The sequence below is a fragment of the Nomia melanderi genome, chromosome 6 (assembly GCF_051020985.1).
Source record: "Nomia melanderi isolate GNS246 chromosome 6, iyNomMela1, whole genome shotgun sequence".
NCBI lineage: Eukaryota > Metazoa > Arthropoda > Insecta > Hymenoptera > Halictidae > Nomia > Nomia melanderi.
The window spans coordinates 4,445,655-4,517,743 of NC_135004.1; positions in this window are offsets into that span (position 1 = coordinate 4,445,655).

Genomic DNA, 72,089 nt, shown 5'->3' on the forward strand with positions numbered 1-72,089 from the left:
CGCTATGTTTCCTGACAAACACTGTTCACTTTTAATCTGTACGTTTAATCTTTCAACTCTTAATGGATAATGATCAGTTCATTGTTGTTTCAATTACGGAATAAAAAGTTTATTTAGTTGTATTACGTATTGAGAAATGTTTCTCGCCGAACCCATTGTTAAACATGGCTATATTAATGGATTCTCTTTCACAGAATTCGGTCCAAAGTACGACAGTATCTTTCATTGTAATTTTATATCATTTCATGCGTAAACGTTTATACTAAATTTGATTCAGATGCATTCCAGAGGTAACAATATTCAACGAAACCAATATATTTAATTCGGTGAATAATGAAATGTTTAAAAACATAGCTGCGGCGAATACATGTGGATATTGTTTCGTATAAGCGCAATTTTATTAAACAGAACGTTCTTACCATGCAAATGTTCTATAAGATATACATATCTAGATGTGTTAAGCATAATACGAGTAAGATATACACGGGACGTTATCGTGGCACGTATCAGTTGCGCACGTTCACGAATAAAGTATGCATCGGATAAAACGTTTTCGATCGAGGAGCATAGAATAATTTCAGCATCCTTCGAATCGAAATATTTCTTTTAATAATACCCGGTTCGGGTCGCAACGGAGAGGAAAGAACGCAGTGGACGACTAATACTCAGAATCTGAAAAGTAACGCGCGCTCCGCGACCATACCCGGTACCATTGAATAAAAATCCAATGTCAGAAATATGCGAGAGCGTGCCGAAGGATTATCAGAGAGAGAGAGAGAGAGAGAGAGAGAGAGAGAGAGAGAGAGAGACAGAGAGAGAGGGCCAGGTATGACAACCTAAAAGACGCGTCGTAAAATGTATCACCGTAACGGCTGAACTTAGATGAGGAGGCGGCGGAGGTCGGACCACGAATCGGGGACAGGGAGTTTATCAAGCGGCGTAAAGTCTCTAGTTTGATGTTAATCCCGGTTGTTGTCCTGCGACGGGGACATGTGCGAAAAGGGAGCGGCACGAAGATTCCGCAACTTGTTCACACGTTATCCGAATCACCTTCCTCGTCTCGATGCAGTCCGATTTACCCTGTCCGACAGTAATCCCCCGCGTGATCGTTCCCGCCGCGGATCCATCCGATTATTTCGCGCAGGTACTCCAAACATGGAGGACGGCCCGATAAAGATGCGACTAATACATCGATTACGGCCTCGGATTGTTCTTGTTACACCTGAAACTGTTTGTATTCCGCGTTATCAGTTGGATTCGAGGATTTTTAGAGATACAAAATCCCCATCGGGTTTGTTATTGCTTGAAGGTCTGATCCGTAGCATTGTTTTCGAAAATGCAAGTGGAACGTTCTGTATGTATGTTATTTGGAAGATTTCTTGCAGTAAAAGTAAAATTGTAAATTTTAAAATGGAATTTCCATTTTCAATTTGGATCAATCCAAACTGTAGCTGTATTTGCCTATATTTCCACGATTACCAAATTTCTACTTGGCCCGTTTTTAAACATTTCGAACAAACACGAAGACAAGAATTCAAGATATAAGAAGTTACTGGCCAGCTGAGATGATGACGTTGTGTCAGACAGCCGTAACGCGAATGGATCAGAAGCAACTCATAAATCCGATTTGATGGTGGAAAGCACACGAAATTATGCATACAACTAAAGCGCGCGCAACAGACGAATAATTAATTTCCGCCGATTTAACATTATTTTGACTTTAAAATTATCAGATTGGAATATTCAATGTAATCCTCCTGCAACCCAGTTTTCTCGTTAGACGCGATACCCGTGGCGATCCTCGTGCCCGTGGCTCACAATTCCCAAGATACCCCGTGTTTCTCGTGGCGAACGAAAATGTTTCCCATAACCGCGAAGTTTCGCGCCGAGTCCGGCGGAAGTTACACCTCGAATTAGAGGAAGACTTCGCGAAGAAGTCGCTCCGTGTTGGTAGATAGACGCACGGCAACGTACGGGCGATTGGAAGACCGGCCCAACGAGGAAGTCCGACCCGAACAGGTTTTTCGGCCGTGAGGTTAGCCGCAGGCACGCGCGTATCAGAAAGCATTCACGCCTCGCCACGAAATACCGATCGAAACCAGCGCGGGGAGGCGGTGGTAGCGTGGTCGGCATCCGTAATGTTTAATAAACCTTTCGCGCGTGTGCTAGGACCGACGCGTGGCTGCATATCGATGACAATGATTCAGAGGTATGACGCCAGATCCCGTGTATCACGCCGTTGCTACGTGATTATTCGTGGGACAGTGTTGCCGACCACCCACGCGCTCATGGAAAACGGCTCGACCTTGAGGAATTTTCCCTCCGACGGCGAGCGAATAATACATTAAACGGGGACAAAAGAAAAGAACTCCCCTAGGCGATCCGAGTGGATCCCGTCTTCCGCAGAACGAGATTCAACGTGGATCAAAGATCACCCGCGCGACGATATTTCCTGGTTAATATTATCTAGACGCGTCATCGTGGGAAAGCGCGGACGATTCTGCGTGAAGAGACGAACAGGGATTCCGAGCGTCGAGGTGATCCCCGTATCTCACCACTGAGAGAAACAGGGTGCAGGATCGGAAGGAAAGAAATGGTTCGACCACCTTTGCCCCGTTCGATATCCCTCGCTCCGCGGTTTCGTTTCTCCGCGGCGCTCTTCGCCTAGTCTTCGGTTCCATTTCCAAGGGTTAACGTGGGCGAATGGGGTTCCCCGTCGGTCGGAACAAAGCTGAGATAAGAAGAGGAACGCGGCGGGGAAGAGGGAGGCCAGCGAAACGCTAGTGTGAGACTGACTCGAAGGGGACGGGAGAAGGAGCTGCAGGGTCCGTGTTATCGCGAGCTCGCCCGTACCGGGACGGGGGACACTTCGAAGTATTTTTCACGGCAATAAATAATCGAGAACGAACGTCATCCCGTGAGCCGTGACACGGGCCTCGGCGAGAGAGGCAGGGGATAGAGGCGGCGCGCGCGATAGCACACTCTTTCGTTCCCGTTCACCACGTACCTACCTACATATCTCTTTGTTCTTCTTCGAATCTCGCTTTACTTTTGTCCCTCGACTCGTCTTTATCTTCGTACTTCCCTTTCCACGTTCGGTGTCCCGTACACACGCCAGTCCGTATCTCGCTGGCTCTTTCGTTTCAGAGAGATATCTACTTGGAAGTGTCCACCGTGGGGGCACGTGGGCCATGAAGGCACTTACACGACCTATTTCGAGACCCGGAGAAATAATGTCTCTCCATTGGTGGGCCGGTTTGATCGGTCGATTACGGGAGCGCGCTTTAAGTTCTACGCAGGCGGCCGGCTACTTCCGTTGCCGAGCTGCGGATGAATGTCTGCGAATCGAAAGCAATCTGAGGGACAGATTTGTCTATTTAGTAAAATAGTAATGGAGGATATTAAATCTTAAAGATGTTCAAAGTGCAAACTTATAATGATTTTCTTTAATTCGATTATAGTTTAACCAGTAAACCGCATTCAGTGATTATGCACATTACCTTAAAACTCCAGATGATACTAATCTTTTCAACAATGAACTACATATTTATTTTTTCAGATAAACATATAATCCTTCGTCGTTTTGCTTCGATTCTAACAGACTGAAAATGTAACGAAATCGCGTGTATCGCGGAAGTATAACACCTAACTGATCATCTTCGGATTGATCCTTCAAACTGGGACAAGTCATATCTTCGGAAAACGGACACAAGTATCGGAGTACTAACTGACTTGGAGGTTGAAAGATTACTATTCTGTAGACCGGTCGGTCCGAAGAAGTCAATCATAACGGCACACGTGCCTCGAACGAGCGACAATTGTGCATTCAAAGTATCGCAATTGCGGTTGATTGCAGCAGCCTGCGCAGGACTACATCACGGGATCACCGGAAGCAAGCCTGTTATTTCTGGGATAACGTCTGACATACACACCGTGGAAGCTAACGGGTGTTTTTCGAGGACGTCTGAATAGTCCACGATGATTTGCAGTCCGTGTGACACTATAAACGTTTTGAGGAACGGTAAGATTGCGCGCCAGCAAACAATAATGTCTCTCTCATTTACCCAGAACCATGCAAATACCCTTAAGCTACTCAGCGTTATCATTCGCTCGTTTATCCTCAAAAGCAGCGGCAAACACGAGAAAAATTGAACAATTTCGCGGAAGATCGGCGAGTCACTGTACGACGAATTCGCTTCGCAAGTGGGCCAAGCTGCGGTCCAAGTTATCGTCGATTGCTCGGGGTTAATGAGAGGGGTCGAGGCGCGGCGTCCGCGAGCGTCGCAGTAAAGAGATTCGCAGCTGCCCGTGGCGTCATATTCGAGCGTGTTTTCGGCGTGCGCGGTGCGTTACATTTTTCACTAACACCCGGCCGTGTTCTCTCTCCGTGTTTCTTCTGCTCCTCGCCCCGGTACACGCGGAGGACCGCCGAAACACGAGCATCCCGTGGCGAGTCGGGGTACGACTCGACCGAATTCCGGGTAAAAAGCGACGAGTAATGACTCTCCCTACCTCTCTTCCCGCATCTCACGCTCACTCTCACTCCCTCTCTCTCTCTCTCTCTCCCGTCCTAAGTCCTCCGTCTCCGTTGCTCAACCCCCTGGCGCGTCAGGCCGTCTCGTTTTCGACGGTCGCGCAAGTTCTCCGAGCGCCGTGGAGGGGGTAGGGGCCTGAATTCCGAAGCGGGCGGCAAAAAACCGTTTTGGGCGACCGAGGGAGCACGAGGGGCCCCATAAAAAGGGGTCGGGCGGGGCCTGGGCATAGTTGTTCCCGTGTTCTAACAGTTGTAACTCGCCGCTTAATGCGACCGGCCCGCCGCGACCGGCGTGTCGAGCCGCCTCGTCTAGCTGAAAACCGGTGAAATCGATGCCCGGCTGATTTACGATCCGACGCCGTTCTGGATCCGTGAATTACTGGACGCCGCGCGTTGCTTGCCTCCACCACGCTAACACCCCCCCCCCCCCCCCCCACCTTGGTCGAGGTTGTTCATGAACGGTATAGCCTGGCATGTTTTTCGGCGTTCTTCGTAATAGGCGCGATATCGGGGCCCCGAACGAGGAACACGTACTTATTATAATGCCCGGTTCCGCCTGCGTAAGTGGCGGATATCGGTAGTGAGTCCTATAATCACCGGACACGCGATTACGTGCACGGACAGTATGACGGACACATAGATCGACGTCGAGCGCGGACGGTGCAATTTAACATTCGGTCGAATTAGTTGATTAACGACGGACCCCGCCGCGTCCGAAACGCCTCGACCGACGCCTCGTTCCGCCAGCCGCCATCGACTCCGCCCTACGCGTTACACCCTCGCAGAAGTTTGAGAATCCCGAGTCGCTTTCGCCGGAGGCGAAACTCTTGGATCGAAGAGAGGAAACGGTCGAGTTGGATTATTCTGTCCCTATTTTAAGCAAGAAGTAATTAACACTGGAATCACTGGTCAGGTAGAAATGATTTGTTCTTAATCTCTTCTTTAATAAGTATTGACAAGATACAGCCGGTTTGGTAGGAAATGCTGAAGTAGTAAGATATGGTAATAGACAAAGGAAAATATAAGTCAATGGAAGTTTGAATAAATGCGTCTCAGTGGTTGCTATAGAATAATAAAAACTGATTTTTCTCGGTTTTTCGGTAGTCTACTGTTAACCTATGAAGTAGATCATATAAATTACTCGATAGGGAATAGATCTGGAGAATAATACCAATTGTTCACGTACGATTTAATCGACATACTTTTGCGAGTAAAATATTACACGAAAATGTTTCTGCAGTTAATATGTTAATAATTCTTATTAACGGTTGCGTAATAATTATATAACAAGCATGCGATCGCTTTTAATAATCACGGTTTATGAAAGGAAATAAAACGAAAACGTACTATATCTCGTTAATTTTATTTGTAACTGGTATATCGTTTTAAATGGTTTCGCTGCACCGCCTGGACCATAATACGTCGTTCCTTTATTAGGTAATTCAATATCCGGAACAAAATTCTCATTAAGAAACGAAATTAATTCAGCAAAAATAAAATTATCTGGAACGATCATTTGAATGAAATATAAAGTAATTATGTAACTTCATCATTTTCCTAAAACTACATTCGAAATATATAAAAGTTCCAACCACCAATGTGTTTCCCATCAAGAAACTCTGGGTACCTCCGATTTCGTGACGCCGAACTTACGAGCGCCGGTGTATACACATAAATTCGTCGGAGTCGTTAAAACACGCCCGAAACAATAACCCCAATTCCATTTCTTGTTTACGACCCCCATAGAAGCTGCTCCCGGACGAAACCGAATTCCCGTAGCACGTGTTTTCTAATTATTGCCGGGCCTCTAGTAATTAATGTAGCGACACGAGCGAGCGTAACCAGATACACGTTCAAACGTCTAAGGAAGGCACCGTGTCCCGGCAACGAGCCCACCAATAAACTACCCGTTCTTAATTCCGATGCTTCTTAATTCCGTGCTTCCCGTAGCTACGACTCACGTTACCAACGTTGAGGCACGAAAATCCGGTGGGGCTTAACGATGAAAGAAATCACGGGAGCCGGACGAGCATGCCGCGGAAGATCCAACTCGGATCGTTCGTCGAGAATGGCATCCCGAGCGACCCTACCGAGGTTAATACGAGTTCACAGCCGTCTAATGCGCCACGCAGTACACCGGCCAGATCCTTATATAGTTAAGGCGTTTAATTAACATTTCTCGATGACCGCGGGGAGTCCCACGACTCCGTCACGTCACTCTCGTTCGCGCTCTCGCGACGACGCGACGTGTCGTTCGTTCAACTTGCCCGGTACCCGCCGTTAGGAAGAACGAGTTTATACGTCGTTAATGCGTCGCCCGTCGATATAAGAAATTATATAATTAATGGAACGAGATATGAATTATCTTTATAATTGGATTGCAGATTTTTATGCCAATATAAATTTTTATGGATTAATATTCGACATTCGGAGCTGAACAGATTTTATTATGGGTTTCATTAGCACGACGGAAATTTAAGGGCCGTTATAAATTTTGGTATAATTGTTCGTTTTACTGGTTTCTTTTCCTTTTTTTGAGTGCTCACTTGTAATATAGATATATGTATTCCGCTATCCGATGGCTTTTAAGAAAACGGGAGATCGAAGATTTCATCGAAACATAACGGCAATCAGTGGAACGTCAAAAAATATAAGATTACCGAATACTGAACTCACTTGTCTTTCCGGTTGACAGATTACGAAACGTTGCTATGCGTCATCCACGAAAAATGCGCAACGTGCAGCACACGGTCGTGTATTGCTCGCGAGGTCGGCAACTCGCCGAGACATTGCGAAGTTTGACGAACGTTTAGCCGAAGTAGGAGTTAACGCGGCGGCAACGACGTTCATCGCGGTGCGGTGTCGTAACCGCGTTAACCGCGCTCGTCTCTTTTGGTAATGCCGCGCGTAATCGGTCTCGTTAATGAATGACGAGGACTTGAATGGGTAGAGGCGTCCCCTGGCAATCAATGTCAATCACGTTACCAGAGTTTTTGTAATCGCGCGTGTGGCGATACCGATCGACACCGAAAGGAGGATCACGGTTCTGATGAAATTAACGCGTGACTTGCAGTTTCGCTCCACAGATTAGTTTGATATTTTCTTAAACGCGAGCTCCCTTCGCCCGCTCCGTTGCGCAATCGCGCGTACCGACAGCGAGAATGCGGAGTAACGTGAGTAGTGATTGCTGCCAATTTATCAGAATCACTGTTCCGTACTTTTGTTAATGTCGAATCTACCAAATCGATCGAAATAACCAAATAAATTCCGTGCTCCACTGAAACTATAAAAACACTTTTATAATTTATAATTGAACGAATTAACATATTTATCTGTATGCTATAGTAAAAGCCGTGCAAAATCTCAAAAAATGCACTTGTGACAGTTTTTACGAAAAATTCCACACCAGCAGTTTTAACTACTCAAAATTTATATGATGGGATATTAATCATTACTTCTAAATAAGAACTACATACCATTCTTCTGTAGCGTTCAGTTTCTATTCTGAAACTACGTTCACTATAAACAAAGAATTACTTTCTTTCGAGTAAACGAGTAAATACTTGCACCTTTTCTCCTGTAACTATTTGAAATTCATATACCTAACTTTACTAAAAACATGACGAAAATACTATTTTAATTTCAAGTATGCCTTGCCCTAATTTCTGTTTATTTTTTTTAGTAATTTGTCGCAGATTTTCCAACACTTACTATCTAATATCAGTAAAAGACTGTGTGTAAGAAACTCCGTATTTGCTTTTATTTATACTCAATATTTATGAGCATTCTATCTTTTTATGCATACGACTCATTGAGGACAAAATGGATATTCGGAAGCACGTGACATCGACATGTGGAATTCTGAGACACGGACGAGTGTGGTACTGGTTTACAGATCTCCGGGACCTCGAGGTGCCCTAAAAGAGACACTCCCGTGATCTGTGGTTAGTTCCTAAACACCGATCCCACTCCCGACAGAGGGTTTTACGACAGCGGCGACCGCACATACGGTCGCGGGCGTCGTTCGAAAGGGGGGCCCCGAAAAATAAACTAATAAAGGGACGTTTCACACGCGTTTACTCTGAACACGGGGCCCCGCGCGTGTTCCGGAGGGGCCAGTCGGAGCGCCGGCAATAAAAGTAAAAATCCGTCGGCGAAAGAGGACGTCGACGTTGCCGGATTTGAAGGATCGAATCAGTTACTCTTTGTGGACAGAGGGATCCTATCCGCTTTATTGCTTTTCCTATCCGGCATACGTGTCTTTCCGTATGTGAAAAGTGTGTATGTGTTGCACAGCCATTCAATCCGCGCAAATCCGCGGGGTTTTAAAAGGTGGCTTTGTCCGGTGGTGTTTCATTGCCATGAAAAAATAACACCGATGAAAATCGTAATCGCTTGAGGAACGCAAGCACTGCTCGATGTAATCTTGTTGATTGTTGCGATTACGTTTCACGATTCCTGTTACTTGTTATTTTGGAAGAAGAGGATAATGATGCGTGGACAATCTTTAGCGTGTTCTGTATAAAGTCTCGAACACATCAAGGTATCTTTCTCATTTTCATAGTTGATTTGAGAAAAAATGGAATAAGAGGAAATTTTATTTCGCCTAGAATAGAAGCCAAACTAGAAGGTTTTGTTGTCCTATGTTTGAAATACCTACGCAGCCACACTCCAAAAATGAATCACATATAGAAGTTGAATTTAAAGAACCACTGAGGTTTTATGTATCCAAAGTAACCGTTTGATCGCGAGATGATCTAATATCAACTAATGCTGATTAAATTTGTTATACATGCCCTCGCGGCAAACAAGTAGTATTAAAGACTGGCCATTGACGCGCCGGTGAATCGGTAAAGTGACCGGCGATCTACAAACTTGTCTTAGCGAAGCACGGCAACGCCGTGTCTGATGCCGCATGTGCCGGCTGTACGTATATATACAAACGGGTTCGTAAAAGCACGACATATTCCACGAAAGAGGGCGGAATATGAAAGAGGCATGCGCGCCCGCAGCGACGGTGAAAGGTAAGCAAACGTTCGTTTCCCGGGTAATCCAAACCAAAATCCACAGTGAACGGAATTCGTGGATCCCTCCGCGAAAGAAGGATACTGAGAAGCGTGGGTGACGTTATTTCTGGCGCGGATGTCGCCGCAGGATAAGGAATCGTGGCTGGTTCGCCGCGTTGGCTCGACGTGAACCAGCTTCGAACTTCTGTCGATCTTTCTGCCGCGAACGCGTGACAGGTTGTGCGAAATTGATCATTGCTTTCCTTATGATGTAAGTTCTTCCAAGATAATTACCGACGGAATTTCGGCATGAAATATTAATTAATTCATTCCGGATGAGTAAAAACGCATGGTTCAAAATTCCTAGGCAGTTGAGTTTGTTATGCGGAAATGAATCTTTTTCTTAGAAAAGATTCAAACAAGATAGGTCTTGGGGTGCTGATAAATTAACATCGGTATTAGGATTGTCAGAACTAATTTTGGCACATGTACATGTAAATTTACAAATGTACACGGCCCTGGCCGAACCAACTGTAAGAACGCGTCTAAAATCGGATGTTCGTGAAAAACAGAAACGTACAGAAAATCGTTTAAAAAAAAAACCATGTTCAATGATCATGGGAAAATATTCCAGCGTCCCGCGACTAAGAAGATTAAGCAGATATCCTGCTCGGTCGTCCACAAATAACGGCAGAGTTTAGAGAATCTCCTCGTAACAACGACGCGGCGATACCGAGGTTTCGCCGGAATCCTGTCGAATCTCGGTAACAAGGGAACAAATCGTCCGCGGGAAGAGATAATTTTTAATTACGTCTCGCCATTATCCCGCGCCGAGACGTGTGCTTGCCTTAATGAGCGCAGGACGGCAGCGCAACGGGCCGTCCGTCGCGTTGCATCGACGCGGAAAGGGATCCCGATGGAATTTCCGTCGGTGGCTTTTGCCTCGCCAGGGAAAATTCGACGATCGACGAGCGAGGGCTAGCTCGTGGCAGCTGATTATCGTTTTAATATACCGCCCTGAACAGGCCACGACGGCTGCCAGCGATTGGCGTGGACGCGCGCGCGCGTTTACACGCCGCTCACGTGGAGCCGCGCGAATACGCGCGCCTGTTCGAATCCTATATGCGAGCGCGGTATGCAAAGGAACGCACAAAACCAACCGACGACGAAGACGACGAAGACGACGAAGACAAGGAAGACAACGAAGACAACAACGAAGAAGAAGAAGAAGAAGAAGAAGAAGACGACGACGACGACGACGACGACGACGACGACGACGACGAGTGTCATCTTTAGCTGGAGGGGATAGGCGGGAACGATAGAGAGGACGATTCGAGTGATCGTGGAGGACCGATAAAGGTGGAAAGACGTGAAAACAGGTAGGTGAAGAGCGACCAAGAAGCCAGCTGAGGGTCGAGAGGAGGGGGGGCACGTCCAAGAGTCATTCTACGTATCAATTAGAGAAGCCGCTATTAATTTCTGAGAGGTAACAGGCATGTTAACAGAGAATATCATTTTTCTCGTTCAATCTCTTCATCTCTCTGTCACGGCGACAGGAACAAACGCCGGGGGACACAGCGGTATCTCCGAGGCTCTCCTCCGTTTCCTACACCCGCGGAACAGCGTGTGTCCGCCTCTACTAGGCTTTTCTCCCTCGTCCTCCTTTTCCTTCGTTCTTCCCTTCCACCGGTTTGCCTAATCTCGGTAATCGACTGCGTGGAACTCGCCGCTAGTCGTCGCTCGCCGCGATGCGATGCGACGCGACGCTGTCCGCCATTAATAGATACGTCACGGGCTGCCAATTAAGAACGGCCGTGTATCAGTGAGCGTGATTAATCCCGCTTGTCCGCCGACATCTCGCGTGATCGTGGCCGCGGTGAGCACAGAGACGCGCCGCCTTCGAGCATTGACGGGCGCCTATGTAAATATAATACACGCGTATCGGCCCAAGCGCGTAGAATCCGTGCCGCGGCGCGAGGGGACGGCGACTACCTATCCCTCGTCCGTGTAACCGGAAGTGTGAAATTTCTGGAATGCCTTTGAGGATCTACGAAACACCGACACACGGTTTTCCTCCCTTCACGGCGCAACATTCGTCAGGTAATTGTAAAGTCGTAAGCGGGATGTCCGAGGGGCTCCGCGTTTCTTCGAGTCGGATGCGAGAAATATCGGACCTTCGACGCTGAGCGGGTTCTACGCCGCAACGTCTAGGAAATTTATCCTACGCGAATAGTTGCTTACGTGTCGCTGAAAACTAATTACCGGCGCGTGGAGTCTTATGAGGAATTTTTAGGAATCTTTGTTGGGTTACTTCATTAGGATTTGAGATTTTCGATTTCATGGAAGCAAATCCACGTAGTTGGAACGAAGTCTTTCAGTAAAAGACGATCATCTGTGAAATCGAGATTGGTCAACTTCATTCGTCGAGTTTCAGGGAATATTACCCAATTTTTCGACGAAAGGCTCAATTGTGAAGACTTATAATGAAACCGCTTAATACCCTTATCCGTTTCTTTGATCGCATTACAGGTTTCATTATCGCGACAGTAATTCGCGGACAATTTCAGACTTATAAAACCACCCGTTACGCGCATTCCATTTGTTTACGAATATCCCGAACGCATAAAATCCGCAGTCTAATAATCACCGCTATATTTCTCGACATCGCGGCGCGCGCGATATATTCGTGAAACTGAACCGGTCGCAAGAGCAAATTATTTTTATTACACAAGCTTATCACCTTTCATTAGCTTTTAACGAGATTACAAATTAATGACGGCCCCGATACTTCTGCCGCTTTCGTTCTCCCCTTGAAACACTCTCGTTTCGCCGATGCCCGGCAACCAGTTGCCGTTGGCTTCTTCCCGGGATCCGAAGTTAATAAAACGGATGAGCCGCGAACAAAGTTATTAGAGGAAAAACTCAGAAACGATCTGTCCAGCGTTTACGTCTCGTCAGCGTCCCACCACAGAAAATACTCCGAGAGAAGCAATTTCACGGCGGCAGTAACCGCGCCCAGCGAGGCGTCGCCGAGTCTCACGTGTTCAAGGAGGACGAGATGCAAACACTGTTACAAATATTATTAGATCCAACGTAGGAGCCCCAACGCGCCGAACGAACGTCCGTGAACGAGGGCAGCATAGCACGGCAGATGCCGAGGGATCGGCGTCATTATTGCCCCCGCGGAAGTAATTAGCTTCTCCGATTCCTCGATACATTCCGCAAGTTATAGACAGCAGTCGGTTTCTCGCGTTTCGTACCGATGGTTGCATCGCAGACGCGCGAGGAAGGGCGAGCAGTCGATCGCTCGGTCCTGGGAGGCCGCGCGCACGTTCGCCCCGCCAAAAAAAGATTTACTCCTGTTCCGTTCTCAGCCGGCCGCGGCGAGTAATATATTACGCTAATAATTTACCACGCCGAGCTTCACGATTCAACGAACCAATGATCCATCGCCGTTAATATCCTTCCGCGCGATCAATTTACAAAGATACCGGTGTAGTCGCGCACGGTGAACCTAAATCTTCCTTTTATCGAGGCGAACGGGCGGAACACCGGTGCATTGGATTTTACGGCTGCCACTCCGCCAATTTCCGCGTACCGCAAATTTTATGCACCTGTTGACCCGCGCCGCGCCATGCCGCGGCCAGCCGGAGGATCACGGAGAAACCTGCAACCCCGTAACGCACACGGCCTGGTCCCAGTCAATGTCTCTATACAGTCGTCCCGCGCAATGCGCTAGACGGTTTTCCAGCATGGCGGATCGAAGAAGAAGATAGCACGAGAGGAGTACGTGCAGAAGCGAAGACGAAGGAGAAGAAACAAAACACGCAGAAAGAGAAACTTCTGTCTACGTTACGGCCGCTTGACCCCCTCGCGGAAGGTCATGCCAGGACTAAACCAAAGTAAGTACTGGGCTTTACTGCCGGCTGTCTCTGGCACTGATAGTAACGTCATTCCCGTGATTTGTGGTCCGACTTCGGGGAGGAGTCGCGTGTGAGAAGGGAGTGAAAGGGAGGAGGCGAGAAGCGTCGAAGAGAGTATGCAGCTGCGTATAATGATCGAGGAATGCGTTTTTCACGCTTCTCAATTCGAATTTGCTGTCGGGTGAATCGGACGTGGTTTCTGCGATGTTGAGGAAGCGAGAGAAAGAGAGAGAGAGAGCCTGTCTATAGTGGCAAGCACGCTGATCGAGCTCCGGTAGGCTGTCGAACCTCTTCCCCCGTGCGCTGTCTCAGAACGCCTCCGTGGAGACGACGTGAGTCACGGCGGTTTCCATTCGCGGACATTTCTTTTCCCCCTGTCCCGCGACTGCGTGATGGTCCCTCGAGCGGTAGCGTGCGACACTCGATGCAACACTGCGGTGAAAGTTGCGCGGATTGTTCTATTTCAATGTCGACGAGAGGTGTCGCGCGAATTCCGTTCGAGGGAAGCGATCGTAGGAGGCAAAACGGCCGCGCGAGAAGCTGTTATTTGTTACTTGGTATTATTATATGCAATGATCAAATAATTACGGAACTATTTACAGAAATAAGATTTTGAAATTTACTTGTACGGGTTCTTAGTGTCAAGGAAGCATACTTGTTGGTTTTCTACAAGCGTTATCAGAATTGAAAGTTACGGCATGTGTTGTTGTCAAGTACTATCAGCTAAAAATCAACCAACCTGTTCCTGTCCACCTCGATCAATCGATCGTTGGAACGGATTTTGACGTGGAAATACTGTCTTCGTATAATATCATTTAATTCGAATATATCAGCGCGCGATGTTCCACCCGTCGATCATTACATCAGTCGTACCTATGAAATGGAACAAAGAAAGGCTTTAATGACGAGGCTCGCGTACATATCTGATCGTCGTTACATCTAAACATCGAGTACGAGTGACGCATCGAATCGTATTTCTGTGCGATGAAATCACTTGGGAGAGCCGGAACATGTCAGTACACGCGACGCGTAGTCGGCGCGGCGTTTAAGAAGTTTCGGTGTGTCACCCGCGGGAAAGAATTCTTTAACGAACACGTACTGTTTCCGCAAATTTTGTGAAACTTTCCTTTCACACTTGTGTCACCGGAAAGAAGATTGTTGATTCATGTAGGATGTCAGCTTTCGCTTGCTGCTTGGACCTAAATATTGAACTACTAGACAATGTTATGAGTATGAACATTCCATAGTATAACAAAAAATTTGGTTACAATTTTACAATCCAGATACGATCTTAGAGTTATAAGACCGTATGAATAGTACTTTGAAATTTTTTAAAGAAAATAATCTGTATTCGGATACCTACCTTGTACAGTAAGTATAACGTATAATTCACAGAAAGAATAAAAACAACGAGGCACAAGAAGGTAAGTACATACACAAAAATTGTATATTAAACTTTGACGCATCATTAAATACATCATTTACAAAAAGGGCAGGTAAAAGTCTGACGTACCAGTGCGTAATCCGTGGTGAATGAATAAACTGCATCGCGTCGCCAAGCATCTCGATTTCTATAAACGATTCCGATCTAGCGAGGGAACGAGCGAAGGAACGAACGCAATTTTTTGCCCCGTCGTGGAACGAACGCGTCATGGGGTACACACGTGAAAGACGATGTCGTCATTGGTTCGCAAACGAGTTCACGCGTAGCCGGATCGCCTCGCGGGCCCGTGTCCGGCCAATTAGTCAAGCATGCCTCCCGAACACGCGGGAGAAAAGGAAGAAAAGGCGGGTGAGAGCGGGCCCAGTTAGCGGCGCGCAGGCTCTGGCCGCTTTGAATTAAAACAGCGCGATAAATTCTTTAATGAGTCAATTTCGCGTGGCCACGTTACAGGTGCGAAGAGACAAATACCCGCGTGTTTTTCGTGTAGGGGACATTAATTAATATCTCAGCGATATTTCGACCGGGTGGGTTTGTATTTGTCGAACACGCTTGAATATTCAGCCGCGTCCGTCGGGGAAAGTTTTCGGGACACGCGTCGTGTAACATGGGATAATTAGTTTCCGTCGATAAATGGGCCTTTGTGATTTCTTTCTTCTTGAAGAAGACGTTGCGATTTATCAAAAGAAGAAAAATTGTACTCTATTCGATGAGCGAAGTACCCAAGTACTCGAAACGTTTCTGTTCAAGTAAATCGAACATGGAGAGCATTCGCTTTTCTGTAATTTTTTTACTGCTTCATTTTTATCCTTCCCTACCCAGCACCGTTATAGAAATTTCAAAGTAACAAACGAAGTAATTAATTCCTTATTGAGAAATAGAGAAGGCTATACGTTCTATTAATCAGTGGCTGATAAAGACAGAGGACATCTCGACAAGCTCGAGTTTACAGCGACCGACAGGCCCTTTTCCCTGTCGTAGAGGAGGAAGAGGCGACGGTGTCCCTTAGCGGCCGGAACCCCGCGGCGTTAATATCCGCGCGTGTTCGCCAAGACGAGGGGGAAAACACGCGGCATAATGCAATAGAAGAGAACCAGACATTCCAGTTGACCAGAGGCGTTTCCGTTTCCCGTTTCACACGACCCGGCCACAGAATGTCGCCGATGAACTCATCCGGCAGAAGGCGAGAGAACCCGCCCCGACGGCGTTCCCGGGATTCCACGCGGTCGCTCGACCGATTGGCACCTTCTGGTTGGCTCGTTACGTTACTTTGTCAACGCGCTCGTGTAAAATCGCGATCGCAATAAAAACACGAACATATTCATCGGCAACGGCGCCTGCGACTCCCGTCGCCCTCCTCGGTTGGTTAATTAAACACCGCCGCCGCGATTGTCGCCCGTTCCGAGATGTTTACGTCGTACAGACGCGATTTCGAGCTGGTTCCGTCAAACGGGAATCGCGAACGACCGCCTGATCGCAGCACAGCCCGCAGGAAATTTCGGGCTGCGTTACGAGCAGACCGGACCCCGGCGCATCCGGGCCCATCATTAAGAATGTAAAGAACTTATTTAAATTCGAGTTACCGACGTTAATTACGGGCCAAGTGTAAGAAACGCGCGGTCCGGCGACGCTGCGCGGTTTTAACGGGACTCGTTGGCCCGCTCGTTGCGCGATACTTTTAAGGAATTTATAGCCCGAAACGCGCACAATGTAATAACGATGCTGGGTGGAGGGAACCGGTCGTTAAGAATGTGAGATCCCGTCAATTATTTTTCCGTTGTCGTGCTCCGAGTTTAATAACCGCGGATAACTCTTTACACCCGTAACGAGGACATTTTACGGAACGTGAAAGGATTTCCCTGTTAGAGTATATGCAAATTTTGTTGCGCGAGAACATTCTTTCATGAGAATCATGGAAAAATGGGAGAGTCGTATTATGTTGGCCAATCGCGCGCATAAAGCGCGAGCCTGTCGATCAGGTGAAAACGGCATACGATTATTTTGTTAGACACACGTTTGGTTAAGTCTCTTTTGACGGTCGGTGACATTTGCGAGGGAAACAGCTAAAAACTCGGCCGTTCATTTAACAAGGGAGTTCACGTCGATGAAACGCGCCGATACGAAACGGCATCGCCCGTTAACTTTACTGCGAGAGTTTAACTGGAGGTCGAATCGTGCAATAAATTGCATTGCAGGTTGAGAACCGAGTATTATGTTTGCTTTGCCTCCCTTGTCAAACACATGCCGCACGGGGACCACGTTCACCACCACCGGCAACATTAACATCGTCATCGATACGAGTTCCCCACCTTTTCCTTTTCTGTTTCCATATTTTGTCTGTATCTCCTTTCTCAGATCTCGATCACGTATTCACTTCCCCACCCATCTCGATGCCCACATTCTACTCGTAAAATACACGGTTATCCCCTTTCGTTTGCTGTAGAAAACTCGTGGGATGGAAATCCGCGTAAGCGTACGGTGTAGACAGCCAAGCGACATCGCCTGTGCAGACATTGAAGTCTCCGGCGGCGTGAACGCATTTTCCGCGGTGTTTCCGAACTCACAGCGTATACAGTGGCGCGCAAAGGCAACTTAAAATTAGAATTTGAATATACATATACTAGTTACTCTTTGATATTTAGGTAATGTTATTTTGTTTATCCTATTCTTCTTTTAATTATAAATGAATAAATTGCAGTGTAGAATATTTTATACAATGATGACGTGAAATATACGTATATTTTGATAATTATATTGTAACAAAAAAATTTTAAAGATCAAAACGAAATATGCTTTTATAATTATCAGATTCAGATAAAATATAAAAATATCTTTACCAGTAAAAAGCGGATAAGAGGGAAACGTTTCTTCGCGTTTCCAGGAAGAAAATAACTTTTTGTTCATAAAAAAAGACAAAAGTATTTTTTACCACTTTCTAGGATTCTAAGTAAACATCGATAGTATTAAACGTAAGATTACGTAATATATGTGCTTACTGCAGCACATAAACTATCACATTTTCATTATCCGCTAAATAATCAAGATCACTCATGACTGTTCACGCTGACCGGACGACCAGCAATACTAATTAGAGTTCCTAACAAGCAGTAATTCCGACGGATCTTGTTGCGCTCCTTCTAAACTGGATAATTACACAGAACAACGGTTAAAAGGAGATTGGTTACGACGTTTTAAATTCATTCGGCAATTAATTTAACGCAAGCGGCGCGGCTCGCGGTGAAGTTTTTGCCCGAGTTTGTCGTATCGCGCTTGACTAAACGAGGTCCTGGTGGCGCTGGTCATAAACAATAATATAAAAATGTGCAGGATACTGTGAGCCCGTTGAATAATTCAATGTTCGCTCGTAAATTGTCGGCCGTTCGTGGTCGATTCGGGGGCCCGCAAGGAACATTTGTCAATCCGCGGCTTATGACAAATATATCTTTCAAAGGGAGTAACGATGAGGCCGCGGCCGAGAGCCGCGGGAGAGCGACCCGAAAAGAAGTTGGTCCCCGGGCTGCATATTTCTCTCCCGTTCGGTCTCCAAGCGGCACTGGCCCTTTTTGCGCGGTTTAAACCGCCCGGCAAAAAGCAAAACACCGGTGGCACGCGAGCGTGTTCCTACTTAAAGGATATTCCGCGGACGTACCTGGCCCGCCATTTAACTAATTCGGTTATTAAAATGGATGTCCACTCCGTGTTTATGACGCTTTGTACACACGCGAACCAGCCACCACGAGAAAAAACTGGCTCGGAGCAAGTGACATTTGCGTCATTGTCACCTGGACCGCTTCTGCTCTTTTCCGTGTTACACGAAACGAAATCTACTCGGTTCCACGATGGATCGCGAACGAAAATTCGGCGTGGGAACGATTTATACGCGATGTCGTTGAACATTCGACTAGAAGAGAGTAAGGATCCTCCCATACATATGCATAATTCACTGGACGATCACTTGTAAACAAGACAGAATAAATTCTATTTAATTGGTCGAATCCCAATTTGAAGCAGCTACATTGTACCGATCGATGCAAGTTAGCATAAACAATGTACCGAACGTGATTCGGGAATGCCAAGTGGAGCCTTCAAGTGAGCGACGCAACGAGAACCCCGAGGAAAGTATACTTAATTCCATGCGGGGGCTAATTATAAGCGGCGCTTCGCATCTCGTTAAAAAACGTATGGTGTATCCGCTTTAAGGTGTGCCACCGGCGCGCATATTTAGGCCAACGGTGAATCCTCGCGGCGCAATTAGTCAAATCTGAAAGGGCAGCCGCGGGAAGGGAAACGGTATTTCACGACTCGTCCATTATATCGCGGCCGAAAAAGACATTCTACCAGCGAACAACAGGTGTCCCCCGACACTTCCCTTTCATCTTTCCTCACAATACGCACACATCCGACAACGCTAATCCCGTTCCTAGGCTCTTTTCAGGCTGGAAAATCCTCTTGTCTCTGGTCCCTTGATTTAGGGGGACCGGTCCCGCGGGATCTTCTTGCTTCGAGGGCAGCAAGCACCGTTTGAAAGCGTGCACGTTGCAGGTGCAACACGGCCACGGTAATAACCACCGTGCGATTCGTGATGGTCGATTCGTTTCGACGCGGCGCGGTGTCCGCCGTGGATTCATCCGTGCCGTATAGCCATCGCGTGGAACCCGCCTCTAATCCTCGAGCGTGGTCACATCCGTGCCGGCATCTATGACTTATGGTAAACGGGTGCATAATTTGCCCGTTTCTCATGCTTTCACCGGCACGTCAAACCGCTTCGCGACGATCCACGTCACCTCCTCGTTTAAGTTGCGTCAAAATTACGCGTGAGCGGGACGGCTCCGGTGACGAGCACGCCTGGAATCTACTCGAGGAACACTGAATATTGTACGGTGCGTGCGATGCATTTGGAAATTCATTTTTGGCTTGCGTTCGGCTCACAAGAGAATATACTGAATCTCAACGCATCACTTTTGATGAAAATGTGTGTGATACTATTTTCAACAGAAATGCATGCAGAGACCTCATGGAATCCTCTCGAGCGATTTTGTCGTCGTTACCACTCAAAATTGCACCGGATAAGGCGTGTAGCGGTGGTTTCCCATATTTGTCACGGTCAGATCACGATAACATTATGCATCCCCCCATCCTCGAATTATGACCGATTACAAGCGCTACCTTTTCATCACGGCAACAGGAATTGATTCAACATAACCGCCGAAGCAGCGCAAATCCAACGACAGCTACTCGCAGGTATCGTTTAAACGGTTCTCACCGCCCGTACGCGGCTCGCGTTTCGCCACGGAAGGTAAACGAGGCGACTGATCTTGTTCGTTTCAGTCCGCGTCTATTAACCACCTCGTTACCCGTTCGTCTCGTCGGTTCCCGCGACGGCCATCGTTATCGCATTATCAATGGAACGCTCGGTCGAGCGTCGAGCGTGTCCGAATTTTTTCGCAGCGGACGAAGGTGCGACCGGGGCCCGTCGCCTGAACTCCCCATCGATCATGGGCTGGCTTGGCGTTTAATGTCGGCGACACCCACGCGGTTCGCGCATCATTCCGCGGGCGACGGCTCGTTAACCAGGAACGCTCTGCCATGGTAGCCGGACTCGCGAGAGGGTTCAATGGGAATGGAAAGCCGACTTCTCAACGACACATTGAAATAATTTAATGGGATGTAATCGGTTGGTTCCCTGGCTTCGCGGGTGGAGGACCTGGTTACGCATTCGTAACACCGGTTAACGCGGTTCACCGATCCCATTCGTCTTTTCTGCAAAGACGCGACTACAGGGACCAAGGCGCGTAATCACCGCGTGTTCCCTGAGTGCACCGCAGAGATTCGCAGCCAATAAAAGACCGGTCGTGCCCGGAGGACACCGGCACATCGCCGGAGATCCCTTAACATACACGCGTAACCTGTAATTAATCGTCATCGCATGTTCGATATCTTCCTGTTTCGAGTAGTACAAGCGCGCCCCATAGGATCCCCATAAATCTGATCACTGTCGAATGCCGCGCGGTCTACCTTCGCTGCTGGACCCGCGACTTCCATGAGACCGAGCTCGATTCCGCTCTGGGTGTACCTACTTATATAGGGTGGCGGGCTTTATTCCGATGCGTTCGATGATCGCTGTGTTCTGACGTCGCGCGAAGTATTGGGTCGTAACATAAATTCCAATGCATTTAACACCTTCGTGTATTATTAGTTTCACGACGTGGTGACATGATAGTGCATAAATTCTTGCAGTTAGAATACGTTCATACTTGCATCCCAGCGTATTTATGTTATTACCTAATGTTTAGTTGAACAGTAATTTTATAGGACATTTTAAATCATATACTATATGGGGATCGTGAGTTTTGAACTCTTCGATTCATGTCATTCATTGATGTTAATATCTCCTTTTTTTGAAATATTAATTTAAAATCCGAGTCTTGCCATCCTTGTAAAATGACGATTTGGCAAAGAAGAGAGATTGAAGAGTTTAAATTGCGATTTAATTAATGCGAATAGTAAATCGTGTTCGTGCGAGTCGGAGAGAAATACTATTCGGCGGTTATGAATATTTAACTCTTGGCATAAATTGATATCGTTGAATATTTAATTTCTTTTCCTTGTCCGAAATTATTAACAACGAACGAGATTAATGGGATCGCTAATAATGTAGATTTTGGGGAAGAGTGTTAAATAGTAATAATGAGTAGTAATAACAGGTAACTTCTTTATTGATTTTCAGTTTTTCATTTAGTTACGGCCAACTGCCATTAACGAGTTGCACAGCACCTCAAGTACCTGAATTCACATTTTATCGTATTCCTGATAAACTGTTAACAAATTTTCATGTTACTTCGAATCTATAGAAACTCTTCGTCGAGAAAATAAGTTTTCACTGGATGTCGGCCATTGGAAGCTCTTCAACAGGAACTCAAAACTGCACACGCGCGGCGCGGCATATTTATAAGCAGCAGCGCGGCTGTGTCTGAACGAGTTATGCCCCACAGAATTTGAATATTTCGCGGAAACTCATTTAAAAGTCCTACGTTCCAGCGGATGGCCAATGTTCACCGGCGTAAAATAAATATCATTGATACTTTATTCCTCGAAAATTATTCGCTACAAGCAGGAGCGGCGGGAAAGAGCCACCCTATACACGTACTACGTAACTGAGTACTTGTAACGTATGTTGCACGAGCACCGCAGAGAGCGAAAAACGATCGTAATATTCCGTTCGCGGATGGTTTCTATGCAAATGCGGTGAACGACTGTCGGTAGGTATTCGAGCGAGGAGAGGGCAGTGTATCATCTTTTATATACACAGTGTATCCAGCTTGAAACAGCTGCTATACGGTCCACAACGATCGCTTTGTAGATAACATCGCGAAACAGTTCAAGCGAGCCACCTCTTTCCATCTCCCTCCCGCACCGAAACGCTATTACAAATGCGCCACTCGCGCGAGTACTTAAGCGTTGGCCAATATCTTGTCGCGTGGAATCGAGAAAATGATACAAAACACATTCCGACCGGTAATTGCGTCGCGCGGGTAGACCGACTCATCCATGATTTATCCGCGAACGCGTGTCTATAAATTCCTTGGCATATTACACAAGAACACGGGTCCAAGCTGAACCGTGCTCTATTTATCAGAACAACTGCGTTCACTTCCTAGTTTCCGATCAACGATTTCCGTGGCTAATCGTCGACCGTTCGACAAAGTCCGCCGCGAATTTCGAGGAGTCACTGTCGACGGATTCGAAAGCCGACACGAAAAAGCGTTCCATTGTCTTCGCGAGCGGTGACGGAAAATAAAGAACAGCGACGCGTTCTTTTTTTTGGCGACCGTGTCCCGCTGCATCAATCCAGCACGTCGTTGGCTTTTTATCGTCACCGCTGTTGGCCTCCCGAAGGGAGTCGAGTAGTCCCGGCGCGTCGAACATCGCGCATTTTCCGCGGAAAAACGTCAACGAGACTGCGTGACGCGGCATCAGTGTTCCAGCGACAATTCCCGAAGCGTTTTCAGTGTTTCCTCTTGTCTTTCCGCGGAGGTCCGCATCGATTATTAAAAAGTATACGTCAGCTGTCTTTCTGGAAGCGAAATCGTTTTTGCGCGCTGCCGTGCGATACGGTTTGCGAGAGTTTGAGGGATTCTATATGATCTAATTCAATGAAGAGCTCTATTTCCTATCACATACGAAATTGTCTACCAAAGAATATTGATTACAATGAAATATTATTTTCAAAATGTGTATGTCTTCTAATAGAGATAATTTATGAACAGAATTCCTTTCTCCTTTGCAACACGTTTGAAAATAATCTTAAACACCCACGATATTTCAGTCGTTTAAGAATACAAAAGCAATCATTGAATAGCACTTCTAAGATCAAAATAAAAAATTATCAAACTTTTTGCGCCAAGAATCGTAGTATTTGTTCAAATATATTTCTCAATTCTCTCCAAAGCCTTCCAACCCCTTGATACAAATTTTACTCTTTACAAACAAATGCAAACCAAATATTGTCCCAAGAACTACTTCCCATCAAAATCTCACAAAAATCATCTCATGTCGTTTCGGTACGTCCCCTCGTAATCACGGCCATTCTGACAGCGACACCGAGCAACGACGCATCCACGACACGCGGGGGACTGCGAAACAAATCGGGCTGGGCACGGTGCCGCGATACAAATGCGCGGGACTTAAAAGTTAGGGATCGTGGTCGTTAGGTGACTCGCGAGGGGCCCGTGTCCCCCTACCCCCGTATCTATAACCTTAACGCGTTACGTAGCCCCGCGAAAGCGCAAGTATGCGTGGCATCGTGAGCGAGAAGCGTGTCGGTGGTGGAAGAAGGAGGCGTGCACCCCGGATGGAAGCGTGCACGCGAGGCCTCGCGAGAGTATGTTAAGGTTGCTGGCGCAGACCCGAGTAAATAAACTACCCTCGCATTATCGTCGCCTCGCAACACGTTATACGCTTGTAAAACCGCGAAAACAAATGTCAGCGGCGACGAAGTTAAGGAGACAGGAGTCCTAGCTGCGCGCGACGCTTGCCCGACGACCGGAACCGACTCGATACACTCGTCCGTGGATTTTATACGCATGGTTAATGTTGGAGTTTCATACAAAGTATAGTGAAACAAAAGATTGTGGCATTCGACGCGGACAGCCACGAGCCTAGCGCAGCAGCGCGGACCGTGGAGAGAGTCCGTCGTCTGTTCGATCGTCAATTGTCTCCAGCGTGGATCCCAAAAAATGTATAAAAGGACGGATCCACGCTGGATGACATCAGAGAGTTGTGTAAACCTACAAGCACAGCATTACGGCCCCATTCCGTGTAAAATTGGGTGGTCCTTCGACAATAAATTTAGTAGACGGCACGAAGTGCAATAATTAGGGTCTAGTTCGTATCCTGACAGTTAATCATTAACAAAACTGCTTTGTCAATTTTAGAGGGATTATATCAACGGTGATTGCTATTGGCGAAAGACTTTTGCCAGTGAACGCTTTTTGGTGCTACTGTTTTAGGTTATCTTTGTTCGACGAAGTAAAGTGTACTTTGGTACTTATGAGACGCCAGCCTTGATACATTGAATGGTACAGGGGTCACTGGTGAGCTAATATATTATACGTACTACATTATAAGAATATGAATATTGGAAATGTTTCTTCTGCTACGTTCGTACATATGTATATTTATATGTAATAATATTAATAATTTATATATTGATAAAGTGAAATATTCATAAAATATGAAAGTTTGTTGAGTACGTCGTCAGAAAAATACGAGTAGTTCTGGTTTCGTCTGTATTAATAATACGTTAGCTTGGTAGAAACTACATTAAAAAATTTTCAGTAGTCTAAAAGGACGAAGGTTTTACTTGTTTTCTAGAATCATGACACAATGGTTGAGAATTTTAATTATTTTGTTTTTCGCGGTGACACGTGTATTTAAATAAAGGACGTTCATACGAAAAAACACGTAAAGAAGCTTGCTTTGCTGGATTGTGTACTTCGAATATTATAATACTAAAAACTTTAAAACATTTTGGAAGCAAATCCTCCTTACAAAGAGTCTATCACAAGACTAATTTCTATATCAAAACAAGTTAATTTAAGAAGCGTCTACTTTAACTTCAAACAAAACTCGCATGAAATTAAGATATTACGCAATCAAAGTACTTTAAATCTTTAAAATAAATTACAAAACACGTCTTCTCTGTCTTGCTTATATCGACTATTAGATCGCATCTGATCTTCGTAGGTCTTGTAAAATAAGCCAATAACACGGTTTAAACCACGAGACTACTACATTCGTATGAAATTTGTAAAGTACGCGATATAAAAATCCAACGAAGAACATCTCTCTTTTGTCGTCCTCGTAACGGTTGCGACGTTCAACATTTGTCGAAGATTGTTCCTGACCAAGGTTCGATACAGATGTACAGCTACCAAAGGATACGTTTGTCGATTCGAATTATCTCATCTTTCGCCTGAACTGGCCGGCGTCTCTGCGTGGTTCGGCCAAGATGGCCTGGTATAATTAATTGCGGACGCGTAATACCCTGGTACGCTGCGGGGCCACCTAGTAATTGGTTGCTCGGTTTTAGTTAACGAGACCTTTAAGCGCCGTTTCAGTCCATGGGCATCGGTAAATCTCCTGCGATGTATGTAAGTATACGTTTCTACCCCGGAGGAACAGACCGTTCAACGCCTCGGCCGGTAATTATTAGTACGATTGCTATGATTTAATTCCTATTACGCCATTACTACCAATGTTTGATAGTGTTTATGGGCCATTGTATACGAGAGGCGTGGCCTTTACGACACGAATGCAACGTTGCGCCTCATATTTACAGCCACGCACGAGCATCTACATACCTGTTCCCATTCTGCGATACGGTTTCGCGTTTTTCACTTTCCCCACGGGAGCGACCAGTTTCGTGACGATTGGCTGCTAATTGTATCGCGGGCACGGTTACGTTCTATTTACGAGCCGATCGAGGGAGACTTTATGCATCTTGACGGGAGTATTTGCACTTTCACTGCGGGCGGAAAGCGAACGCTTTTATCCGGTCGATCATTCGAGCGGCGGATTACCGATCGCGAACGGTGCAAGGGAAAAAGTGCAAACCCATACGATCGCGGTGATACTTATGGACGCGATTATGTGATCTGCGGTCAATTTTCTAAGGTTGTTATATTTCAGAAACTTTTGTATGAATACGAGATAACGTGAAAATGAAAGTAAGATATTTGTATTAACGCGGTGAACATAAATTCAATATTGAATTATGTATCCGTAGAATTTAAACTTTCAAGGTTCAAAATTTAACGTTTGCAGAGCACAAAGGTTTAAGGTATAAAATTGATAAGAGTCAAGGTTCACGAGGTTTAAAAATTCAAAGATCATAACAATGTTTATCCATTGACATATTTCAAAATTACTTAGTAATACAAAAAAAACTTATGACATATTTTTTTCAAATTCTATATAATACAAGCGACACTAAAAAAACTGTTCTTAGTCAAGTAAACAATGTTCCTGATTATTACATTTCACAAATTCAACGTTTTTCCCCCGAATCGAAACGAACCCCGGACCATTCACGTTCGTCCTGCAAGCGGCCACCACCCAGAAACTGATCAACGCATTATCGCGTGAACGTTTAGGAGCGCTAACTCGATTCCGGCCACGACACCGATTACAAAAGCCGATACGACTCGATACGTGTTTAAGGGCTCGTGGTAGATATTCGTGCGATAATCGTCCGGCGTGACTTCCATGCCGCGGCGAAATAATTCGCATGTTCCCTGGGTGTAACGATAATTTTCCCTAAGCGCTCTAAACGGTCTGCCGCACCGCGCCCCGCGGAGGCCTTCTTCGCGAGCCAGCGCGACCGCACACCACCCCGTCGTACGGGCGTAAGTAATCACGATAACGTAACGCGCGTTCGCTCGGGAACCGGTATACCCAGTACACATCGGCGTTGCCTAGCCGCGCGTACACCCCAGGAGAAACGAGTTGCCGGGTCGCTCTGTATCGACGCAACCGATCGTTTAGATATAATTACTGACAATACTCAAGGGCACCGTATCAGACCGGTGATTGGCCATTTCCATGGGTCTCCGCGATCGTTAACGATCCCTCGTCTTACCGTTCAGCAGGAAACGGAATTATTGTCGATCACCGGCCGCTCGACCAATACTTTACGGAGATCAATTTTATCGTGGAAACGCGCGTCGCATACCTCCTTGTACCAAGCCTAGCAGAGTGTGTTTACGTTGCCATTTCGGGGACATACGATCAATAGCGATCCTTTCAATCGAGATTACCAACGACCGTCCACGCCGCTCGTCGATCGAACGATTTTACTTACGACGAAAACGTTCCGCGAGTTGCTAAAGATACCGTGTCTCGCGGTCTGTGGTTATTTTCGCGTTTCTCGGCACATGATAAGACGCTATCCTCCCTCCACCACTACTCCCCTTGCTCGGTGAAACGCGAGAATGCGAAGGATGAGTCGTAATTCCATTAACCGCTCGGGACAGCTGGATAGTCGCCAATTAATGCGTCGCGTTCGCGAAAGAAACGCGGTAAGTTCACAGGTACACCCGTATCGCGCGTTCTAACGCCAGACACACGATATTCGCGTTCGGTGCACTCCTGTAGATGCTGCCCGTAGATTAACAACCGTATCGTTCCGCGTATAATCACTAACGGTCCGCGAGAGACATCGTAACTCCCACGGCCGGGCCGTATCCGTGGCTCCCTCGCTGGTCATTAGCGGGTATATGGGTGCCATAACGAAGATGAAACCGCGAGGCCGACTCAGTTCTCGAATATCCGTGCCGAACGTCTTGTACACACCCACGTGAACTATCTTACACGGAACGGTAAGTCTTTCCCTAGGTCGATCGAGCATTTACGAAGTTCGCGGTACCATTTAGAGAACGGTGTAGCTTCTTCCGACGACCGTCAATACACGTATTTGTTGTTGGTCATATCTTTTTATACGACACCGTACCTTAAGCTTAACGCGTTGGTAAATTATTTCTTGAAAGTACATAATGAAAATTTAAAACGTGGCTACGAGATCTGGGTCTAGGTTCATTCTTTCGATTTTAGAAATTATTTTTGTCATAAGTTAGATAAAGTCTAAAAGATGTTCGGCTATTCGTGGAGAGTTTTTCACAATTACCATAATGATCTTGCACTTTACCTTACAATTCCTCGTTAGGAAAACTAACTAGGTGAGAAAGAAACTTTCTAATTCCACCTTTGCACTAGATGTACGAGAGAACTTGAAAGCGCAGCCCCTAAAAAGCAGTAACGCGTCTCCGTGCCATATCAAAGGAAACACAATCCGGCCGTTTAAAAACATTTTGACGGGGGGGTATAAACTCTGATGAAAACGGGGACATCGCGCGGAGAACCGCTACGATATTACACCGAGATGAGGCCGGCCGGTGTCCTCCTCTCCCGAAACCTGTATTCCAAGGGTGAAACACGTTGTTGTCGAGTGGCAGCTGGCGGATTGTCTTAATAAGCCCGATAAATCGGCGTTACCGCGGAATTGCGAAAGAGTTGTCCGGGCCCCGCGGATGGAGACCTCCTGCGCGGGGAATAGTATCTCCGCGATCAGCGGGTGTCTTCTGGTGAGGAAACAAACAGAGAAAAAAAAAGAAACGAAGGGACGAGAGAGGAAAAAAAAGAGAAGGAAAGAGGAAAAGAAATACAATTCGCGCAATCCTATAAAGAATTTTCTGTTGGCTGCGCGGGGCCTACGCGGGTCCTGGGGCCGGTGTGCGCGCTGTCACGCTCTGAAATAGCCAGTAAAGCCGACGAACGTCTTCATACGACGACGCGCTGCCGTTGGGCCAGCGTCGCGCGGCTACAGGTTCCCACCACCGGCGCGACAACTTCCAGATTTAAATACCACTATAAATAATCGATTATATGGGAAGCATTAAATGTCTTAATAAGCGAAATGTCGGCCTGTTTTTCGAGTAGCCGAAAGCACACGCGCGTCCCTCCGACCCCCACACCCCTCGCCAGTGTCAATCCCCTTTCTACTTCTTCCTTTTCTTCCGCCTTCTCGCCGCTGGAGACGCCTCTCGCCGAGAAATCCTAAGCGAACTTTTTATTCAAACGTTACTAAAATTTGGGGTTACTGTCTCGTGGACATCGCACGGTTTCGCCATTAAAATGTTGTTACCGAGGAAAACACGTTAACGATAACATTGTCGCATTTATGGCGGGAGCACGGGCGAACCGATCTGTTTCGCCATAACGTTATCATTAACGATAGCTCGGGTAAATACTCTGATATGGATACATTCGTAATGTACTCGGTAATTCTGCGATGGGATCGTGGCATTTGCATTTTTTATGCGCGAGGGAATGTTTCTTACGTGGATCTTCGTAAATATTTAGTGGAGTAGTAAATACTCTTATATTTAATATCAATAAACATGTACTAGAATTGTTTAATGTAAAATTTAAATATCGTGTAAAAGTATTGACTTTTCAAATAAATTTAGAATTTCTTTACGCCCCTGCAGCTTTTATAGAAAGACTAGAAAAAATAATATCATTTTTATCAACTCCATTAGTATTCAATGTATTTTATACAATACCCTTGTCATCCGCAACAATAGGGGTCACTTTTACTCCACGAACGTGAATACAGGCAGCTATTGAAGAGAAAAATATACCGAATATTTTTTGTTACACGGAACACCGATATCACAAATTCTATTACAATTGCACATGTCGGAAGATGTCCCTTGTTAGTCACAATTTCGAAGAAGCACTGATCGATGGGAAACAGAGGCAGCTCCGTTCGTTCGTGGAAATTTATGCATCAGATAAAGTCGACGGTCTGGTGAGTATTAAGCGCCTACCACGTTTTCGGTTAATTAGAAACGGTCCACGAAGCTGGCACTAAATAATCGTCGCTCGGTGGCGCTCTTTTAGCGTCGGCGAGGATTTCAAAGAAACAGGAAAACACCCCGAAGACGAGGTTCGGTGGGCCTTTAACTGCAAAAATGAGTCAACGACTAGTGGGATGAGTGTCCGGGAGGGACACGTAAGCCTCACCTTTATCCCGAGGTACCACGGGTTTCTATTATCTCGCCGGAGATCTCTGTCGGCTTTTAAGACGGTCGTGCCCGATCGATGATCGCCGAGAAATTAGTGGAAAGCCCGAGGAAAGGTATCGATACATCAGATCTTATCTGGCTGGTGTTCTTTCACCGGCTATTCTGTCGGTACCATTGTTCGAGGATACCTTGTGACGTGCTTCGAAATGCTTTACTGGATTATCCTTTCACACGACCCTGCCGCTTGAACTATTTCACCGAATTCGATCATTTTTACCGTTATAAGAATGTTAGTCGATAACTCGAAGGTAAAATAAAATTGAGCACTGAAATGTCGTCAATATCGATACTCCTGTTTTCTACTTAACTTGATTAATTTATCGTGTAAAATAATACGTTTGAAGTAATTTTCAAACGCGGAATAATGATCCGCCATTCATTTGTAATTTTGTTAATAATTATATTAAATATTCAGCTATATCTTGGAAGAATTCTGTTTTATATTCTTTATTATATGGTGTATAGCAAATGCAGAAATATTTGCTTTTTATTAACGTTAACCTTCAGAAAAAACGTAGATATGAATGAACATAGAATTTTCAAAGAAATTATAAGAAGCTTGATAAATTTCTGATACATCAACCGTATCCGTATTTCGTTTCATCTTCCACCGTATACAATTGACGGTACGGTGCACCATGACATGCAAAAAAGAGTTTAGATGACTACGCGAAGCGATGCTGACATAATAGGAGACAGGGATCTGACGTTCGGGTGTGTTTCAGTAACGAATACCATCTATTAAGACATTTGTCGACAGCATAGAACCGCAGGTATGAGTACCGCGGCTCGAGGAAAAGCAACCTGCGCGCAAGAATGCGTCGTTTTGCCTTCGTTTCGTCTTGTCATGTTCGTTCGTTTCTCCTGTTCATCTGTCATCGACATCATTGTATTATTAAAGTTACTACTCAACTTATATTTTGATATGACACTCGATAATTTACTTGAAAAAATGTACATTATAATTTTATACATTTTCTGCTAACTAGATATATTTCCTATATAATGATTTGCTAAAAAATACATAAATCTATATTTCTTTAGAGTCTATGCATAGGTAAATACTCTGAAGATTAAATCCCATTAACAGAGAAACGATGTTTAAGTTATACAACTTAAAATCAATGAACACAATTTCCGTTTATTAATTTCTATTGAAAATCTCAGTAACGAGACTGACTCGATATGGTAACGCGAAGGGTTAACGCCTGAGGCACATCCGCGTTTTCAATGGAAACCGGGTTTTAAACATGCGGCCGAGATCTAGCGAGAGTTCCGTATCATCGGTATCGTTTTTCGAACGCTTGCATTATACACTTTTCGTGTAAGGGAACAGAAAAGGCGAGGAACAGACGAGAGCTCGAGAACCGTGCGGAGAAAGCGGCCGGATATTATTTTACATGACGGGCGGGGCGGCATTAAGCCGCGCCTTCATCCCCCTCTCGATTCACGTATTTAACGTTTCAGCGCGTTTACAGCGATTTCCTTTCCCCCGCCCGTACGTGTGCGTGGTTTGAAAAGGGCTCGTTGCTTGGCGAAGCCAAACACGCGCCCCACTGATTCGTTTTGAAAAGCTCGGCGCAGCGATTGCTTGTTAGCTCGCGAACTTGTTCTAGACTCCACGATACAATCGCGTTCGTTACATCGTCCCATACTTATTTTATTAAACGTGCGAAACGAACGGTGAAAGAAATTTTTTCTAAATTGTACACACTATTCACATCGGCGTGGAATTCTGCGAACAAACGTAGGTATAGCGCGAACGAAATCTAAGCCATGTGCATAAAGAATTACAGGATCAATGATACTGGATGAATAGTTGCGTACGAAGACATTGTTAATTGGTACGACGTTTCTTCATTTGCTTTCTATTTGTAATATCGCACTAATTGATGCCTTCTGCTGGTACCAGACACAGCAGGATAAAATAAAGGTAAGGAAAATAAACCTTTCATTATAAAATAAACGACTTGGAAAATATTAACCCTTTAATCTAACTTCACAATTGTATCGCAGAAGGTTAAGCGAATACACATTATAACTGAGAAACGAAAGAAAAGATTAAATGAACGTACGAAATTTCACAACCTGGTCCAAAAATTTTCTTTCAATAACACGTCCTGGTAACAAATTACTAATTAAAATCCTAGAACCCTGATGATTCATTCCTATTCCTCGGCGACACGAAAGAAATGGTCGGACGGTAATAAAACCGAAGTCGCGGACAGGGACATTAATCTCGCGTTGTCACAATCAGCCTGACCGACGATCCGGCGAACACGGCCCGGGCCGGCCGAGAATTTTTGCGAGCCCGCGGCACGGTAAATGGCCCGCCAGCTCATTGACCGAACAATGTCGGCCGGTATTGCGCGTGGGTGATCGGCTGCGTAATACAGGGTGTTCGAGCGAGGATATCGGGTGTTCCAGGGACAGGGATCCCGTCGCGCGGCAGGGGCAACCTTATCCCTGGAGTTTGTTCTTCCATTTGCCAGAACCTAATCCAGCCAGTCGCGCTACCGTTCCAGAAACTTAGTGAGGCTAAACGGGGGAAAAAAACGAGCAAGAGGCGGATTAAAGGGTGTTGCTCACTGGTTCGAGGCGAGGCATACCGGACGGAGACGTTTCTGCGAGAATAAATGCGGCCTCGCATCCCACCCCCAATCCCCCACCTTCTGGTCTTGGCGCACGGGGCCCCGAATAGATCGAATTACTCTGGGGTTTCCAGGAGCCACGCTATTGGTCAGGAGTGGCCCGGCGTCAAAGGAAGGAGATCCAAGGAGGAGGCGGATACGCGCGAAAGGGCGACTTGCGTGCGAACAAGGTTATGCTAATGTTGCACTCTCGTGTTGCGGTGTGAGCGCGTACGTGGAATAGATGCACCGCGGCGTGGGCCGATGTTCCTCACGGGGTCGGCTGTCCAACCCGCGCCCCCGTCAGAAGCCGCGGTAAGTGGCGAGGCGCGGCTGTTCTAGCGCGCGGGTGGAGGCCGGCTATAACTTCTGGCCGAAACTAATTACGAGCGCGGTATTTAGACGGCGGCCACTGCCTTCTGTTTAGACGAAATCTCATTTGAATACATTAACCAGTGGCGAAGCGCTTCCACCGGCGCTCCGAGGCGCTTCGGACTCTATCGATCAGGCGACTGAGTAACACACGCTCAACTTCCTTTTTCGCCTTTTTTTTCACTCGGTTCCGTTGGATCGGCGTGTTGTGGCGGGAATTTTGTAATTAATCGATCGCTGATAAGATTACGGGAATGAATGGAATCGTTGGGGTAATATTTCATCCCCTTTCACCCTAGAGACTCGTTTCTTTTCTGTGAAATGTAATTGAGCACACGGTGAACCACAGAAGTAACCATTACTCGAGTACTTTAATATACGATGACTGCAATTTATTAATGTTGACGTTTTGCGACATTCAAGAAGTCACTAACTGTTCTTCGTTTCGTCACCTCGTATCGCAGAAACCGTACACGTTGAATTTCATGAAAAATCGCAATTATAAAAACTAGAAGCGAAAGGAACAGAGATACTTCGAGGAAACTGTGTCGCATTGGAGTCTCCATTGAAACAAAGCAGAGAAAACAGGCGAAAGCGGATCTGCAACGAATATTTTGATCGCACGGCCTCGATCGAAAAGAAAAGTAGAATACAACGAGCAATCGACGGGCAAACAGCGTTCCGCGGAAGTCGCGTGGAACAACGAGAAATATTGTACTGTCGTTGAGGGTTTCTTCGAAGCGCACGTGTTCCAAATCATACCTCCGGCGGGACGGAACAACAGGGCGCATAATAGTCGTCTAAAAGCTAACTTGTACGCGGTACGCGTTCAACCCGGCCGCCGTATATTCTCCGTGTCCTCGTGCATAACCTGGGTAAGTAAACCGTGCCCACGTACGGATCGTAAACGCGTTCACAGTGGCGTAGCAACCAGCGTAAACTCCGGCGACCGGTAAGGTATTAATTGCCCCGGCAAATCGGTATCAACAAACAGGATATTGTGTGGCTTTCGTGTAACGACACGGATCTGGTACACGTCTAGCAATTTAATTAAAGACCAAAATGATCACGCTCGGCCAGTGCCCATAATTAAGACAATCGCGAGAGTTAATCCCCTCGGCTCGCATAATTACACGAGCGGCGATATTTAAATTCATCGTCATATCGACTAAGGGCCGAGCATTCCCAGTGCACCCGTATCCCGATACCCAATCGGAGATCACTTCGACAAATGCAAATTAGCCAGAACGCTAATTAGAAGCCTGTCCCGTGCCCGGGTGGTGGGATAAACTGGTTTTCGCATGTTGAAAATAGATTAGGCTTATCCTTCTATTTATTCCCCACGCAGTCTTGTTCTTTCGGTATCGGGGCCACAAAAATGTCGGGACCGATCCGCCGAGCAATGGGTAACCGAATCGCGAATGCTCGAATTCCATTCTCGAGATTATTAACTGACGACTCGTTGCTCTCTGAGTTGCGAAAAAAGGAGGAATCAAGATGAAAAAATAGTAGAAAATAATGTACGTCCCCCCCTGGCATTCAGAAACATATGGTGCCACCCGAGAAATGAAACGATACCGGCGGGCACTGGTGAAAGGAAATTCGCGTTATCGACGAGCACGCTCGCTTCCGGACATTGTGCACGGTCACGTCGAGCGAGGCTCTTCCGTGGAACTGCGGCAGGTGAGGTCGCCCCTAAACGTCCGTTAAACATCCGATCGCTGGAACTGCTCGTCTACGCGCGGCCTATAATTATCTTCTATTCTCAGTGGCGTCTTGCGTAGATACGCAGCTACGATAAATAACCAGGAAGCCTGGTGTAGTAACGTTGTGCCCGGTGCGAATCGGTCTCCCCAGAACCGATGATTATCCGAGTACCTCCTACCGATTCACCGGCCGATTATCAGTCTGCGTTCAATCAGCCTCGGTCGTTATGGGCTCGCGTGGTACGTGCAGCCTCGACCTGGCGAGAGACAAAAAAGCGTGGAAAAATCGAAACACCGATGCTTTGGCTCATTCAATTAATCGACGCCGGGGCCGATCGGCGAAACGGAGCAGGTTCATCGTCCCCCGAGTACCTTTCTATCCAAGACTCTCGATTTGCCTGAATTAACCCCTCGCAGACGGAGATTCTTTCATGTATACAAAACCTTTCAATAGATGAAGCCTAATTATATACCGAATACCTAAATAGTAGAAGATAAAGGAAACTATGTTGCTGTTCGAATAATTCAATCATTAATTTTCAACATCGTATTCGGAATATTAATATTTCAACCCGCCGAAATGCTGATACTAATCCACGCAGAGTTAAAACGCGATCGGTGGATGTCGCGAATTAGCGGCGATCCACGGGGATCGGCGCCTTTGCCGAGTCATTGTCCCGCGTATTAGAAAGCCGAAGCTGAATACCGATACCCGTTCGGCGCTGGACGCGTATACTCTGTTGCATACGGCGTATGCAACCGCGGAACATTTATTATTGCCGGCATGTACGCCGCTTAGACGCGCCGCGTCGGCTCTCCGCCTAACCGGGAACCAGAAAGAGAGTGAGAGTGACGAAGAGAGAGAAACGGGAGACAATGGGCTGGCTACGGAGAGAATGAGAAAGAGGAGAACCCGTGGAGACCGAAGGGAGGAGGCTGCCGCTGCTGCGTGGGGAATGAATAGTTGTAAACGCGGGCGCGAAAGGTCTCTCCTAGGAGCCGAGCCCCCTATTGTTTCCGCGTACGGGAGGCTCGTTCCTGGCTACACACGCGCGAGGAGAAATCGCACGATAACGTATGTACTGCCGCCGGATAGCAAATATTTCGGTGAACGCTGTTTATTCGTTTTATTCCCCGCGATTAGACGCCGATTTCCGACTGTCGTCTGAGCTCCTTGCGATTACGACGGGGGACCAGGGGGTTGCGCTGATGTTTTATATATCCTTTGACAGTCGTTCCAGGGAAAACAACGGTGTCAAAGATTACGAGATGCCTGGAACGACACCATGCGCCTTGAACGGCGGATGTGTTTCGGAGTTACGATTGCGCATTAGATTTTATTGTGCCCGGGGGTTTTATGTTTCGCTTGCGCGGGATTCCGGAAACTTTGTATGTAGGAGGGAAGGGATTACGAAATGTTAGGTTATGCTCTATGGGTTTCGTCCGGCTCGATCCTGGAATGATCTGGAATATGGACTCTTTTGTATTTACGATCAGGATAGAAACTTCGGAATGATATACGGGATGTGGACTGAAATACTTTTTTCACGTTCTTCATCTTTTATTTAATGACAAACGGTCTTTGATCAGTGGTAGCCCAAATCGTTCGACCATCTGTTGTTCTGTTAAAAGAGCTCAAGTTATTTCGGGATACAGCTTTCGCCCGCGAGAGCTCTTCGCGTCTCTAAAACCGACGAAAATATTTCAAGTAGTAAAAGTTATTGTTTTGGCCAATATAATAAATATTTTATTCGAAACACGTATGCTTAGGGATATGATATCATTACGCGAACCAAAATCTCAGGGGCAAATCTGCGAACAATAAATTTTTCGTTCGTGACCGCAGAGTATCGTATGGGCATTGTTTGCCCGGTATCGAATATTGAAATTCGCTCCCTTGACCCCGTTATCAAACACGCGCACGATAGACGCATTCGAAATACGGTCCACGAGCTGACGAAAATTCGCATGGCACCGCCGTGGTAAATCCGGTCTATACCGAGGCGAGCCGGGAACAAAGCGATACTGCGCCGCCTACGTTGGCAAGCGTGCAGCGACCAAGACCGAAATGTGTATCATTGACTAACGACCGCCGATACTGGCTATCGTCGCCAACTCGAAGGAGCTACCGAGACAGCCGGGAGCCCCGTCTCTGCATTGTCGGTAGCTCTCGCGGAATCGTTATCGTTTCGCGCAAGATACATAATGCGTTCGGCCTGGACACCGATTGCAGTTTCTCTTTCGAGACAGATTTCACTGGCGAAACGAGATTGGGGGAGGGTGGGTGGCCACTTTTACTGTCGAGGTTGTAAATCGAGTCCCGGGAGACCTTAAGAATAGGAAAAATCGAGTAACACGGCTCTTCGGACTGTTTCTGCTTCGCGAAGAATGTCGGTAGTAAATGTTTCACCCAGGACGTTACTGCTGACTAGATATTGGAAAAGATTTGAATATTTTAAATCCTTTAAGCATTCATTAGGTATTGGCGTGAATGTTTCGAGTGTTAGTGGTAAGTTAATTGAATTGCATGGAAAATGTTCTGCCATACGTAAATGAGGAATGTTTTTGAGACTAGTCTCAACTTATACTGCAAGTATAACTATTCAACATATAGCAGATCATACAATAATAGTGACCGTATTGATGTTGCAAAATATTGAATTATTTATTTAATACAAAATTTTGTTTTGTTAAGTAAAACGGAACTTATTTATGTATCGAACCAACACCTACAACGACGACGGGAATTCAAATCGAGTCCGGTGTGATCATCGGATCTCGATGCAAAGTCTTCTGAATGCTGTCTGGATGGACCAATCACGCGCGGCTGGGCCGAATCCAATCGCGGACGCGCGCGTTTCTCGCGACGATACCGAATCGAGGTGCCCGCGAACCGCACGCATTGAAGAGCATTAGCTTATCAGTCGGCTGAATCTCGATCCTTTCGACCGTTCGTTTCTTCATCGATCGCTTCACAATGTTGCGTAGGTACCACCTTCGGATACCCAGCGCTGTAGCTTCTGTGCCCGATGCAAATATCGTTGAACGACGCGACGCTCCATGCTCATCGGGGATCCTCGTCTTTGGTGACCGACCCACAGGAGTCGTCCCACGATACGTATTAACGAAACGCGTATCACGTTACAGTGATATCTTATATATAACTTCCGATGAGATAACTCGAATGATAATTTCCTGCTTAGTCCCGCGATTCCTCCTTGCCACATCTGCGCAATGATGATACACTTCGAAAGGATTCGGAGAACTTCTAGCTTATACGAGGGGCGGCGAGCGCTAATTTCATCTGCTTTCGATATGATACAGGAATGAAATAAATATTTAATATGGAAAGTTAAGATGGATAATGATTTCTTTATAAAACATAACAGTAATGGTAACAATAATATTTTATAGAACAATTTACAAAAATGCCTTGACTTTCAATATCCTGCTTGTATATTTATTAGAGTACATTTCCCTACTTCCTACTATTTATTACAGCGGGAATTTCAATTCCTGCAGTAATAGGTTCAACCGACAAAAAGTAATATACATCTATGTTGCATTCTATGTTGAAAACCTTTCCAAGTAACAAATACACGAAGATCAGCAGTCCACTGATCGTCGACCGCCAGCTTTTAAATAATAGCTGTAAACCACGTTGTAAACAGACACCGTCCGAACCCATTGTATCATTAATATAAAATCAGTCGATTGGTTTCTCATATTCGAGAATCAAGCGATGCAATACCGGGTGCGCGCCGTTTGGAAACAGAAATGCATTTAATTTGAAATAATAATTCCACGAATTCGATTGGACACGACCGCAAGACAGATGTCGTTCGACGGATGATCGAGCGCTATTCATTTCGTCGACTGTTCGCTGGATAATGAATCGATTTGGAAAATTCTCGAGCAGGACGATTATCGAGGAGGCCGCGCCTCGATTCGCCGTAACGGGGGACGCATCGTTTAAAACGCAAACGGCGAGGATAACTAAAATTGAATCCGCAGCGGGACTCGGGCCCGGTAATATCGTATCGTTCAGCCGTTTAACGCGCAGTCGGTTTCCGTCTCTTTCCGACCGCCACGCCTGTGGAAGAGGGACACTCGCGGATCACAGCGTCACCGGTAACGAGAGCCGAATTTCATAAGCGCATCAGGTTATTAGGGGTGTCAAACGTCCAATTAGAGCGCTCGCGAAAATTAATAGCGGCCGCGGCGCGCTCTCGGCCAGGCTTTCGGCGAATCGTTTCATTGGCTCGCCCTTTCGAGTGCAAAATGTTATGCAACCCGTTCGCTGACGGGTTGACCAGGGCCGTCTGAGAGCTGGGAGTCGGGGCCGTAGGCCACGCTGAATTATTCAGACCGCGTCCCGGTGCTCCATTGTTGCCACGAGATACCGGTGGCGGCCGTGTTTCACGATTAAAAATCGAGAGGGGCGCGCGCCGGGGCCGAAAACATCGCTCACGTGCAAATCCCGTGGAAAAGAATTTTTCGCGAGATGTACGATTAAATATGAACGAGCCGGTGCATAATGCAAGCGACCCGATTCCTGGGACGTCACGCGAGAAGGCTTTCCAACTTTGCGGATGAATGAAATTTCCGGTGCACGGGGCGAACGTGCGTTCACGCTGTATCGATCGGAAATCTCGAGTGGACGCGGCATTGTGTCGACACACTTCTGCAATTTTTAGGGGTAAGTGGATCCGTAGTTTTGGGTTACCTGTTCTTGAACGAGGTCAGGGTACGCCGGGGCGCACGGGATTTCAGTTATACAGTTTGTTGCACTCTGTGCACTTGGTAAATAGGATTAAATATTTATTAAAAAATCGAAACTCTTACGAGATCCGTTACATCAAGTTTGCTTTAAAACTGGGATTAAATATTTATTAAAAAATCGAAACTCTTATGAGCTCCGTTACATCAAGTTTTCTTTAAAACTTTGTGCAAGAATTTGTAATTGAATTCTTCCAGAGTATATTTACAAAAAGATTTTTAATAAGTTAGCAGTCTAAAATATCTACGAAACATTCATAATATCCCGATGATCTATAACGATGATTATATATGTATTTAAAACACTGTGAAATTATAATTAGCTCAAAAGATATGAAGAAACCAATTATTTATAGGGTATATATACGGATATGCCTCTTTCTGCAAAATACATAACAGTTCCATTTTCGAACCGTTCGCGATTCAATTTCGTCTTTTCAACGAACGCGTTTATACGTTCACGTTTATTCTACTAAAAAGATGAAGACATCGCTGTTATATTGATTTTAGGGTATTTAGACAGGACCGGGTCGAAGTGAAAACGTGCTGTGCGGTGCTCAGCTGCGCACACATACCGGACTAAGCCAAAGTGTATCCATAACGCGTGTGGACCGCGCAATAAAAATATAATGCTTGATAAACGCGTGAAAGCGTACTCGAACTGTCGTGCCGACCCCGACCTCTCTCGCCCCTCCTATTTCCATTGTACACACGAAAATCTATTGACGATAGAGTTTAACCGGTTCCACCGCTAGTCCCCAATCGTGATCGACTACAATCAATTACATTGGGGCCGGGTTGAACCGAAAGTTTCTCTTCCCAATTCGTTCCCGGTGGATCGCCGAACGCACACGGCCCGACAATTCATTATAAAAACACTGAAAGCCGACATACGCGCGCATATATACAGGGTGTTTCCTAAATCGCAGTACAATCAGATAGGGAGTGACTCTATATGCAAAGATAAGTCGAGAAAAGAGAACCAAAGCTGTTCATATGATCTACTCGTCATCAATATTATTTTAGTACACGCGTATTCAAAGAACCACACTGTGTGCAGTACTTACATATATTCCAATTAGTCGTCGTTATAATTATTAATAGCATTTACAAATGACGGAAATTCGATGTTCTCGAAAATGAAGGGTTATATAACGAAATTTCTTTTTTCCAGATCGACCTACGTTTGCACATAAAACCATCCCCTATTCTACTGCACTACGATTTAAGAAACACCCTGTACGCGTGTAATAATCGTTTGAACCGCTGGGTAACCGTAAATCATCGGATCCGGGGGACGCACCGCCGTGCAAGGCGTCGCGCGGTAGCGAGCCCGTAGGAATCGGTTTCGCCTAAATCCCCTCGTTATTGCGAAACGGCGGGACCACGCGAAATCAGCATCATTAAGGCGGATTTTTGAGATGCCCGGTCAACAATCCCGGGATTCCCGAGGAGAAGAGTAGCCCGAGAGATCTGGTCACAGAGATTGGCCGACAGGGAAGGGGAGCGTTGGGTCCCCGAATTTTAACGGGAGGGCGGACCGAGAGGAGGGGGTTCGAACGACAAGATGTTAACACGTGTGTTCCCCGGCGAGTGTTGGTGCCAAGCCGGCCGAGGCGAGGTGACACGATGTAATCTGAGACAGCCGACTTCGACTGAGAGAGGACCCGAGGCAGCGGGGACCCGGCGAGAGAGGCTCTGGGCCCTCTCTCGCTTTGCTTTCCTTTGCACGAATGCCAACAGGGCTCTCCTCCGTTCACTGGACCGAAGCCGGGAGAAGACCTGTCTTTCATACATGACAGGACACGCCATGACAAAAGACCGAAACGCCCCGGGGCCTCTCTCGCTGGTCCCGCGTTAAAATTCGCGACTTGATCGCCTATCGTTATGCACTTGAACACGGTCCCGGGGGACGGAATTAATTAATTCGGGATCTGTTTTAGGCCTGGACCTGTGCGTGAAGGCGTCTGGACAGTCGGGCCCGTATACGCTCGTGTTGGCTTTCGCGGTTGGGCCGTGGAAGAGGACGGTAGAGAGAGACGAAGACGAAAACTGTTACGGAAATATAAATAACGACCGGATGGTAAAGAGGAATGCGAGATCGACTTCGACGTTCGTGATGGTAATCATCTTGATTTCTTGTTGGTCCCGCTCAGTTATACGAGCGAAATTGACGGAGCAAAAATGCTACAGAAACCTTAAGTAACCGGGAAATTACCAGCGGGGCAGCCCGAAATTTTTTCCCGACCGTTGTGAAAAGGGGGGACTAATTTCGACGGATGGCGTTGACGCGTGTTGATTTTCGGGCAGCAGCTAATTTGTAACAATCGCACGGCCTTCGTGTTGCAACAGGAATCACGACATCGCGTTTGTCACGGAAGCCGTGGAGCAGTTATGTGCCCGGCGCGTCGCTCGATTTCCGTGAAAGAAGATGAAAGAAAGCGACCGCGTTCGGGATTAAAACGGCCGGTTATGAATGCCCATTGTCTATTCCGCGAAACAGCGAGAGCAATCGCGGCGGGCGCGTCGATAAATTTTTAATTTCAAGGGCTGCGCCATCGCGCGTGGAATGGGGAAAGCGGGAGCGCACCTTTCATCCGTCTTCGACAATAGACAATGCCTAAGACACGAAATGTTTCGTTGGGCTCGAAACGACGGAGTGTGTGGGCAGCGGGGAACAACCGAAAGTGGGACTGTCTGGATCGTGCAGAATGTAGGAAAGAGGACGTGCCCATCGGCCGTGAGGCGACTTTGTTTTGGAATGCTAACGCTGAGCAGCACGTGCATTACTAAGAATCGTTTCCTGAGCTAAATGTTAACGAGGAACGAAAGAACTTTCAAGCGAAAAAATACCAATCGAAGAAGACCGCCATTAATTATGATCAAAGTTGTAACCGGCTTGATTTAAATCAACGCTAGATTCGTGAAACCCGCAATTAAAGGGATTCTATATTTTATGCTGCGAACTGGGAATTCACTTTTCACCATGTAACGTGGAAATTTGTTCGTGAGAAAATATGTTCCTGCAGATTTATATTCGTGGTAATTGAATAAGGCTGTTGTAATACTTTTAAAATTTTCTCGCAAGGTTCTAGCACGTTTTAAAATATTAAAAAGCTATCTGAAAGGATCTGAAGACATTCCATGAATGAATCGAGCTATTACATTCTGATCTCCGACCACTTCTCGTGCTTGGCTTTTTAGGCCATAAACTCTTTAAATCCGACGAAATCGGATTCGCAAAATTCCATGGTATTCAACTCGACCAGTCGTCCCGGAAATTAGAACACGAAGAGCTGTTTTATTCAAGCTCGGGTACCTACGGCGACCGAGTAAATTTTAATGAAGTTTGAACGAGGAGTCTTATTCTGGCTGGCTTATTCAGCAAACCTTATTTCATCCGATTATCGCGTATTCCCGTCGACACTGCAAATTCTGAAACATTGTTTCGGAATATAACGTATTTACATCTGTGACTATAGTCGAAATGATCTGATTAAGAAAAATTGTTCAACATAATCTTCTTTTGTATTGAAAACTGGAAACTATTATTGGTTAACTATTATTATTATTATTGAACTATAATTACTAAACCGACAGTCGTTAAAATGAATGTTTAGTAAATTTAAAGATCGATTTTTATAATTACTGTATTTATTGTTCTCCTAAGATTTATATTATTCTGAAAATATGCGAAATTAAAGTTAGATTTTATATGACATTTACGCACAATCTATAAAGCACAAACGTCGACACTAACAAAACTGAATTATCACACTAATATTTCACATCATGATAAAAATTAAAGTTATATTGCACAGTGTACAGGACGACATTAACGTTTCCTCCAATAAATACGTTTTAATTACTTCGCAAACGACTGCGCGAAAAGCGCCGCCAGCTACCTGCAATATTCACGGTTAACGCGTCGCCAGTACGTGAGAGTGCTTGCGTTAAACGCGTGTCCGTCAAAATGTTAATAGCACCTTGGAACAATGCATTTTTAATTTATTCAACGGTTCGTGTATTTCGCAACGTCAAATACAATGTTTGTTACATCACAAAATAACCTACCATGGAAGCTAGAGTCACTTTAACGAAAAGGAAAAAAGAGAACAAACTTCGATTCTTTCTAGAGTCTCAAGTTCAATAGGTTACGTGTAGAACGCGAGCGAGGCAGTCGCCCGAAAGGTGGGTGAGATAACAGCCGGAGCAACGTGAAATCAGTGAAACGTAATCGTACCGCGAAGAAGTGCAACTTAATCCTTCTATTATTTCGCAAATAAGCATCGGGGACGGTCCGAGAACGGTGAAATCCGTTCACAATGGCGGGCGATTGCTCGTAGACAATCCCGTGCATCTGCAAGTCAGAATACGTGACTCGGTTTCGCCGTTCACGGCCGGGACGCGTCGCGGAAGGTGATTCTTCGACCTCGTTCCCTCTCCGTTTCTCGATAAGACGATCACCGGCGGAAGTAACGCGCGGCGATGGGGAAAGTATAAGGGGTTTCGGTCCCCCGTAATGTTCCAGCGACGGCACACCGCTCCGCGCCGCACGGCACAGATCGAGCATTAATGCTGTTTGCTTAATACGCGTTTCGAAACGAACGCGAGGAGACAAACGAGCAGGTAGATGAGCACAAAGAGGAGAGCGGAGACAGCTAAGCAAACATTCGAGCTCGTTTGGCTTTTGTGCAGCCGCTGCACAGGCGATCAACGTTGCACGCACGCTGCGGAACACGAGCAAATCTCGCTTGCTCGCCCGCGCACGCCAGAATTCGAGCTCGCGTGTTCGCACGCCGGCAGACGACTCGCGGCAATCGACGAAAGAGCGTAATCCCCTTCAACTAGAAACTGAAATAGAATTGAAGATAGGAGGCGTCCATTGACGACTGCCTTGTTGCGTCGCGCTTTGCCTCGTCTCCCACCCTCTTCTTCCCCTTCGCGCGATTGCCAATGCAACGATCGGACCACCGTTAAAACGCTTCTGTCTGCCTCCCACCCCATTTCGCTGCATGCTAATTGAAAACTTCTCCGGTTCTACGTGTTTGATTTGGGGATGTTCCGACCGCGTTTCGGTGGGCGGATCGTTGCAAGCGCTGCTGCGATGGTTCGTGGATTTACCGATGGAATAATTTGTTGTTCTTCGTCTCTTTAGATTTCTGTTTTATTATTTATTTATATTTTAACGTGCCTTTCTCATCGTGTCGAACTACTGATATTTGTAGGTATATGTTTATAACATGTGAAACATAGTATTACGCAATACTCGATGGAACTTAATCAAATTTTTACTATAAACTCTTAATTGATTGAAAAGAATATAGATTTATATGAGCATGCATATTTTAATATGTAAAATTATTTTCGGTAGTAGAAATATTGGGTGCCCTAGTTACAGAAGGTTATATACATGAATATCTTCTCTACGTTTATCGATATATACTTACGGGCTGAAATATTCATGGAAATATTTATTAACAGAATGAAAAGAGCTCCTAAAGTCAGGAACACGGAACCTACTTCAACGACTATCCTGAAAATTTATAATGCCATAAATAGATTTGCAAACGATGTATTTTTTAAATAACATACTAAATATTTACAATATACGAAAAAAATTATTGAGAAGCTAAGTTGGTTTATTATTTTTTGCAGGGTACAGTAAGCGTGCCGCAGCTATTTAATCCTACGCAGCACGCGACTGTGCCCCGCGATTCCTTTTACCGATCAAATCCCGAAGGAATTTCGTGACAAGCCACGATTTGACGAAGCCAGTGATTCCCTTTCGCACGGGCTGGCGCGAATCGGAACGCAGAAAAAGCAAGATTAAGCCGGATCCGAGCGATCCGCGCAACGCGACGTCCACGTCACGCGTCATAATTGAATGATTATTGTTAATCGTAAACAGGTAGCCGGAGGAGGCGTCGGCGATCATTAGGGGGTGACTGGAAAATACATCGCCGGGCTCCTCGCGCCGCAGCCTGTAATTTTCCTCGACGGCCAGCGTTGCTCTTCTATCCTCTCAGTCGACGATGTGAACATAGCGTTTTATATAGGATTTTTTGGTTTAACTTCGCGGCCATGTTGCCGAAAAAGATGACGGAAGGCCGTTACGAGCGTTAATCCGTAGCATTACATCGGTCGAAGAAAAATTGAATTTTCAGTCTATGAATGTTTAATTACATTGCTAAATTTAACTTCACAATGAAAACATAATTATAATGATAATCTAAATATTGCGAGCCTAATCGCTCGCATCAAAAAAGAATTGTACGGTAAGGTGATAGTCATTTATAAGGAACAGATTTTATTGTATATTTCTGGGTTTCGTCACCCGAGAATAACTTTAACTGTTTCGTCGAAGTTTCCTAAAATTTTTACTTTCTCTCGTGCATCGAAGTAATCTGAATTTGAGGTATTATCGCGACACTTCTTCTATGTCCATAACTACAAGAACATAGCGAATAATTAAAGACGCGTGTAAGAGAAGAAGCAGCGAAGCGTCGATCGTTAGAAACGAATTTATACGTTTTCTGTGAGTTCACAGTGAAACCTGCTGAAATCATTGCATTAAGAGTCTTGGTTCCGTACTACGAGCGGAGTAAGGAGACCTAATTTTCCAAAAGATTTGATCGACAACGGAAAAAGGTTTTTCCATGAACAACCTGCTGTTTCGTCGTTCCCTATAGAATAAATATCCGTAGACTTATCTTTAAGCATAATAAACAAGCAATTTTACATACGACCTATTAAAATATGCCTACAATTACCAACTTAAAAGCAAATCCACAAATAGCTACCAAGTACGAAGAAGTACAGTTAATCACTGGATTCTGGAAACCGTTTTCGCGACCTACACGAGCACCGTCGAAAATGGAGGAGAAAGAGTCGGACATAAAGCCGAGAAGGGGAAACACGAGAACGCGTAGGATGGGCCGGTATCCGGGCCGTGAAATAGAAAATTACGCACAGTCGGCTAAGCGTGCACAATGCGTGGAACTCGCACCCACCCGATTTCAATCTAACGACTCGCCGAGGAAGGCTCACGGGATTAGCCCGTGAGGATCCCGGGAGGATAAGGGCGAGCTGTCGGGGTTCTTCGGTAGCAGGAACAGGTAGTCGAAGCTTCGAGTGGCCCCGGACACCTGACCTGCGCCCGAGCGTGTACGTGAACGTGGTCGCCGTCTTCCGAGCATCCTATCCCATCGCCACGAGAGAAGCTCGACTCGGCTGTCCTATTATAAGAAAATAGATCGATTTATAGGGACGAACGGTGCGGGCGGGGGGACGACGGAGGCCACGAGGCGTTCGAGTGTCGCGAGAAGCAGAGGGATCACGGGACGGACCGGAGACGTTGGATAGAATTCACGATCGAACGTACGGGACGGGCGACAGACGTCTAGCCCCGTCACAACACCGTGTCACTTCTCTGTCAAACCGGATTAGGCAAATAGCTTGGACGATACCGACCGAGTGGGGGACAGGGTTTTCATGGTCGCGAGGGTTCACCGATAGCCATGGAGTATTGTAACAGCGACTACGTTTCACCGACTGGATCGCTACGGTCAAAGAATTGTTGCGGAGAACGGTAGTGCCACAACTGAACATTTTCTTTTTCTATACTGACCCTGTAGAATACAGTTTAAGTAGAACTTTTCTTTTGTACATAGTCATCGATAGCAACATTCATACATAATGCTGATAATATTGAAACATGACATGAATATCGGATAACATTGGATGTAATGTTAAGTAACTAAGTTTTATTTTAGATGCACAGGGGTGATAACTCTTGGTATATTCTTCTAGTAACTGTTGCGAAGTTGGTCTGGCGTGTTTCCGAATTGAAACCGTGTGAAACGGTGAATTCATACCAATAAAGTTAATGTAAGGTACGAGTCTATTTCTGAGAACAGTCTGCCAGCGAGATATCTAGAGACGTTGATAGTTTCCGGTTTAATTCTTGCACGAATAACGGCCAGTGTTATTAAGAATTAAAGGTCCGATTTATGCTTAAGAAGAACGCAATTCATTACAATGAATTAGAAAACAGTTTGAAGATAAACGTATCTTTTTCTAAATTTTTAAACAGCCGTGCACTGTTGCTTGCCTGTCTATATTGCGGATGCATAAAGTGGTACATAAAACTTTATTAGCCACTACTGTAATTGAGGCAATTACGAGACAGTTAAAAAAGGAACTAAGGAACGTGATGGAAAAATCGTTGGATGCGTTCGGAACAAATAAAATAGAGCGCAATGTATTATATCGGAGTAAATATAGTTGATGACGATATCTCGTTGACGATTTTCCGCCTACGCGCGTGATTGCGTCGAGATCAATGCGTAACACGTCCATCGGTGTCCCCATTTTCATCAGCCTGCCGCACCGTGCATCGGCGACCAGTGAATTATTCGCGGGTGTCTTTGCCACCGGCCGCGAACGAGTAATTCATTACCGGCACGGGTCAGATAACTCCGCGGCGTGTCGATATTAATACGGGCATAGATCGATCGGGCCGATTAAGCTCCGCGACTCCGGTGCAAGTGAAATTACTAGGATCGGCAGCGGGATTCGGGAGACGCGGGAGAGTGAACGCACGCGGCTTGAATGAATTTATCGATCGGTGCCCATGGATCCGTGTAAAGTCTCTATAAATTAAAGGCCTGAGTGATATTGATGGACGTCGCCGTCACGATTCGGCGCTCGTTCCCTTCGGAATAAATTAAGATCCCGCAGGTGAGTAATGATTACGCGTCGAGCGACGATTTCCGAGGCACAACACGCTTGCCGTCTTCATTTTCGTGGTTTATCATTTTTCATTCGATGCGCGATGCTCGATTCGTCGTGCGCCCGACGGCGATCCTCTTTCGCATCGCTTGATGCGCTCGCATTTGTCGTCAACTAACTGCGAGAACAACGTAGAGTGCCACAAAGCACGGGAAAGAAACTCAAAAACGAAACAAGAATCTTGTTTGTCGAGAAATAGATACACCGTGAACACGTGTTACCATAATTCAATGGTTTAGACGTACACCGAGCATCTTATCAAGATTCAATCCCCGACCAACGGGAACCGTCGAATCAAACAAGTCATTGTATCCTGGCCGGAGTCGTTAACTCCGGCGATCATTAATTTCCTCCGCCCCTGAAAAAGGAACAAGGAAAAAAGCACGAGCGACGATACGTCTAACAAGATCACAACGGTTTCGTTTCGTAACGACACCGAAAAACCCTCGCTGTAACTTCGATCCTCGGTGTCTGCGTTGTTCCACGAATCCTAATAACGAGGATCGCGCGAGCAGCCTCTCGCGGCGGCGCTCCGGATCGCTCAATTAAATCAAGGAGCCTCGGGCGGCGGGTATAATCGAGTCGGCCCCGAAACGTGGCAAAGAAACGCAAACCCCGGGCGAGAGTACGCGTAACGGCGAGCCGATCCGCAAAATAGGCACGGACAGAGATGATCGGGATACCGATCGGCTGCCAACTTTTTTCGAGTCGGCCCCGGGTGGTTCTGGTCGCGGGAAGACCACGGGCGCAGAGGCAACGCGCCGTGTAGCCGGCAGAAAGAAAGGGAGAAGGGAAGCTGGTTACGGTCGGTTCGAAAGGCGACCTTAATTAATTAACGAGGCAACGCTCGAAGGATCGTTGCTGCCGCCACCGCCACCGCGACTCATCGGAGGAACGACGACGTTCTTCCGGGCCGTATCCGCGCTCTCCTCTACGGTGTGCTAATTCGGTTAAATGGTTAATTGCTTAATTTCATTTAATACGCCTCCGATCCGGTTGGCCGCCCGCTTCCTGACCGCCTCCCCCATCCCTTGGTCGCCGTCCCGCTTAGCCCTCTTCGTCCTCTCTTTGTCAAGCCTTTTCTTCCGATCTGGCCTTCCACTTTCTTGTCCCCCCAGTCTTTGAGCCCTCCACCCTGTTCCCTCACCTCGCTGCTCCTCGTGTTCCACCACCGCCCCTTGTCCTGGTGTACGTCCCATCTTCTCGAGGACGGTTCTACTTACCCGGAGGAGGACTCACGGGAGGACGATCGACGGGAACGCGGAGAGAACGTTTCCGTCGTAGCCGTTTCATCCTCGGCTGCTGCTCGATGGGGTCGATGGCCGCTCGCGATGCCGGACAGCCTCACGAAAGAAAGAAATCGCGGGCATAATTAGCGAATGATTGATCGATGTGTGTCGCCCGAGCTATGCATGCGCATTGCTCCTCCGTTGGATTTTTCTCCTTCTACCTCGCCCTGTCTCTTTCTTTTCTCTTTCTATATCCGTTTCCCTCTTTCTCTGTTTCTTTCTCTCTTTCTCCGATCTTCCTCCAGTCCAATCTGGTTTCTCTTGCCAGCTTCTCTTTCTCTTTCTCTGTCCCTCTCCTTTTCTCCAACGTTACACGCTCTTCTCCCCCTCGTTCGTCCGCTGTTCCCGTTCTGCTCCCGATCTCTTTTTCTTTTGCCTTAATTTAGTGGCCATCCGCGGCGGGCATACGCCCCGACAAGGGCGCGCATGCACACGCACGAGCACGCGCGAGTGCGTACGTAAAGGGGAATCGTGCGTGCGCGCACGCATATTCGACGGTTTTTGCCCGCACAGCGCCGATCCACGGCGCCGATCCACGGCGCCGATCACGATCGAGCATCGGTACCGGCGCGGATCTCTGTTTAGTTATTCGGAAATTATTGGCGGCCCCGGGACACGCTCGTTAACGATCCCTACCCGGGCATTTTTCTGTCCACCGCCGGCCGTTGTGACGGATTCCTCGAGATGTTTCGAGGGACGTTTACGACTGCTAGGAGTCCCGTGGAAAGTTAATAAAACTCGGCTCGTCTTGCCATGGAGACGAACTTACTTTATATCGCCGAGTAGGCTAACTGCGAGCGGCTGACTTGTCCTCCATTGTAAAGCCGCTCTCCGCGGGCGAACTTCGACCTCTCGTAACCCTTCCAGTTTGTCACTCGAAGGAACATCTCACTGTGATACGACTGGTCATTCGTACTTCCTGTTTCTTCGATTCTTGTATACACTGCTCTGGACATTCTGATCTGAGATGGATAGATTCTTCCACGGTTTTGTTTGCGACATAAAAATTGTTCGATACATTTTGTACTGTTTTTGCGTTTTAATGTAATCGTAAATGACCGTGTTTGGTTAAATTGGTCTGAAACTTAACGGACAATTGAAATATTGTGCAAACATGAGGTGTCACGTGAACTGATATCTCTAGATTTTGATAAGAATTACGTTTAATGTGAAACTCGAAAAAATATTAGTCACGTATTTTTTTAGTTAAAAGGCACGCAAATTGCAGCGTCCATGAATTTGCGGTTAATGAAGTTCTTTACTTGGAAAAACAACTTGTCTTTCACTTAGATTCCAACAATATTGTATAGATTATTATAAGTAGTATCATCGATGAATCAGCGGTAAAAATAGAAACCCTTTTACAGTACTTCGTAGTGGACCGCAAACGATCGAAGTTCACAGGCGCGAGAATTCGATTTGTCACGGAATCGTCGTGTCAGTTCCTCGAATTTATCATAATTAACGAGAAATCGATCTATACCTCTCAACGCAACATCTTGCGGGTGCTGTACGTTCGCTTTGGCTCTAACTAGTGACCAGTGTTAATGGTGGAAAGAGGTTTTCGATCAACGGGGTGCCGTGAGCTTGATTTTCTTGATCGATCGGCCGATCGATCAGTAGGATGGATCGTTCGCGCCTCGACGAGCAACCTGCGCAAGGACCTTTCGCTCGTTGAACTCGTACAATCCGCTGAACGTTCTTGTATAATTTGATACTAATTTATTCGCCTAATCCTATCGTGGCATCGAGCGATGTTATGACCAACTCCGTTAATCCGACGCAGAGATCATAATTTTAACGCTTTCACGGTACCCTGGCACGCGAAGTAAACTGAACAATTTACATCCTCGCGAGACGTGAGCACCACTCGACACCATTAATTCTTATTTTCTCTTTGAAACTATTTTCAAATACATCTCGACAACTGTAATATTTCAAACTTTTTTTTACAGAAAAGTGGTTGCCTTGGAAATGTCAGAAAAGTGATAGAAGTATCCCAAGAACGATGTTTTACAGGAATTTTACAGTACTTTCGGAAAAGCATTGCTACGCGGAATTTATGATGTATTTTGAGAAATTCAGTTCTATCGAGTTTAGCCCTCTCTAGCTCAATCGGTTCATGGGATATGGAATAAGAAAGTTTGGACAAGTAACGCGAGACGAGCAGTCCGCTCTTTTATCACTGATATTTCCGTTTCACTTTGGTAGTATAACTTTCGCTCACAACCGTTTCAAAACCGATTGAATGCTTTTTCACATGCTCACAATAAAAGTTTTAATTATTGTAAATACAAATTATAATATCTTGCGCTAAACTTTTAATTAAACAACGTCATACTTAAAGTTGAACGCTTATCGTAAGATATTGTAATCTGTATTTATAATGATTAAAAGTTTTATTACGTGCACAGCACGGTTAAATTCTTCAAATTTTAAAGTGGCCATAACCGAAAGTTATTTGGTCAAAGTGGAATGGAAATGTCGGCGATGAAAGGATCGTATGGTCGCTTATCCCGCGCGAATTCACGAAACTTTCACATTCAATATCTTCTCAAACTGTTTCGATTGGCCGAGTAAAATTTTGCAGAATGTCGAAAACAGATCTCGCTGTGAACGTGTCAAATGCCGTGCGATTTCGCGGTGGAATTTCATGTGGCCCGTCGCCCGCGGCGGGGATTAAACACGGACAAAAATGTCTGGAAATTTGCTTGTTCTATCAGGCGGGTAGACCGTGCGACTAATTAATTTCTCTACCATTAAACGCTTCCGAGCCTGGCCGATGCCGACGGAACAGTCCGTGCATAGGAGCATCAAGGGCTTCTGAAATGGAAAATTTCCGACGTGGCGGAGTATTACCGGACATAAAAGTTGAATAAACATAAATAAACAGAGTGACGATAAGCTCGAAGAGCAGTGTTTCTGGCAATCGATACAATGGCCGCGGCTCTAGCGAATACCGTTCCGCATCTGCACCCATCGAACGTTTAACGATCTGGCAGCATTAGCGGGCGTCGCCATCTTTTCAACGGACAAGTTTCGGTCCGGCAATAAACCGCGAGCGTTCCCTCGGACGGCGAAGGCGAATCCCTCGAAAAATGACGATCCTCGGTATAAAAGTCAATAAAGATACGGATTACCCGCGCCAAGACCCGTAAACCCGCCACTGCGGTCAGCTCGGATCCCCTCGTTTTACGACTCTGTTTTGAATTTCGCGCGTCCTCCGTTCCACCAGTAAATACGGAATTTATGCTGATGTCGGAATTGATAATTACAACCGCGGACAATTATCCGCGAGAGGTGTCCATTAATTTTGACGACGACCCGGGCCAATTGGTCGTGGACCCGCGCATTCTTACCATTCATCTGGGATCGGTGGGAAAAGCGTGACTAGACCCGCTCGGATCGTATGTACTTGTATCAAGCCTTCGTTTTACTCACCTGAAACAGAAAACGAAAGAGAACCGTCAATGCGCGTTCATTCGACGAAGAAATTAATAAATCAAGCTATGATCGTGTTTAATATATGGGAACGCGCAGGGCGGTCTTGTTATCGCGCACGAAATAGAATACTCGCGCGCTATCTCGAAGTGTCGCTCATTCCGGTAGCGCGTGTGGTCTCGGCCGAGGTTCCATGCGTTTAATTAAAACCGGCGCGGGTCGAATCGAGCACTTAACGTCGCCGTAAAGAACGATCCCCGCGGTCGCGGGTGGAAAGAATCCCGGATATTATAATTCTATTATATCAATCGTAAATTCGGCGTAACGATCTACCGCCCGCGATTTCCAACAGGGTCCTCTTCTCTCTCTTTTTCTCTCTAGCGGATCTGTCGCCGGACGCATCGAGACGGTCGCGATCACGAAGCCCGAGGCTTCACAAGAGCCCCCACTGTTCTGTTAATTAAACATCCCGGTAAAAACCGATGATCGGGGGTCTCGTTTGTCTTCCTCTGCGTCGATTCCTCAAATTACACGGGAAAGATCGTTCGGAAGTCGAGACGGAGGAGGCCGGTGCCCGACGAACGAAAGAGGAGAAAAGAAGGTGGGATCACGTCGAAAGCCAGCCAGAGAAGAAACGGTCGGAGGACGCGACGCGGAAAAGGGGAGCAAGAAGGGACAGGCATAAGGGGGTGGCACGGCAGCAAAAGAGAATGCGGTAAGTAAGCATGCCTTCGCCTCAAGATCAAAGATCAATGCCCCACTCGAGTCAATTTGAAACGCGAGCGCATTGCATAGTCGCGCAAACATTATTATACCCCTGTCGACTTTATATACAGTGCCTGGCCGGTACACGCATTCTCCCTCCCCGTTCCCTCCGCTTTACCAGATTCTTCATTTGTCTCTCTTTCCCCCTTCGGCTTCGTCTTCGTCTTTCTCCCACCTTTCCTTTCTCTGTTCAACGAGAAGGAGAATCTTGTCCGCGGTCAGGCTGTTTCCTTCCTTCGGACGCGATCGCGCGGACATACGGCGCTCGTTCCACCAGACCTGTTGTGGGGCACGCCGGACGGAGGACGAAGGGGAGAATGCGAAAAGGGAGTAGGATGGATAGCGCAACGTTGGTCCCGGTGCAACTGTATGTTAATCGAATGCGCATCCGAATACGGAATAAGGATGGAAGCCATCCAGTTTGATACACCATTCTGCCTACGCCCCTCCCTCCCTTCCGCTTCGTCGCTCGCTCTCGTCATCCACCTCTTCCTCGTCATCTCGTCGTATCCTCCGCTGTCGCTGTTCCTCTTCCGCCCCCGGGTCGTCGCGTCGTCGTCCCCGTTCGTGTTTTCCCGCGACCGCCTCTCGTCTTCTCGTACCGGCCAACAAGGGAACGCTGCTCTCCTCTTCGTCGACACCGCATGAGAATCGAAAATCAGCTTCTTTGCTTTCACTGGGTAGCCTATAGCTTTTACTCATATATCTCGTACTGTTACAGCGTTGATTCAAGATTATCGTACGGTTAGATTAAATAAAGAAATATTCGTTTGGCTCTGAAACTAACTGATTCGCATTCACGCGTTTTCTTAGAATACTTCGAAAGTACTATTTATAATAAGGTATTTATAAATAATGAAGAAAATCTGTCTCACGTTTGAACAACGTAGCACAAGAGAAGCTCAGTCCCTGACATGTGAATGAAACGAAACTGTCGCTTATAAATCCACAAAGCAGCATTTGTTAAATAATCGAACGAATGTGAGAATATTTAATTTGATTATTTGCCAAACATTCGGAAAATAATTTATTTGCAAAACTGCTCGTTTGAACTGGAACTTCGTCTAAGTGGGAATCGAACGAGTAGTCCGTTTCGCCTAAACCCATCGTCAGTCGCCGTTGACCGTCTTCGTGTATCGAAATGCACTGTGCATAAGTACCTACATCATACCTGCTGATCCACTATGGAATTTCGTACGCGTACATACGATATCGTACATGTTTATGCGAGCGTCCGCCAAACACGCCGCAGAATTAATGCGACATACCATCCGGTTCCCTAGGATAATCGCGGCACCGTGTTCGCGCGGCTTCGAAAATGTCGCGTAGTTACCGCATCCCGGACGGCGACGCTGATTTAGCCACGCCAGGAAACGGACACGGTATTTTACACGTTGGTACTTGCATGGATCGCCGCGAGCTACACGCCAATACACGGACTGCGATTATTTGAATAATCGCGAGATGACTTTGAATGAATCTTCGGTGTCGGTGATGTCTTAGATCCGTTCTTGAATCTGCGAGTTTCGATTCATTTGGTACTATAGGAATAAACAGATTTTGGAATACATTTTCTTTAATACTGAAATGGTAATGATAATGCAATACATCGTAATTTGTAATGTATTAACGACTACCTATCGAATCGAGTAAAAAAGTATGACAAGATTTAGATAATTCATTTAATGAACTGGAAGCAAAAAAGTGTAGCATTTTAAGACATATGTCGATTTATAATACACATGACTATTGCTGAATTAAATATATTCCAATATAAAGCCGTCTAAGACATTGGAATTAAATTTTCAAACAAGTTACATGGCACGAACTGTCACACTTTTCAATAGAGAATCAAATTATCCCTTGTACTATTCATTTAAGAAATCCGACGATCGAATTTCGTCTGTCAAATAAATGTTCGATACTTTGCAATATATTGATTTATTACTTTTAACAAAAGACACATTATATACTTTCCCAGTTATACTGTTTTCCTCTTTATATATCTATTTTCACTTACAACTTAACCTCGTTACGGCAGTAAAACTTATTTCAATAAATTCAAAGTTTGTATTGTACTCTATCCTTCCCAGATCCTCACGACGATCAACACAATCGGTGTTCGTAAATCCAGCGTCAAATCTAGCATGCTTACGAGGCCCGTAATTTCGCATAGCGGCGTTCATCGCAGCAAGTGAATCGGTACACGACCGGCCAGGAGTCACCGATCCGTCTGCACGGTGACGTTTCCCTTTCCGCCCCCCAGCATCCGTAGGTTCGGACCGACGTTCCGCGGCCAGACGTGGAAAACGAGGCGGTATAAAGCACCAGCGAGTCCGCGTGGACGAAGTTCGATGGCTGGCTACGAGCGAGATGCTCCTCAGGTGGTCCGCCGATGGCTCGAACCCCGGTGTCGTCGATCGTTGAACTCTCCGTACAGAGCGTTCGCAATAAATTGGAATACGCCACGCGATTCCGCCGTGGCGCGCACTCTGTCGGATGAGCTGGTGGGCCCCAGCCAGCCGGCCGGATGCCGCACGATGGAACAGGGAAAAGGAGTAGAGGGTGTTCTCCAGTCACCTGTCAAACGGCGAAGATAAACTTGAAGGGGAAGCCAGAAAGGACTGCGCGAGAGGCTCGTCCTTGGTGGCTCGGTCTAGTTGGGCCTACTCCCGGGGAGGACGATCTCCTTTCCGCGCGGTGGATCTCTCGATCTTCGGCCGCGGCTTGCTTCCAGTTAGGCCCTGGCAGACGATCGCCAGTGGAACACCGAAGGTCCGCCGAGCGGCGAATTACCGAGCGCTCAGAAGCGGCCAGCCGTTGGGACCGTTCCGATAACGTGAGCCGGATTGAAAGCAGCCAGTGGGAGTCGTTAGAGAAGTATGTCGTGTAAGGATGAAGTACACGTCGGGCGAACGTGCCTGCCGCGATTTCCTGATGCCGCGCGCCCGGCCTAGTGTTTCTTTCCTTATTTGTTGCGCGCCGGCCGATGCCTGATCCGATAAGCGACTCCCACCGTCGGCGTTTTATCGTTCCGCGGACCTTCGCAGCGCGCGAACCGTCGTCACGCGGAAAACTGAAATACCGCGGTCCAACGAGTATTACGATTATTTCCAAGCTTGGAACCAACGAGCCAGTGACCGCTTACGAACATTTTTAGTATACACACCGTTCCTCTTTTCATATGGTATAAATAACTAGGAAAGTAATCACTCGGCGAGAGATGGATCCCATTTGGAATACTTTGAGAATCTTCTGTTACCAGTTACATCATTTCTTTTCCCTTCTGAGCAAGCTGGGAGCCATGCGTGTAAAATGGCTCCAAATATAGTCGAGCAAGTGAATTTCGTGAAGGAGACGGAACATCGATCCAGCTCGCCGGAGAAAGAGGAAGAAAGTCAAGTATTATGCATCAGCATGATAAAGACGCGCCAGAAACCTACACGATGCGGCCATCGAGTGGCTAGAAACCAGGGCACAGGGTGGGCTCGATTAAGCTCGCGACACGGGCGACGTGGACCGGGTACGAAGAAAACTTGGGGAGAGGGAGAAAAGGAGAGTGCAACGAGAGGACGAGCTCGGCAAGGAGTCGCCGTCGTGGAGGAAGAAACAGGAAGAACACAGGGCGAAGAGTGCTCCTCTTGATTCTTCGCCTTGGCAACCGAGGGTGGAGTTGCAGGCAGGAAGGCACTTAGAAAAAAAAAATCTAGACCACCCAGCGACCCTTTTCCCGGCTAGGTACGTGAAGGGTTGCACACGTGCATGCGTTGCGAAGCACAGCCAGCCAGCCAGCCAGCCAGCCAGCCAGCCTTCCGCAGTTAGGTGCTTCACGACGCGTCGGTATTGCCAGCTTCTCGTGTACCCTCGGCCAGCCGGTCTCATAACAGAGAAGAAGGCGAAAGAGAGAAGTAGATGAGCCAGAGCTAGGTCTGGGTTGGGGTGGGTGGGTGGCGAGCGTCGTCGCGCAGTAGGACGACAAAGGGAGAGGGGTAGGTCGGCCCCGGCTCGGTTGGCTGCCGCTGCTCGGGGTTACGCGGCGTGTGTGTGCCTCCTCCTAGATACACGTATAGATTGCGCGATATACCGCGCGGGAGGGATTATTCTTAGGGTAGGGTAGGGTTTTTTGCGCGAGTGTAAAAGTGCGAAAAGGGACATGAGGAGGAGGGTCGCGCTAGGACGAGAGGGAGTCTAGGGCAGGAGAGGAACGGAGGGTGATGAAGAGAAAGAGACAGAGAGGAAGAAGAGAAAGAAAAAAGACAGAGAGCGGTAGGAGAGACAGAGAGAGTCGACAGCAACGGGACGCTGGTGGGAGATGGAAGCACATGTCAAGGGTGGAGAAGTAAAAGGGGGAGACGCGTCGAACGGGGGCTCGCTGCTCGCTGCTGCCTTTGGGTAGGGCGAGAAAGAGGAGCGCGTACATCGACTGACGCGTGGGGACACGAGCAGAGACAAGGAGAGAGAGGAAGAGAAAAAAAGGTGAACGGAGAAGGAATACGCGATAGCGGGTTGAGCGTGGCCAGGGAACGCGAGACGGATGACTGGAGAGAGAGAAAAACAGAGAGGGGAGCGCAACGACCGGCGGAGGCAGGGGCGGAGGAGGGAACTGTGGCGTGACGCGGAGGAAAAAAAAGGGGTTGATGAGGATGTAACAGGGTTCTGGTTGCATGCGAAGATGCATAGACGATGCGCGCGAGCACTCGCCAGGGCGGTGCACCCTGAAGGTGCATTGATCCCACGGTGGCTGTGCGTAGGGTGCCCTACCTTCTCTAACCCCGCTTTTTTCCCTTCGCGTCCCTTTGCCACTGCTTTGCCTCTCTCGTTTCTCCAGCTTCTCTCACCCTCCGCGTCCCGGCTCGCCCACACCCTCCTCGACGGTGCGTACGTACTTACGTGTATGTCCCCGCGCGCACTTATATGCGTACGCAGGCAGGTATAACGCCCCTCGCGAGCGACATAGGGGTTGCGAGAAAAAGTAGGATTTCCATCGTGAGGACGATGACGATGACGACGACGACGGCGGCGACGACGATAGCAACGGTGGCGGCGGTGATGGTGGCGGTGAGGGAGGTGGAGGAGGAAAGAAACTGTGGGAGGTCGATGACGCTGGTCTACGTTCCGCGGCACGCGCTCCCGTGTGCGTGCGTGCATGCGTGCATGCGTGCGTGCATGCATGTTTGGCAGACGATAAAAGGGGGGCGGCAGGAGGGAGGGAATGATAAAAAAGCCGAACGAGAAAGAGAGCGTGACGAAGGGAATGCAGAAACGCGTAAAGTGCGTGGCTCGTTGCGTACGACAAGAGGAGAACTCATTAAAATAAACATACACTTGTACGCTTATACGCGAGACGCAAGTCACCGTAATGCGAGGACATTAGGAACCGGAGCGGGTACCCTCCCGGCTTCCGTCCTCCCGCCCCTGTTCTCTGTTCGCCGGTCGCGCGCGCACAACACACCCGATTCCACCGCCTGCCGCCGCCGTCGTCGGGCAACTGTTATTTTGTACGGTCTATAGATTAGTAATTACGCGGTATAATTAATCGTGACAGGGGAAACTAGATCGTATCGTTGGGTTAGATACCCAGCGACGATTTTACGGAGACAGTTCCCATCTCGTTTGCGGCTAATTACGGCTCCAAACGAGAGCATCTCGATGTGAATGTGGTTCGGAATCATATCGATAGCGTACCGACCACGGTTAATTATTTCGCGTTATTAGTCAAGCCGATCGTTTATGAACCTCGGCGTAACCGTTGGTCCAGGTTTCACGCCATGTGATCTGATGTGCCAATTATACGTCAAAAATAGGAGAAGCACGTTATTGGGTTGAATACGATAATCCTCGACGGCCGCGTATCGTTCAACCGTTCGTCGGAACAATGTGATGAAGCGATTGCGAATTAGAGATTCGGGTTTATCGTTGTTAAACTCTAACATTGCGATCTTTTAATCAGTGACTCGTAATTAGCAGCAATTTCTGGAGTAGTCAGCTAGTCGGAAAATTCAAGCCGGGTCCCAGGCAGCTGTTTTCCTCGCTGCCGTTCGGGGAAATCTGGTCAAGTGGATGCTTGAAATTATATTTTTAGAGCGGGAATTACGGAAATGGTCACAGCGGTGTCGGATGGAAATGTAACGTTACATGAAGCTGGTTGCGCGTAGATAGAAAACCAGCTGGCCGGAAAGCTTTTCGCACAACTCGCAACGAAATAACTTTAAGTTTAACTCTGCTAATTGCACGTTCTCGGCGAAACACTCGTATATTCAATACCAGAAACTTTCTGCCTGAGAAGACTAATTTTCGAGAGACCAAAGAAAAAACAAGATTCTGTTAGTCATTCACAGTTCTTTAAGCGAAACATTACTAAATTTAGAGAACTCGTGAAATAATTGTCATGTGAGAACTCATCGTACGATTAAATTCTAATTCTAAATCGAATATTCGAATACGTACGACCTTAACAATAATTCATTTTCACTGTTTGCATATTTAATCCCATCTTTTACTCCTGATAATCAGGACTCAATAATAAATTAACACCCTTGAATTAGCTTTGACGTGTTTAACATGGCATGTGAATAGATCAAACATAATTTCACTAATACAAATGAATTGTAATTAGCGTAACAAACGAAGGTAATAACGTGTGAATGCTGGTGATGATTAAAGAGCAAATACGGTGAAAATGATACAGCAGAGAGGAAACTTTCTATTCGAAAGTTAAATATATAGTTCTGGAATTCCCGGACAGCGTTGCTTAAGAATAAATATGAAGCGTACCCGTGAAATCCGTTAGGTAACGCGCAGTCCTTTAAATGACTACTTCGATATTAATACATTCATCGAATTCTACCCTAGGGAACCTACAGGAACTAGATTTGTATTTATACCAACGATCGCAAGATGATATTAATGCTCGATAAAATGAATGAAGAAATCATCTGCTCCGGACGTTCGTACCTCGAACGAGATGATCGAATGGTATGGCCGGCAACCGCATTCCAACATCGATATAGACATCCGTTTTGCGAGGAAGCTGGCGGCACTTGTGCCCCCAAGATAAGGAAATGAAGAGCCGATAATTAAAGCACGGTGCGTCTACGCCCTCTCTTGAGCTAGCGAGGATAAAGCCTAGAGTTCATCAACGCGGCGGTGTGCGGTTCGTAAGTGCGTGGCTGGCGAGCCGGTGTGCGTTGCCGCACTGTTGTACGAAGTACAGTGGCCATGTGGCTCGATCAACCCTGGTGGTCCACTGCATTTAGAACAGCACGAGTGGACCCGCTTCTACCGCACAAAGCGTATATCACGATAACGAGCCTGGGAATCGTACGCGCCGGATAGTATCCTCGATTTCCGGTTCTCCGTGATGCCGTTTTATCTCGTTCGGCGGATCAGAAACCCTGGTGTTTCGTCCGTTCGCAATAATCGAAACCGATCGCGTCGATTTCTTCACCTGCAGAACCAGTTGACGGGAGTAAATATAATTTTACATTCGTAATTAACACCTCGTAGGTTCCGTGTTAAATAACAATTAGAATAAATTTCCCCTTCGCACTTCGAATACCGTTTAAAGCTGTATCGCATTATTGTTTTATAGAGTTATGTTTGAATACTATTTGCTCCGACAACATCGCCCCTTAAGTGTGTAAAGGCAAAGCGAGCTTGGCAGTTCCGTTCTTCCTCTCAAGTGTATTGCCGTTTCTCAAGGTAGTTGACAGTAACGACTCCGAATAAGATGTAGTAATTACAATCACTGGTATTAACGTCATTCTTCTCGCGCGAGACAAACAAACAAGTCGCGTTTAAAATATTTGGCTTTTCGGGTCGCTTGTCGCTTTAATTAAAACAAATTAAATGGTCTGTTAAACGAATCGGTTGCGCACGAAACGCGGATACATGGTGACAATGTTCATCGAATTCACATTTAATGCTCAAAAGACTCATTTTCACGGAGACGCATATGAATATTCCAGCGGTGCGCTACTCGCACGCGAAAGAACCACTTTCCAGGTTGCCACCTGCACTTTCACTTCGCTCCTCGTAATTTATGTCTAAATGAGTCGCGGTTATGAATTCCTCGACTGCCGCCACCGCCCGCGTCAGCGTAACGCGTGCTCGTGGGTGGCGTGCCACACGAAACAAAAGCGGAATTCGTAATACATTGCTCGGAACTATGGCGCGAAATTCTTCGTATCCTAGTAATCCATAGTGACAGTAATTGTTACACTGTTTTTTTACGTCTTTACAGCATACAGGTTTGTCTAAAATAATGTGCTAATTTTTTTATTTCGAGTTAAAAGAACCGTTTAGTAGGATATAAATTTCTATTTAATTTTAATTTCTATAAATTAGGGTATAAACACTAATATTTCCACAAACACCTGTAATCCAATAATAGTTTCGCATTTCACTTTTGTAATGAACTTCAATTTACAACAAATTTCAGGATAAATGATATGAATTGAAAAGAAAATTTCTTCGTAGAGACGAATTCTCGACTCTATAGTGTAACACCGCACAACAAAAGGAATCAAAAATATAAATCACTATATCGCCATTTAAAACCTACCCACATCCCATCGATTCCAAGAAACGCAAAAACCTCCTATCATCGCAGCCTAGGTTGCCCGAAGGTCCCAAAATTAGCTCATCCGTTTTTCATTAACCATGAAACCTGTTTCCCTTATCAGCGTCCTCATGGTCAGTGTCTTCAGCGGCCGTACTCGGAACGCGGTTCACACTCAACGCTCCGGAACAGAATCCGAGAAACGTCGTTCCGTTTCCGCGTACGCGAGCCGAGCGACTCCTATCTCGATCTTTCTGCGCTTTCTAGAAAGGAGGAGCCTACGCAACCAGTAAAGGGGAGAGGAGAATCAGCGAGCGCGAGGAAGAGCGAGAAAAAGGAGAGGGAGGAGGAGGGAGGGAGGGAGGGAGAGAAAGGGAGAGAGAGAGAGAGAGAGAGAGAGAGAGAGAGAGAGAGAGAGAGAGAGAGAGAGAGAGAGAGAGAGAGAGAGAGAGAAGGAAGAGACGAATAATTATATCCACCCTGGCGGCCTGTCCCGCCATTTTAATTAATATTAATTGAACGCCGCTTTGAACCGGTCGGCCGGGGCCGATGTCGCGAGGGCCGGAGCGGCGCGGCGTCGCACGCATGCACGCGTAATTACGCGAACGCTGCGCGAATGAGACTTGTACATACGAGTCGGCATGGGGGCGCGCACCGCGCGCCGGATTCCTTTCAATCTTAGACGTTTAAGCGTGCGCTCGCTCGTAATTACGCGCAATTTCGTTCGATTGAAAGTTCCGTGGCCCTTACGGCCGGTCTGCTTGGACCGTTTTCGGGCCGAATGACTATCAAAGGGCCCGCCGCTTCCATGAACCGCGAACCATCCCCCCACCCCTTCTTCAACCCCTTCTTCCCCTCGTGTTTCGTCCGTGTCCGGACATTATTCCGAATGTTATTCACGGCGAGGAGGAATCCGTTTCGCCAGTTCGCCGATTCTATCCTTCTTCGTTCTCTCCGCGCGTCACGTGTCGTTGGTTGCCCGGTTGCGCGAAAACGCTCATCGGCCGAAAGAGGACTGTTCCCGCTTGCCCCACGAATTTACATTCCTCGCGTAATCGGCGCGCCACCTCGCTCCGTGCGCATTTCTTCGCTGCGGCCGGTTTACACGCACACACACGATCACCGAGCGCTGCTTGCCGCGAATTTATCGCGCGTTTTCGGCGAAATGCTGCGACGCCACGGAGAACGTAATTGCCCGCGCGATACCGTCGCGGTCGCGGATCACCGAAGAAAGCAACGCGATACGCGTACCCGCGCGACGGAGAAGACCGTTCTCCGGTGAAATGAATGCGTGAAAGTGTTGCTGCGAACGGGTGCGCGGTTCTGTGGAAATTGTTTCAGTGCTCGACGAAATGAAAGAGGACGCAGTGCGAAAGATTTTTTTATGGCTTTCGAGTGCACGAGAATTGTTTCAGAAATTTTTGGAATGGATTTGGAGTGTTTCTGGGAATATGTTTAACGCTTTGGATGATTTCACGGAGCAATATGCATTAAGTGAGGCGAATTTATATTACATTGTTTGATTAAATCACGTTATCAGTACTGCACGTTTATCTTGCTGAATGTCGCCGCATTCGGTAGCATTAGTTATAATATAGAGAAGTTTTTAAATATTCATTGTTTAAGAGTGAATTGTAGTCTAATTTGATTTGGTTGGGGGTCACTGGTAGCCTCTATGATATTTAACGTGTGAAATTACCCTTGAGACTTTTCTTCGTAACGATTTATTCACGAAACTGATTTTAACTCTCCTGCTTTGTTTAAACTGTTTTCTTTATATTTTCTTCTGTTTTACAAGAAAATTGTTATTTCCGTACGTGTTCATATTATTCGTTTTTTCCATTGTTGTTTCAAATGTTCACATTAAAAGCAAACAGCAGCAGGATTAACATAAGTTTGACGACGCGGAGCAATCCTTTTTTGTCTGTCGCATACGGTGTGCTTCGTAAGGATTCTAAAAGCTTTCAGGATTTTTCAGAGCTCTGTTGCTATGTGGCATATGCAGCGCACATTCATGCTCGATAGTATTTTGTTAATTACGTCGCATACCGTGAAGATCCGAGGACACGAAGTACGTACGTTTATTAAAAACGACATGAAAGTGTCCTTTTTCTCGAAGTCCACCGCTGTGCAGTGTCACGAGATTGTTGGGGTAGGAACGAGACGCAAAAGGAGTCAGCAGAGTGCTAAGTCGTAGGGGGAACAAGAGTTGAAGTCGCTAAACAAAAGTGAGAACATACAAGTTCATCCATACTGGAAGCTGGCAGAGCTCAAAAATAGACATATTACTTGACGTTAGTCTTTTAAGTTATTGTTTACCAGTTTTATATAAAAAAAACTATACATTGTTTCTTTCTATATTTATTATTTTCATTTGATTTCCATTACCTCAGATTTTAATAGAGAAAAAGATGTTAAATGTTTAAAGTGAATGCAAATTACAATGAAAATAGATTTCCTTCTTCGATCAAGTTGTTAGCAGTAGCAGTCCAGAAAAATCATAAATTAAACGGCTAACCGTCTGACCACAGGCGATTATTTAATTTCTCCGCCTAACAATATATCAGTATTATTTATTATTTAGGTTTATCCGAAGAATTATATTAACACGTCAACTGCAATGTTGGCTACCGGTGGTTGGTGCCGTAATTAATTATAGCACCTGATCCAAATGAAGTGTAATATTTGTAGACTTATCAATACTGATAATCTTGTAACATAGAGCAGCCGACCTCGGCAACATAAATGCACGATGCATGATAACGGACCGCAATTCAATATTTTATATACACTGCACCACTATATTCTTCGCTTAATACGAAAACCACGCGCAACCAACGTGTCAACGGCACATAAAAGAAAGAATAGAAGTTTAGAAGAAAAAATTTCTCACATTTTATCAACATTTTGCTCGCACAAGGCAAACGAGATTATATCGTATAATAAAAAACAGAAAAGAACGAATTTATCACGGAAAATAAATGGAGCACTATTTCCACGTAGCTCGTGTTTAGCAGTTTAAATACTGCGCGTGACAGCTATGAATAAAAACACTTCGTTCCCTAACAAAAAAGCGAACCGCGATATGTATTTTCAAAGTTGACACTACAATTACCGAGTATTTTACGTATTTGATATATACTTCTTATAAAAATGATGAAAGTACTTATAAACTTATAGGAATAGTTACAAATATGGAATAAAAAAGTATAGGTATGATTAAATATAAATATTTAAAAGTAATGGTTAAAAATTATAAGGTATAATCATGGGTATCTAACACTTTAAGGATATCAGTAATTCCAAAGTAAGGAAATAAAAGACAGTCATTTTAACTGGAAGTTCCAGTGTTAACAAACGAAAGGGTATAGTACTCTGTCTCTGACCTTTTGACCGGAAACGAGGCGGCTAGAAAGAACATGCTGACGCGGAAGTAAGAATGATAAGCATCGTTCGTCACTCGATCGTTTTTGAGGCTTATGACCGCTTTTCCCTTCCGCCTCGTATGTTTCGTTTCCAGCTAACGAGAAGCGGTTTCACGTACGGCTCGCTCACGTTGCGACGTGATCCGTAGGAGAGGAACGAGCCGTCCGAGCGGAGAACAGGTTCGTCGTTTCCTGCGTGGCTGACGCCACGTGTGTACCGGCCCGTCATAGCCGCGCGTGGGTATGATACACCTAAAGCATGTTGACGCATCGAATTATTCAAATCAGATAGCTGTTCGATGGAAATGGGGACGGTTGACGAGGGGGCGCAGCACAGAAACGAAGGAGCAATCGAAGAAAGTGACACGACCGGACTAAAAACGAACGGGATTAATTGAAAATGAAAATAGAGGATTGGTGAATCGCGATGCTACCGATCGAAGGGAATAAAGAGATCGATGACGATGATTATGGCGACGAATAGAAGTGAAGAGATGCAATGGTTAAATAAAAATAACGTTGAATAGTTACTCTGTAAGGATAAAAACTGCGAGTAAAGGTAACAAAAATGATAAAAAACGCGGAAACTTACAAGATGGTAGCAATGAAAGAAATTTTACTATTGACAAAAGGTTAAGAGTGAAAATTAGTAAAGCCCGTTTTGAAAAAATTAAGAAATGAAAAATATGAATATTGAAAAATAGAATGGACGAATGAAAGAAAGTCGAAAAGTGTGTGGCTGAAGGAACAAGACGGAGGACAAGCTAAGAGATTCAACGTCCGTTCGTGATGTCAACTGAGAAGCACCGAGAGGACGGTTTAATCTAATCCAAACATTAGGGGCTACAAATCGTTAATTGTCACGCGAGGAATGCCGGCCCCTAGGTGAGACGCGTTCGTAATTAGGCGGCTTCAAACGATATCGATCGCGCCACGTCGTCGGTTCGATGCGCACCCTCCCGATGCCTATGTATACCACGGGTCTCGACGAGTCTCGAGCATCACGACGTGTCGACGGTAATGATCCACGAGCGATCGATCGAACCGATCCGATGTCACACGGAAATGCTTCTTGGGATTCCTTTGTGTGAATCACGATTGCAAGGATGTCGTAGTTTACTATCTGTCCGTGGCAACAAATTGAGAGCCGGGATCAAACGACCGGCAACATAATTAAGTAAATGTCACGTCACGGCGGCGTTTTATCCGTAAAAGTTTAGCGGACCGAAGAAACAGCAAGAAATAGTGAAAATTATTTGGAAATTGCCGGAAATCTTAATACGAGAGAAGGTATTTTATAAATTTGGGAAGCTATTAGCGGAGTAATTAATATATCAACGAAATTGGATGCATTCATTTATCGGAATAAAAATGAGCTTTTCAGTTACAATATACAATCGCGTCACTTGTAAATGAACGACACAACAACTGACGCGTCAATTGAGTAAGCTTTAGGGTAAAAGTCAAGTATTTAATACCTTAAAAACAAAGAACTGTTATTACGAAAATGTTAATAAATTTTTAACACCTTCGTTCCTGTAATACGCCTCTCCCGCGAAATAAAAGGGTACTGATTACAACAATTTCAGCAATATTTATTATGCTAAACACAACCTGTCCGTCTAACATGTCAATGTTTATACAATTTCCTGGCTTTGTAATTCGAGATCTTTATGAAATAAAAAGATATCGATTACAATCGTTGTCCTTGTATTTGTTCCTTATATTGTCAAATAACGATATACCGCTGTTAGCAGTACTTCATTTACCAAACTAAAAAAAGAACATATTACGAAATAAATGGATAATAAGTTAATGATACATGTATTTCAATATTAAACAGAATACTCTCACAATGCGGATAGTTAGGCATATCCTACACACAACGATATATCATCGTCAGCGCTTTTCCCAAGTGTTGTTAACAACGATATATCGTTGTTCAGTATTACAAGGGTTAAAAGGAGTTTCCCGCGCGTTCAATAGACTCCCAGAGTGTCCAGATGCTCCGACGAACGGAAAACGTTCCTCGGCCCCTGAAAACGACAGCTAAAGAGAGCCGGCGTCACGGCACAAAGGCGAAGCTTCTCTCGCGTACCCGCAGGAGTGAAAATTAAAAATCATTAATTTCCCTAATGGATGCGAGAAATGACTGCAGCCTCTTCTCCTCTTTCAGAAGCTGCCACGCATACGCGACGAGAGCGGCGCGTTGCTCGACGTCTGCATGCTTACCTGCGTGGAAACGGCCGAGTGCCGCGCGTGGAAATGCGTACGGCATGGTAACCGCAGGGGGGCGAAAAACAGAGGCGAAAAAAAAAGCGACCGGGAAGAAAAAGGAGTCAACAGGAAGAAGAGCGGAAGGGAAGAGGATGGAAAGAGGACGAGGGACCGGAGAAGTAGAAAAAGGATAGAAGAAACGTCGTCAGAGAAGTCAAGGGAAGGGAAGGCGAAAAAGGGATACGACACGCGGACGAAAAGGGGAACGAGAAAGGACGTAGGGTGTGAAGAGGAGCAGTCGCGGAAACAGAGGGTAGAAGAAACGGAAGAACTCGTAGGGAAAGGAACCCGGGTCCGTAGGATTGCGGGAATAAAGAGGGAAAAGAGCACGTCACAATGCGCCGAGTAATCCTGTCGCGTCGTTAACTAACGCGCGCGCGGCTGCTAATAAGTCATTAGGGGATGGCTGTCGTCGAGTTGCGTGCACGTACTTTCTAGCCCGAGCTGCGAAATACGAGGTTATGAGCAATATGGACGCGTACACCAGCGCCCATACATGTGTACGCGTGTGCGTTCCTAGTACCCCCGCCGATGTGGTAGGGGTGCGTGTCTTGTTAGCGACACCCCTGGCGTTGGACGAGAGCCTCTTTCATCCTCTGCCCCCTTCCTCTAACCTCCCCTCTTATCCTCATTCTATCTGCCCCTACTCTCGGTCTTATTCTAAAACCCTGTCCCCCGCTTCCCACCCTCTTACAGCCGGTTCTCTCTTTCCTTCTTTTTCTCGGTTTCCCTCGCTCCCTTAGCGGCGACGCGTACAACTATGCGTTTTCGAACGCGTGCATCGGGTATCCGGATTGGTGCAACAATGGCTACGGGTGCTGCGTGGCACGGGATCGAGGGCAAGCCTCGGAGAGTACGCACGCATGGACTAGCAACCCCCATAGGGAGACGACGAGGACCGCCGCGTGATTTCTACCGTCGTGCTCAGACACGGTCGCGCCGTATGTCGCCTCGTTATATACGGTGGAACGAGTGACACGGCGTGGTGTGGCGTGGCGTGGCGAGCCCGCCGTATTTCTAGTACGGTAGGTTAGTTAAGCTCTCTTTCAGCCGCCCGCCACTTACTTCTCGCGTGTACGTACGTGCGCGTGTGCATGTGGTGCACGCACGACGGACATAAATAATCGCGTTTTAACCGCGCGACCGCGAACCACCGGCAATATTGTCGCGCGAGGGCCTTGCCCGGTTACGCAACCGACCAGCCGTCCACGTTCTGTCCCCGGCGTGTCCCGCGATATTGTCCCTTTTGCCATGGCGCGCGCACGGCTCTGTCCCCGCTTTCCTCGCACAGCGAACAACGCCAAGCTCTGCCGCCTGCTCTAGCTTACGCCTCTCCGACTGACGCGGTCTATTGACCGCTAACGCGCGACGAAGATCTATGGCGGTTCCACGAGAAGACAGTCGTTGGCGAGACTAGACTCCTAAAACTGGACTCGAAATTCTCAACGAGCAGTTTAGATGCGCCTTTCGACGCTTCGATTATGACGGTAATCGTAAGAATCGCTAAAAAGCCTTCTGTCGAGGCTTGTAAAATAGCGTTTCAGTGCTTGACTACATCGATGTCGATAGTTTGTTCTATATATTAAAGTGTTGATATGTAGATACTGTTAATTTAAGTAAAATTGAAATCTTTTCATTAGGAAGGTAGCTCATAATTGATCGATAATAATATGAAAATAGTATGAAACCTCCAGTACGAAGTTATTAACAAATTCTATGGATATGTCTGTAAGGTTAATGCAAAATATAAAGGACTTTTCCACCGTTTTATTTATATATTAGGCTATGTATGTATAACGCAAAACCGCACTACTCTGCTCGACATGCTCGCCGACTCTCTCACGTCTACACGCACGCTCGCTACTCTTCAAATTGCTAACTTCTAATGCTCTCGCTCGCATTCCTTACTTTGTTTATATTCTGTTGTCCGAATGAAGGTTCTCCTACCACCTATCCTATTTGGGACACCTTTAATACAGTATAGATCTTACAATGTCTATTAGAAAAGTTTCAATTTTAAACACACTTCGGGTCCCTACTTCATCTTCACAGTGCTAAAGGTATTAAAACCACAAAACTGTCCTCGCTACTTTCAATTAAATTACCATCGTCCTACTTCTGCACAAAGACTCTCCCAAATTCAGATCAAGAAAAATCCCGTCGTTATCCCTAGTTCGAAGTAGATACTGATATTATCGGAATCAATTTTCCGTAGAGAAGAACCAATCTGTTAAAAGGAAGAAAATGAAAAGCGTTACCTCCGGTACAGAGCCCGGGCAGCGTCGTGTAGCCTGTACTTGTAACGGTAAGCGTCGGAGGTGGAGAAGCGGCGAAGGATGAAGAGGAGGAACAGAGGCTGCCTTTGACTCGAAGTGGACCTGCTTGGCTAGTACAGGTATTTACTAGGTGCCTGTGCTTCTCCCCTACCATCCGTTGCCTATACCTATGCCCTCGAACTGGCGGTCGCATAGTTCAGGAATTCTTTCTCGCGACGCTGATGGACGTTGCTTGGTACCGTGGCCCGCCAGAGGTCGCCACCTCCTTCGCGGGAGACATCGCGAGACCTTCCAGCGTCGTCTAACGCGTCGGCTCGTCGGAAAACGTCGGACAGGCATTAATCAATCCTTGAGAAAACTGATACGCGTTAGACATTGGATTTGCATCTCAATGAAGTCGGCACGATGATCATAGAAAACGCGTGCCATCGCAGGCGTGCGTAATATATTGACAAGTGACGCCAACCGAATGGGAACACCCCAGCGTTTATGTCCGTATCCGGATCTTTTTGTCCTTTTGTCGCGGAATTATACTTTCTTCCATACTAGCAGAAAGAACCCTCTGATCTATCGAGCACGGAAAGGTCGATCGATCGATATGCCTGCGAAATGGTACCCTTCGCGTTGTTGTGCACTAGCACAATCGCGATTATTACGATCTTACCCGGGCCGATTTTAAAGAGAATAGGCCGGGAGAGTTATGACTGGCTGTTGCTACCGATTCGCAGCCGTAAAGTTCGAGAACGCATTCGTTAGTGGCGCGAAATGGCAGTTGCGTATGCGTGTCCCGTGTCCGCGGTGTCGTTACTCGGTAAAGTACTTCTAAATCACCCGCGTATTCATGCTTATCTACGTTAATGGCCGCGAGGACGGGTCGTTCCAGACAGAAACGCGATCATAACGAAGACATTTTTCGTTTCTATCCGCTGGGAAGATGGTAAATTTATGTATTAACGAACCACCGGATACACCTGAGTCGATGTAACGACTCGCGCACCTGTACGGGCTCTGTTCCGTAAACACTTCCAACGGAACGCGTGTCGGCGCCTCTTCTATCCGCTACCAGAGGCCTTCTGAGATTATTCCCTTCCCGCTTTTGTTCGATCTGTCATCTATTCCCATACAGAGTGGCCCAATAAACAGGAATAAAAGTTATTTACAAGAGTTGTGCGGTATGAAAGGAACCATAAGAAGTCGTAGTCAACGAGGACTGTATATCTGCATGCTCGTTGGATGAAGACTTCAGTTTCGTCAAGTCGAATATGAATTTTCAGCAAAGTTCATAGGAGATTCTTACTGAAACTATAAGGGAAAATGATTCACTAAATTATTCAAAATTGGAGAAGATTTATTGATACAAATGGAAATCCCAAATTTCTTGGCATCGTGTGTTATTTATATTTCTAATTATTTTCTATCATTTCTATTCTTCGTCACTTCCACTCTAAACTTTACAGTTAACTAGTTCATTTATTAGCAAGGGACGTTTCTCAATTGACACGCGCTATTTTTTATACACTTTCAGTATGATACCGAACTTGAAAAATAGTTCAAATCAAAAACAATGCTGAAACTAAAAATTTACTATCCCACTAAGAAATCGCATAATATTTTTCACCGATCGAAAAATTATTACCGCATTTCGCGATTATATATATGTCACACGATGAAAATCGATCTGTTTTCCTAAAGCTAAGACGTTTTCAAGACAACCAAAATTATTACG